Below are 52,396 nucleotides of genomic sequence, written 5' to 3' on the forward strand. Positions count from 1 at the left end.
TGGCCGAGGGGCGGAGCCTCGGGTCCCCAGGGCGGGCCTGGTTGAAGGGCGGAGCCTCGGGCGCCGAGGGTCCCCAAGGCAGGGTTGCCGAGGGGCGGAGCCTCGGACGCCGGGGGTCCCCAAGGCGGGGCTGGCCGAGGGGCGGAGCCTCGGGCGCCGGGGTTCCCAAGGCGGGCCTAACCGAGGAGCGGAGCCTCGGGTCCCCAAGGCGGGCCTGGCCGAGGGGCGGAGCCTCGGGCGCCGGGGATCCCCAAGGCAAGCCTGGCCGAGGGGCGGAGCCTCGGGCGCCGGGGATCTCCAAGGCGGGCGTGGTTGAAGGGCGGAGTGTCGGGCGCCGAGGGTCCCCAAGGCGGGGTTGCCGAGGGGCGACACCTCGGGCGCCGGGGGCCCCCAAGGGGGGTTCCCGAAGGCCGACATTTTGGGCACCGGGGGTTCCCAAGGGGGGTTCCCGAGGGCCGACATTTTTGGCGCCGGGGGTCCCCAAGGGGGGTTCCCGAGGGCCGACATTTTGGGCGCCGGGGGTCCCCAAGGGGGGTTCCCGAGGGCCGACATTTTGGGCGCCGGGGGTCCCCAAGGGGGGTTCCCGAGGGCCGACATTTTGGGCGCCGGGGGTCCCCAAGGGAGGTTCCCGAGGGTCGACATTTTGGGCACCGGGGTCCCCAAGGGAGGTTTCCGAGAGACGAACTTTTGGGCACCGGGGGTCCCCAAGTCGGGCTTCCGAGGGAGATTTTGAGCACCGGGGGTCCCTAAGGGAGGTTCCCAAGGGACGACGCTTTGGGCACCCGGCTTCCCAAAGGGGGGTTCCCGAGGGCCCACATTTTTGGCACCGGGGCTCCCCAATAGGTGTTTTCGGGAGGGCGACATTTCGGGCACACAGGTGGGGTCCCCGGGTGGGGCTCCCGAGGGGCGACATTTCGGGCACCGGGCGCCGGGAGGTCCCCGGCGGGGGCTCCCGGGGGGGCTGCATTTCAGGCAACGGGGGCGGGGGTTCCCTGCGGGCGCTCCCAGAGGGCGGCATCTTGGGCACCGTGAGGTGGGGTCCCCGGTGGGAACTCCGGGGGGCGACATGTCAGGCACCGGGGTGAGGGAGCCCCTGGGGTCCCCAAGGCGGAATTGCCGAGGGGCGACGCCACGGGCGCCGGAAGTCCCCAAGACGGGGCTGGCCGAGGGGCGGCGCCTCGGGTCCCCAAGGTGGGCCTGGCCGAGGGGCGGAGCCTCGGGCGCCAAGGGTCCCCAAGGCGGGGCTGGCCGAGGGGCGGCGCCTCGGGCGCCGGGGGTCGCCAGGGCGGGCCTGGTTGAAGGGCGGAGCCTCGGGCGCCGAGGGTCCCCAAGGCAGGGTTGCCGAGGGGCGGAGCCTCGGACGCCGGGGGTCCCCAAGGCGGGGCCGGCCGAGGGGCGGAGCCTCGGACGCCGGGGGTCCCCAAGGCGGGCCTGGCCGAGGGGCGGAGCCTCGGGTCCCCAAGGCGGGGATGGCCGAGGGGCGGAGCCTCGGGCCCCGGGGGTCCCCAAGGCGGGGCTGCCCGAGGGGCGGAGCCTCGAATGCCGGGGGTCCCCAAGGCGGGGCCGGCCGAGGGGCGGAGCCTCGGGCGCCGGGGGTCCCGAAGGCGGGGCTGGCCGAGGGGCGGAGCCTCGGGCGCCGGGGGTCCCCAAGGCGGGGCTGGCCGAGGGGCGGAGGCTCGAATGCCGGGGGTCCCCAAGGCGGGCCTGGCCGCGGGGCGGAGCCTCGGGTCTCCAAGGCGGGGCTGACCGAGGGGCGGAGCCTGGGGCGCCGGGGGTCCCGAAAGCGGGGCTTGCCGAGGGGCGGAGCCTCGGGCGCCGGGGGTTTCGAAAGCGAGGCTGGCCGAGGGGCGGAGCCTCGGGCGCCGGGGGTCCCGACAGCGGGGCTGGCCGAGGGGCGGAGCCTCGGGCGCCGGGCTCCCCAAGGCGGGGCTGGCCGAGGGGCGGCGCCTCGGGCGCCGGGGGTCCCCAGGGCGGGCCTGGTTGAACGGCGGAGCCTCGGTCGCCGAGGGTCCCCAAGGCAGGGTTGCCGAGGGGCGGAGCCTCGGGCGCCGAGGGTCCCCAAGGCGGGGCTAACCGAGGAGCGGAGCCTCGGGCGCCGGGGGTCCCCAAGGCGGGGCTGGCCGAGGGGCGGAGCCTCGAATGCCGGGGGTCCCCAAGGCGGGGCTGGCCGAGGGGCGGAGCCTCGGGCGCCGGTGGTCCTGAAAGCCAGGCTGGCCGAGGGGCGGAGCCTCGGGCGCCGGGGGTCCCCAAGGCGGAGCTGGCCGAGGGGCGGAGCCTCGGGCGCCGGGGGTCCCCAAGGCGGGGCTGGCCGAGGGGCAACGCCTCGAATGCCGGGGGTCCCCAAGGCGGGGCTGGCCGAGGGGCGGAGCCTCGGGCGCCGGGGGTCGCCAAGGCGGGCCTGGCCGAGGGGCGGAGCCTCGGGTCCCCAAGGCGGGGCTGGCCGAGGGGCAACGCCTCGGGCGCCGGGGATCCCGAAAGCGGGGCTGGCCGAGGGGCGGAGCCTCGGGCGCCGAAGGTCCCCACGACAGGCCTGGCCGAGGGGCGAAGCCTCAAGCCCCGGGGGTCCCCAAGGCGGGCCTGGCCGATGGGTGGCGCCCCGGGCGCCGGGGTTCCTCAAGGCGGGCCTGGCCGATGGGCGGCGCCTCGGGCGTCGGGAGTCCCCAAGACGGGGCTGCCGAGGGGCGGAGCCTCGGGCGCCGGGGGTCCCCAAGGCGGGGCTGGCCGAGGGGCGGAGCCTCGAATGCCGGGGGTCACCAAGGCGGGGCTGGCCGAGGGGCGGAGCCTCGGGCGCCGAAGGTCCCCACGGCAGGCCTGGCCGAGGGGCGAAGCCTCGGGGGCCGGGGGTCCCCAAGGCGGGGCTGGCCGAGGGGCGGAGCCTCGAATGACGGGGGGCCCCAAGGCGGGGCTGGCCGAGGGGTGGAGCCTCGGGCGCCGAAGGTCCCCACGGCAGGCCTGGCCGAGGGGCGAAGCCTCGGGCGCCGGGGGTCCCCAAGGCGGGGCTGGCCGATGGGTGGCGCCCCGGGCGCCGGGTTTCCTCAAGGCGGGGCTGGCCGATGGGCGGCGCCTCGGGCGTCGGGAGTCCCCAAGACGGGGCTGCCGAGGGGCGGCGCCTCGGGCGCCTCGGGTCCCCAAAGCGGGCCTGGCCGAGGGGCGGAGCCTCGGACGCCGGGGGTCCCCAAGGCGGGGCTGGCCGAGGGGCGGAGCCTCGGGCGCCGGGGCTCCCCAAGGCGGGGCTGGCCGAGGGGCGGCGCCTCGGGCGCCGGGGGTCCCCAGGGCGGGCCTGGTTGAAGGGCGGAGCCTTGGGCGCCGAGGGTCCCCAAGGCAGGGTTGCCGAGGGGCGGAGCCTCGGACGCCGGGGGTCCCCAAGGCGGGGCTGGCCGAGGGGCGGAGCCTCGGGCGCCGGGGTCCCCAAGGCGGGCCTAACCGAGGAGCGGAGCCTCGGGCGCCGAGGGTCCCCAGGGCGGGACTGGTTAAAGGGCGGAGCCTCGGGCGCCGAGGGTCCCCAAGGCAGGGTTGCCGAGGGGCGGAGCCTCGGGCGCCGGGGTCCCCAAGGCGGGCCTAACCGAGGAGCGGAGCCTCGGGTCCCCAAGGCGGGCCTGGCCGAGGGGCGGAGCCTCGAGCGCCGGGGATCCCCAAGGCGGGCCTGGTTGAAGGGCGGAGCCTCGGGCGCCGAGGGTCCCCAAGGCGGGGATGCCGAGGGGCGACAACTCGTGCGCCGGGGGCCCCCAAGGGGGGTTTCCGAAGGCCTGACATTTTGGGCACCGGGGGTCCCCAAGTAGGGTTCCCGAGGGACGACATTTTGGGCGCCGGGGGTCCCCAAGGGGGGTTTCCGAGGGCCGACCTTTGGGGCGCCGGGGGTCCCCAAGGGGGGTTCCCGAGGGCCGACATTTTGGGCGCCGGGGGTCCCCAAGGGGGGTTCCCGAGGGCCGACATTTTGGGCGCCGGGGGTCCCCAAGGGGGGTTCCCGAGGGCCGACATTTTGGGCGCCGGGGGTCCCCAAGGGGGGTTCCCGAGGGCCGACATTTTGGGCGCCGGGGGTCCCCAAGGGGGGTTCCCGAGGGCCGACATTTTGGGCGCCGGGGGTCCCCAAGGGGGGTTCCCGAGGGCCGACATTTTGGGCGCCGGGGGTCCCCAAGGGGGGTTCCCGAGGGACGACATTTTGGGCGCCGGGGGTCCCCAAGGGGGGTTCCCGAGGGCCGACATTTTGGGCGCCGGGGGTCCCCAAGGGGGGTTCCCGAGGGCCGACATTTTGGGCGCCGGGGGTCCCCAAGGGGGGTTCCCGAGGGCCGACATTTTGGGCACCGGGGGTCCCCAAGGGGGGTTCCCGAGGGACGACATTTTGGGCGCCGGGGGTCCCCAAGGGGGGTTCCCGAGGGCCGACATTTTGGGCGCCGGGGGTCCCCAAGGGGGGTTCCCGAGGGCCGACATTTTGGGCGCCGGGGGTCCCCAAGGGGGGTTCCCGAGGGCCGACATTTTGGGCGCCGGGGGTCCCCAAGGGAGGTTCCCGAGGGTCGACATTTTGGGCGCCGGGGGTCCCCAAGTCGGGCTTCCGAGGGAGATTTTGAGCACCGGGGGTCCCTAAGGGAGGTTCCCAAGGGACGATGCTTTGGGCACCCGGCTCCCCAAAGGGGGGTTTCCGAGGGCCCACATTTTTGGCACCGGGGCTCCCCAATAGGTGTTTTCGAAAGGGCGACATTTCGGGCACGCAGGTGGGGTCCCCGGGTGGGGCTCCCGAGGGGCGACATTTCGGGCACCGGGCGCCAGGAGGTCCCCAGCGGGGGCTCCCGGTGCGGCTGCATTTCAGACAACGGGGGCGGGGGTTCCCTGCGGGCGCTCCCAGAGGGCGGCATCTTGGGCACCGTGTGGTGGGGTCCCCGGTGGGAACTCCGGGGGGCGACATGTCAGGCACCGGGGTGAGGGAGCCCCTGGGGTCCCCACGGCGGAATTGCCGAGGGGCTGTGCCTCGGGTCCCCAAGGTGGGCCTGGCCGAGGGGCGGAGCCTCGGACGCCGGGGGTCCCCAAGGCGGGGCTGGCCGAGGGGCGGAGCCTCGGGCGCCGGGGGTCCCTAAGGCGGCCCTGGCCGAGGGGCGGCGCCTCAGGCGCCTGGGGTCCCCGAAGCGGGGCTGGCCGATGGGCGGCGCCTCGGGCGCCGTGGGTCCACAAGGCGGGCCTGGCCGAGGGGCGGAGCCTCGGGCGCCATGGGTCCCCAAGTCGAAGCTGGCCGAGAGGCGGCGACTCGGGGCCGGCGGTATCCAAGGCGGGGTTGCCGAGGGGCGAGCTCTTGGGCGCCTCCGGTCCCCGAAGGTTGGTTGCCGTGGGGCGACGACTCGGGCGTCAAAGGTCCCCAATGTGCGCCAGCCATGGGGCAAAGCCTCGGGCGCCGGGGGTCCCCAAGGGGGGGGTTCCGAGGGGTGGAGCCTCGGGCGCTGTAGGTCCCTAAGGGGGGGTTGCCGAGGGGAGGCGCCTCGGGCGCCAGGGGTCCCCGAAGGGGGGGTTGCCGAGGGACGACATTTCGGGCAGCAGGTTCCCCAAGAAGGATTCCCGAGGGCCGACATTTTGGGCACTGGTGCACCCCAAGGGGGAGTTGCCGAGGGTCGACGCCTCGGGCGCCGGGGGTCCCCAAAGCGGGGTTGCCGAGGGTCGAAGACTCGGGCGCCAAGGGACCCCAAGGCGGGGTTTGCCGAGGGGCGGAGCCTCGGGTCCCCAAGGCGGGACTGGCCGAGGGGCGGAGCCTCGGGCGTCGGGGGTCCCCAAGTTGGGGCTGGCCGAGAGGCGGAGCCTCGGGCGCCGAAATTCCCCAGGGAAGGCCTGGCCGAGGGGCGGAGCCTCGGGCACCGAGGGTCCCCAAGGCGGGGCTGGCCGAGGGGCGGCGCCCCAGGCGCCGAGGGTCCCCAAGGCGGGGCTGGCCGAGGGGCAACGCCTCGGGCGCCGGGGGTCCCCAAGGCGGGGCTGGCCGAGAGGCGGAGCCTCGGGCGCCGAGGGTACCCAGGGCGGGCCTGGTTGAAGGGCGGAGCCTCGGGCGCCGAGGGTCCCCAAGGCAGGGTTGCCGAGGGGCGGAGCCTCGGTCGCCGGGGGTCCCCAAGGCGGGGCTGGCCGAGGGGCGGAGCCTCGGGCGCCGGGGGTACCCAAGGCGGGCCTAACCGAGGAGCGGAGCCTCGGGTCCCCAAGGCGGGGCTGGCCGAGGGGCGGAGCCTCGAATGCCGAAAGTCCCCAAGGCGGGGCTGGCCGAGGGGCGGAGCCTCGGGCGTCGGGGGTTCCGAAAGCGGGGCTGGCCGAGGGGCGGAGCCTCGGGCGCTGGGGGTCCCCAAGGCGGGGCTGGCCGAGGGGCAACGCCTCGGGCGCCGGGGGTCCCCAAGGCGGGGCTGGCCGAGGGGCGGAGCCTCGAATGCCGGGGGTCCTCAAGGCGGGGCTGGCCGAGGGGCAACGTCTCGGGCGCCGGGGGTCCCAAGGCGGGCCTGGCCGAGGGGCGGAGCCTCGGGCGCCGAGGGTCCCCAAGGCGGGGTTGCCGAGGGGCGGAGCCTCGGACGCCGGGGGTCCCCAAGGCGGGGCTGGCCGAGGGGCGGAGCCTCGGGCGCCGGGGGTCCCGAAGGCGGGGCTGGCGGAGGGGCGGAGCCTCGGGCCCCGGGGGTCCCCAAGGCGGGCCTAACCGAGGAGCGGAGCCTCGGGTCCCCAAGGCGGGGCTGGCCGAGGGGCGGAGCCTCGAATGCCGGGAGTTCCCAAGGCGGGGCTGGCCGAGGGGCGGAGCCTCGGGCGCCGGGGGTTCCGAAAGCGGGGCTGGCCGAGGGGCGGAGCCTCGGGCGCTGGGGGTCCCCAAGGCGGGGCTGGCCGAGGGGCGGAGCCTCGAATGCCGGGGGTCCCCAAGGCGGGGCTGCCGACGGGCAACGTCTCGGGCGCCGGGGGTCCCAAGGCGGGCCTGCCGAGGGGCGGAGCCTCGGGCGCCGAGGGTCCCCAAGGCGGGCCTGGTTGAAGGGCGGAGCCTCGGGCGCCGAGGGTCCCCAAGGCGGGGTTGCCGAGGGGCGAAGCTTCGGACGCCGGGGGTCCCCAAGGCGGGGCTGGCCGAGGGGCGGAGCCTCGGGCGCCGGGGGTCCTCAAAGCGGGCCTAACCGAGGAGTGGAGCCTCGAGTCCCCAAGGCGGGGCTGGCCGAGGGGCGGAGCCTGGGGCGCCGGGGGTCCCGATAGCGGGGCTGGCCGAGGGGCGGAGCCTCGGGCGTCGGGAGTCCCCAAGACGGGGTTGGCCGAGGGGCGGCGCCTCGGGCGCCGGGAGTCGCCAGGGCGGGCCTGGTTGAAGGGCGGAGCCTCGGGCGCCGAGGGTCCCCAAGGCAGGGTTGCCGAGGGGCGGAGCCTCGGACGCCGGGGGTCCCCAAGGCGGGGCTGGCCGAGGGGCGGAGCCTCGGACGCCGGGGTTCCCCAAGGCGGGCCTGGCCGAGGGGCGGAGCCTCGGGTCCCCAAGGCGGGGCTGGCCGAGGGGCGGAGCCTCGGACGCCGGGGGTCCTCAAGGCGGGCCTGGCCGAGGGGCGGAGCCTCGGGTCCCCAAGGCGGGGCTGGCCGAGGGGCGGAGCCTCGGGCCCCGGGGGTCCCCAAGGCGGGGCTGCCCGAGGGGCGGAGCCTCGAATGCCGGGGGTCCCCAAGAAGGGGCCGGCCGAGGGGCGGAGCCTCGGGCGCCGGGGGTCCCGAAAGCGGGGCTGGCCGAGGGGCGGAGCCTCGGGCGCCGGGGGTCCCCAAGGCGGGGCTGGCCGAGGGGCGGAGGCTCGAATGCCGGGGGTCCCCAAGGCGGGCCTGGCCGAGGGGCGGAGCCTCGGGCACCGGGGGTCACCAAGGCGGGGCTGGCCGAGGGGCGGAGCCTCGAATGCCGGGGGTCCCCAAGGCGGGGCTGGCAGAGGGGCGGAGCCTCGGCCGCCGAAGGTCCCCACGGCAGGCCTGGCCGAGGGGCGGCGCCTCGGGCGCCGGGAGTCACCAAGGCGGGGCTGGCCGAGGGGCGGAGCCTCGAATGCCGGGGGCCCCAAGGCGGGGCTGGCCGAGGGGCGGAGCCTCGGGCGCCGAAGGTCCCCACGGCAGGCCTGGCCGAGGGGCGAAGCCTCGGGCCCCGGGGGTCCCCAAGGCGGGGCTGGCCGATGGGTGGCGCCCCGGGCGCCGGGGTTCCTCAAGGCGGGGCTGGCCGATGGGCGGCGCCTCGGGCGTCGGGAGTCCCCAAGACGGGGCTGCCGAGGGGCGGAGCCTCGGGCGCTGGGGGTCCCCAAGGCGGGCCTGGCCGAGGGGCGGAGCCTCGAATGCCGGGGGTCCCCAAGGCGGGGCTGCCGACGGGCAACGTCTCGGGCGCCGGGGGTCCCAAGGCGGGCCTGCCGAGGGGCGGAGTCTCGGGCGCCGGGGGTCCTCAAAGCGGGCCTAACCGAGGAGTGGAGCCTCGGGTCCCCAAGGCGGGGCTGGCCGAGGGGCGGAGCATCGGGCGCCGAAGGTCCCCACGGCAGGCCTGGCCGAGGGGCGAAGCCTCGGGCCCCGGGGGTCCCCAAGGCGGGGCTGGCCGATGGGTGGCGCCCCGGGCGCCGGGGTTCCTCAAGGCGGGGCTGGCCGATGGGCGGCGCCTCGGGCGTCGGGAGTCCCCAAGACGGGGCTGCCGAGGGGCGGAGCCTCGGGCGCTGGGGGTCCCCAAGGCGGGCCTGGCCGAGGGGCGGAGCCTCGAATGCCGGGGGTCCCCAAGGCGGGGCTGCCGACGGGCAACGTCTCGGGCGCCGGGGGTCCCAAGGCGGGCCTGCCGAGGGGCGGAGCCTCGGGCGCCGGGGGTCCTCAAAGCGGGCCTAACCGAGGAGTGGAGCCTCGGGTCCCCAAGGCGGGGCTGGCCGAGGGGCGGAGCCTGGGGCGCCGGGGGTCCCGATAGCGGGGCTGGCCGAGGGGCGGAGCCTCGGGCGCCGGGGGTCCCCAAGGCGGGGCTGGCCGAGGGGCAACGCCTCGGGCGCCGGGGTTCCCCAAGGCGGGGCTGGCCGAGGGGCGGAGCCTCGAATGCCGGGGGTCCCCAAGGCGGGGCTGGCCGAGGGGCGGAGCCTCGGGCGCCGGGGGTCCCGAAAGCGGGGCTGGCCGAGGGGCGGAGGCTCGGGCGCCGGGGCTCCCCAAGGCGGGGCTGGCCGAGGGGCGGCGCCTCGGGCGCCGGGGGTCCCGAAAGCGGGCCTGGTTGAATGGCGGAGCCTCGGGCGCCGAGGTTCCCCAAGGCAGGGTTGCCGAGGGGCGGAGCCTCGGACGCCGGGGGTCCCCAAGGCGGGCCTGGCCGAGGGGCAACGCCTCGAATGCCAGGGGTCCCCAAGGCGGGGCTGCCCGAGGGGCGGAGCCTCGGGCGCCGAAGGTCCCCACGGCAGGCCTGGCCGAGGGGCGAAGCCTCGGGCGCCGGGGGTCCCCAAGGCGGGGCTGGCCGAGGGGCGGAGCCTCGAATGCCGGGGAGCCCCAAGGCGGGGCTGGCCGAGGGGCGGAGCCTCGGGCGCCGATAGTCCCCACGGCAGGCCTGGCCGAGGGGCGAAGCCTCGGGCGCCGAGGGTCCCCAAGGCGGGCCTGGCCGAGGGGCAACGTCTCGGGCGCCGGGGGTCCCAAGGCGGGCCTGGCCGAGGGGCGGAGCCTCGGGCGCCGAGGGTCCCCAAGGCGGGCCTGGTTGAAGGGCGGAGCCTCGGGCGCCGAGGGTCCCCAAGGCAAAGTTGCCGAGGGGCGGAGCCTCAAACGCCGGGGGTCCCCAAGGCGGGGCTGGCCGAGGGGCGGAGCCTCGGGCGTCGGGAGTCCCCAAGACGGGGTTGGCCGAGGGGCGGCGCCTCGGGCGCCGGGGGTCGCCAGGGCGGGCCTGGTTGAAGGGCGGAGCCTCGGGCGCCGAGGGTCCCCAAGGCAGGGTTGCCGAAAGGCGGAGCCTCGGACGCCGGGGGTCCCCAAGGCGGGGCTGGCCGAGGGGCGGAGCCTCGGACGCCGGGGTTCCCCAAGGCGGGCCTGGCCGAGGGGCGGAGCCTCGGGTCCCCAAGGCGGGGCTGGCCGAGGGGCGGAGCCTCGGACGCCGGGGGTCCCCAAGGCGGGCCTGGCCGAGGGGCGGAGCCTCGGGTCCCCAAGGCGGGGCTGGCCGAGGGGCGGAGCCTCGGGCCCCGGGGGTCCCCAAGGCGGGGCTGCCCGAGGGGCGGAGCCTCGAATGCCGGGGGTCCCCAAGGGGGGGCCGGCCGAGGGGCGGAGCCTCGGGCGCCGGGGGTCCCGAAAGCGGGGCTGGCCGAGGGGCGGAGCCTCGGGCGCCGGGGGTCCCCAAGGCGGGGCTGGCCGAGGGGCAGAGGCTCGAATGCCGGGGGTCCCCAAGGCGGAGCTGGCCGAGGGGCGGAGCCTCGGGCACCGGGGGTCACCAAGGCGGGGCTGGCCGAGGGGCGGAGCCTCGAATGCCGGGGGTCCCCAAGGCGGGGCTGGCAGAGGGGCGGAGCCTCGGCCGCCGAAGGTTTCACGGCAGGCCTGGCCGAGGGGCGGCGCCTCGGGCGCCGGGAGTCACCAAGGCGGGGCTGGCCGAGGGGCGGAGCCTCGAATGCCGGGGGGCCCCAAGGCGGGGCTGGCCGAGGGGCGGAGCCTCGGGCGCCGAAGGTCCCCACGGCAGGCCTGGCCGAGGGGCGGCGCCTCGGGCGCCGGGAGTCACCAAGGCGGGGCTGGCCGAGGGGCGGAGCCTCGAATGCCGGGGTTCCTCAAGGCGGGGCTGGCCGATGGGCGGCGCCTCGGGCGTCGGGAGTCCCCAAGACGGGGCTGCCGAGGGGCGGCGCCTCGGGCGCCTCGGGTCCCCAAGGCGGGCCTGGCCGAGGGGCGGAGCCTTGGGCGCCGGGGATCCCCAAGGCGGGCCTGGTTGAAGGGCGGAGCCTCGGGCGCCGAGGGTCCCCAAGGCGGGGTTGCCGAGGGGCGGAGCCTCGGACGCCGGGGGTCCCCAAGGCGGGGCTGGCCGAGGGGCGGAGCCTCGGGCGCCGGGGGTCCCCAAGGCGGGGCTGGCCGAGGGGAGGAGCCTCGATTGCCGGTGGACCCCAAGGCGGGGCTGGCCGAGGGGCGGAGCCTCTGGCGCCGGGGGTCCCGAAAGCGGGGCTGGCCGAGGGGCGGAGCTTCGGGCGCTGGGGGTCCCCAAGGCGGGGCTGGCCGAGGGGCGGCGACTCGGGTCCCCAGGGCGGGCCTTGTTGAAGGGCGGAGCCTCGAGCACCGAGGGTCCCCAAGGCAGCTTTGCCGAGGGGCGGAGCCTTGGACGCCGGGGGTCCCCAAGGCGGGGCTGGCCGAGGGGCGGAGCCTCGGGTCCCCAGGGCGGGCCTGGTTGAAGGGCGGAGCCTCGGGCGCCGAGGGTCCCCAAGGCAGGGTTGCCGAGGGGCGGAGCCTCGGACGCCGGGGGTCCCCAAGGCGGGGCTGGCCGAGGGGCGGAGCCTCGGGCGCCGGGGTTCCCAAGGCGGGCCTAACCGAGGAGCGGAGCCTCGGGTCCCCAAGGCGGGCCTGGCCGAGGGGCGGAGCCTCGGGCGCCGGGGATCCCCAAGGCGGGCCTGGTTGAAGGGCGGAGTGTCGGGCGCCGAGGGTCCCCAAGGCGGGGTTGCCGAGGGGCGACACCTCGGGCGCCGGGGGCCCCCAAGGGGGGTTCCCGAAGGCCGACATTTTGGGCACCGGGGGTTCCCAAGGGGGGTTCCCGAGGGACGACATTTTGGGCGCCGGGGGTCCCCAAGGGGGGTTTCCGAGGGCCGACCTTTGGGGCGCCGGGGGTCCCCAAGGGGGTTTCCCGAGGGACGACATTTTGGGCACCGGGGGTCCCCAAGGGGGGTTTCCGAGGGCCGACCTTTGGGGCGCCGGGGGTCCCCAAGGGGGGTTCCCGAGGGCCGACATTTTGGGCGCCGGGGGTCCCCAAGGGGGGTTCCCGAGGGCCGACATTTTGGGCACCGGGGGTCCCCAAGGGGGGTTCCCGAGGGACGACATTTTGGGCACCGGGGGTCCCCAAGGGGGGTTCCCGAGGGCCGACATTTTTGGCGCCGGGGGTCCCCAAGGGGGGTTCCCGAGGGTCGACATTTTGGGCGCCGGGGGTCCCCAAGGGGGGTTCCCGAGGGCCGACATTTTGGGCGCCGGGGGTCCCCAAGGGAGGTTCCCGAGGGTCGACATTTTGGGCACCGGGGTCCCCAAGGGAGGTTTCCGAGAGACGAACTTTTGGGCACCGGGGGTCCCCAAGTCGGGCTTCCGAGGGAGATTTTGAGCACCGGGGGTCCCTAAGGGAGGTTCCCAAGGGACGACGCTTTGGGCACCCGGCTTCCCAAAGGGGGGTTCCCGAGGGCCCACATTTTTGGCACCGGGGCTCCCCAATAGGTGTTTTCGGGAGGGCGACATTTCGGGCACGCAGGTGGGGTCCCCGGGTGGGGCTCCCGAGGGGCGACATTTCGGGCACCGGGAGGTCCCCGGCGGGGGCTCCCGGGGGTGCTGCATTTCAGGCAACGGGGGCGGGGGTTCCCTGCGGGCACTCCCAGAGGGCGGCATCTTGGGCACCGTGTGGTGGGGTCCCCGGTGGGAACTCCGGGGGGCGACATGTCAGGCACCGGGGTGAGGGAGCCCCTGGGGTCCCCAAGGCGGAATTGCCGAGGGGCGACGCCACGGGCTCCGGAAGTCCCCAAGATGGGGCTGGCCGAGGGGCGGCGCCTCGAGTCCCCAAGGTGGGCCTGGCCGAGGGGCGGAGCCTCGGGCGCCAAGGGTCCCCAAGGCGGGGCTGGCCGAGGGGCGGAGCCTCGGGCGCCGGGGGTCCCTAAGGCGGCCCTGGCCGAGGGGCGGCGCCTCGGGCGCCTGGGGTCCCCGAAGCGGGGCTGGCCGATGGGCGGCGCCTCGGGCGCCGTGGGTTTACAAGGCGAGTCTGGCCGAGGGGCGGAGCCTCGGGCGCCATGGGTCCCCAAGTCGAAGCTGGCCGAGAGGCGGCGCCTCGGGCGCCGGCGGTATCTAAGGGGGGGTTGCCGAGGGGCGAGCTCTTGGGCGCCTCCGGTCCCCGAAGGTTGGTTGCCGTGGGGCGACGACTCGGGCGTCAAAGGTCCCCAATGTGCGCCAGCCATGGGGCAAAGCCTCGGGCGCCGGGGGTCCCCAAGGGGGGGGTTCCGAAGGGCGGAGCCTCGGGCGCCGTAGGTCCCTAAGGGGGGGTTACCGAGGGGAGGCGCCTCGGGCGCCAGGGGTCCCCGAAGGGGGGGTTGCCGAGGGACGACATTTCGGGCAGCGGGTTCCCCAAGAAGGATTCCCGAGGGACGACATTTTGGGCACTGGTGCACCCCAAGGGGGAGTTGCCGAGGGTCGACGCCTCGGGCGCCGGGGGTCCCCAAAAGGGGGTTACCGAGGGGCGAAGACTCGGGCGCCGGAGACCCCAAGGCGGGGCCTGCCGAGGGGCGGCGCCTTGGGTCCCGAAGGCGGGGCTGGCCGAGGGGCGGAGCATCGGGTCCCCAAGGCGGGCCTGGCCGAGGGGCGGAGCCTCGGGCGCCAAGGGTCCCCAAGGCGGGGCTGGCCGAGGGGCGGAGCCTCGGGCGCCGAAATTCCCTAGGGAAGGCCTGGCCGAGGGGCAACGCCTCGGGCACCGAGGGTCCCTAAGGCGGGGCTTGCCGAGGGGCGGCGCCCCAGGCGCCGAGGGTCTCCAAGGCGGGGCTGGCCGAGGGGCAACGTCTCGGGCGCCGGGGGTCCACAAGGCGGGGCTGGCCGAGGGGCGGAGCCTCGGGCGCCGAGGGTCCCCAGGGCGGGCCTGGTTGAAGGGCGGAGCCTCGGGTCCCCAAGGCAGGGTTGCCGAGGGGCGGAGCCTCGGACGCCGGGGGTCCCCAAGGCGGGGCTGGCCGAGGGGCGGAGCCTCGGGCCCCGGGGGTCCCCAAGGCGGGCCTAACCGAGGAGCGGAGCCTCGGGTCCCCAAGGCGGGGCTGGCCGAGGGGCGGAGCCTCGAATTCCGGGGGTCCCCAAGGCGGGGCTGGCCGAGGGGCGGATCCTCAGGCGCCGGGGGTTCCGAACGCGGGGCTGGCCGAGGGGCGGAGCCTCGGGCGCCGGGTGTCCCCAAGGCGGGGCTGGCCGAAGGGCAACGCCTCGGGCGCCGGGGGTTACCAAGGCGGGGCTTGCCGAGGGGCGGAGCCTCGAATGTCGGGGGTCCCCAAGGCGGGGCTAGCCGAGGGGCAACGCCTCGGGCGCTGGGGGTCCCCAAGGCGGGCCTGGCCGAGGGGCGGAGCCTCGGGTCTCCAAGGCGGGGCTGGCCGATGGGCGGCGCCTCGGGCGTCGGGAGTCCCCAAGACGGGGCTGCCGAGGGGCGGCGCCTCGGGCACTTTGGGTCCCCAAGGCGGGCCTGGCCGAAAGGCGGAGCCTCGGGCGTCGGGGATCCCCAAGGCGGGCCTGGTTGAAGGGCGGAGCCTCGGGCGCCGAGGGTCCCCAAGGCGGGGTTGCCGAGGGGCGGAGCCTCGGACGCCGGGGGTCCCCAAGGCGGGGCTGGCCGAGGGGCGGAGCCTCGGGCGCCGGGGGTCTCCAAGGCGGGCCTAACCGAGGGGCAGAGCCTCGGGTCCCCAAGGCGGGGCTGGCCGAGGGGCGGAGCCTGGGGCGCCGGGGGTCCCGAAAGCGGGGCTGGCCGAGGGGCGGAGCCTCGGGTGCCGGGGGTCCCCAAGGCGGGGCTGGCCGAGGGGCAACGCCTCGGGCGCCGGGGGTCCCCAAGGCGGGGCTGGTCGAGGGGCGGAGCCTCGAATGCCGGGGGTCCCCAAGGCGGGGCTGGCCGAGGGTCGGAGCCTCGGGCGCTGGGGGTCCCCAAGGCGGGGCTGGCCGAGGGGCAACGCCTCGGGCGCCTCGGGTCCCCAAGGCGGGCCTGGCCGAGGGTCGGATCCTCGGGCGCCGGGGATCCCCAAGGCGGGGCTGGCTTAGGGGCGGCGCATCGGGCGCCGGTGGTCTCCAAAGGGGGGTTGCCGAGGGGCGAGATTTTGGGCACCGGGGGTCCCCAAGGGGGGTTCCCGAGGGCCGACATTTTGGGCACCGGGGGTCCCCAAGGGCCGACATTTTTGGCGCCGGGGGTCGCCAAGGGGGGTTCCCGAGGAACGACATTTTGGGCGCCGGGGGTCCCCAAGGGGGGTTCCTGAGGGCCGACATTTTGGGCGCCGGGGGTCCCCAAGGGAGGTTCCCGAGGGTCGACATTTTGGGCACCGGGGGTCCCCAAGGGGGATCCAGGAAGGACGAAATTTTGGGCACCGGGGTTCCCCAAGGGGGATTCCCGAGGGGCAACATTTTTGGCACCGGGGTCCCCAAGGGAGGTTTCCGAGAGACGAACTTTTGGGCACCGGGGGTCCCCAAGTCGGGCTTCCGAGGGAGATTTTGAGCACCGGGGGTCCCTAAGGGAGGTTCCCAAGGGACGACGCTTTGGGCACCCGGCTCCCCAAAGGGGGGTTCCCGAGGGCCCACATTTTTGGCACCGGGGCTCCCCAATAGGTGTTTTCGGGAGGGCGACATTTCGGGCACGCAGGTGGGGTCCCCGGGTGGGGCTCCCGAGGGGCGACATTTCAAGCACCGGGCGCCAGGAGGTCCCCGGCGGGGGCTCCCGGGGGGGCTGCATTTCAGGCAACGGGGGCGGGGTTTCCCGGCGGGCGCTCCCAGAGAGCGGCATCTTGGGCAGCATGAGGTGGGGTCCCCGGTGGGAACTACGGGGGGCGACATGTCAGGCACCGGGGTGAGGGAGCCCCAGGGATCCCCAAGGCGGAATTGCCGAGGGGCGACGCCACGGGCGCCGGGGCTCCCCAAGACGGGGCTGGCCGAGGGGCGGCGCCTCGGGTCCCCAAGGTGGGCCTGGCCGAGGGGCGGAGCCTCGGGCGCCAAGGGTCCCCAAGGCGGGGCTGGCCGAGGGGCGGAGCCTCGGGCGCCGGGGGTCCCTAAGGCGGCCCTGGCCGAGGGGCGGCGCCTCGGGCGCCTGGGGTCCCCGAAGCGGGGCTGGCCGATGGGCGGCGCTTCGGGCGCCGTGGGTCTACAAGGCGGGCCTGGCCGAGGGGCGGAGCCTCGGGTGCCATGGGTCCCCAAGTCGAAGCTGGCCGAGAGGCGGCGCCTCAGGCGCCGGTGGTACCTAAGGGGGGGTTGCCGAGGGGCGAGCTCTTGGGCGCCTCCGGTCCCCGAAGGTTGGTTGCCGTGGGGCGACGACTCGGGCGTCAAAGGTCCCCAATGTGCGCCAGCCATGGGGCAAAGCCTCGGGCGCCGGGGGTCCCCAAGGGGGGAGTTCTGAGGGGCGGAGCCTCGGGCGCCGTAGGTCCCTAAGGGGGGTTGCCGAGGGGAGGCGCCTCGGGCGCCAGGGGTCCCCGAAGGGGGGGTTGCCGAGGGACGACATTTCGGGCAGCGGGTTCCCCAAGAAGGATTCCCGAGGGCCGACATTTTGGGCACTGGTGCACCCCAAGGGGGAGTTGCCGAGGGTCGACGCCTCGGGTTCCCAAGGTGGGGTTGCCGAGGGGCGCCGCCTTGGGTGCCGAAGGTCCCCAAGGGGGGGTTTCCAAGGGGCGACGCCTCGGATCTCGATGGGGTGTTTGCCGAAGGGCGACATATCGGGCTCTGGAGGCCCCCAACGAAGGGTTGCCGAGAGGTGATATTAAGGTCGCCTAGGGTCCCCAAGGCGGGGCTAGCCAAGGGGCGGCGCCGAGGGTGCCGAGGGTCTCCAAGGAGTGGGTACTGAGGGGCGACCCTTCGTGCCCCGAGGGTCGCCAAAGAGGGAGGGTGCCGAGAGGCGTCACCTCGGGAGCGGGGGTTCCCCAAGGGGGAGTTTCCGAGGGGCGACGTCTAGGGCGCCGGGGGTTCAAAAGGGGGGGTTGCCAAGGGAAGACGCCTCGGGCGCCGGGCTTCCCCAAATGGTGGTTGCCGAGGGCCGAGCCCTCGGGCGCCGGGGCTTTCCAAGGAGCGGTTGCCGAGGGGTGTCATTTCGGTCGTCATTGGAACCCAAGAGGGCGTTGCCAAGGGCCGTCACCTCGGGCGCCGGAATTCACTGGGTTGAGGTTGCCGAGAGGCGACACCTCGGGCGCCAGGGCTCCCAAATGGGGGGTGGCCGAGGGGCGACGCCTTGGGCGCCAGGGTTTCCCAAGTGGGGGCTGTCGAGGGGCGACACCTTTGGCGCCGGGGGTTTCTAAGGGGGGGCTTGCCGAGGGGCGACACTTTGGGTGCTGTAGGTCCCCAAAGGGGGGGTTCCTGAGGATCAACACCTGAGTCTCCGAGGGTCCCCAACGGGGGATTTTCGAGGGGCAACACCTCGAGCGCCAAGGCTCCCCAAGGAGGGATGCCGAGGGGCGACATTTCGGGTACCGGTGGTTCCCAAGGGGGGGGTGGCCAAAGGGCGACGTCTCGGGCGCCGGGGGTCCCGATATGGGGGTTGCCGAGGCGCGACACCTCAGGCTCCTCGGGTCTCCAAGGGCAGTTATCGAGGGAGTGACATTTTGGAACTGAGGCGGGTCCAAGGGACAACATTTTCTGCATCGAGGGTCCCCAAGGGGGGATGCCGAGGAAGGACATTTCAGTCGCCGGATCTCTCCAAGTCGGGGCTGCCGAAAGGCGACACCTCGGGCGCCGGGGCTCTCCAAGGGGGTATTGCCGAGATGCGACACCTCGGACTCCGGGGCTCCCCAAGGCAGGGTTGCCGAGAGGCAACACCTCGGGTGCTGGGGGTCCATAAACGAGGGGGTTGCCAAGGGGTGAGCCCTCGGGCGCCGGGGGTCCCCTAGGGGGGGTTTTTGAGGGGCAACACATCGGTCGCCGGGACTCCCCAAGGCGGGGTTGCCAAGGGGCGACGCCTCGGACACCGGGGGTTTCCAAGGGGGGTTTGCTATGAGCAACGCCTAGGGGGCCGGGGGTCCCCGAGGGAGGGTTGCCGAGCAGACACGCCTCGGGCGCCGAGAGTCCCCAAGGTGGGGTTGCCGAGGGGCGACGCCTCGGACGCCGGGGGTTCCCAAGGGGGAGCGGCCGAGTGGCGATGCCTCGGGCGCCGGGGGTCTCCAAAGGGTGGTTACCGAGGGGCGACACCTCGGGCACTGGGGGTCCCCAAATGGGGGGTTGCCAAGGGGCGACATTTCGGGCGCCGGAAGTCCTCGAAGGGGGGGGTTGCCGAGGGGCGAAACCTCGGGCGCCGGGGCTCCCCAAGGGGGTTCCCCAAGGGCCGACATTTCGGGCACCGGGGATCTCTGTGGGGGTCTCTGGGGTGTCTTTGGAGCATCTCTGGTGGTCTCTGGGGTTCTCTGGAGGTCTCTGTGGGATCTATGGGGGTCTCTGGTGGATCTATGAGGGGTTCCAGTGGGTCCCTGGAGTCCTCTGGGGGTCCCAAGGTGGGTTCCTGGGGGTCCCTGGGGGTCTCGGAGGGGTTTCTCGTGATCTCTGGAGGGGTCTCTGGAGGTCCCTGGGGGGCATCTTGTGATCTCTGGGCGGTCTATGGGGGTCCCTGGGGGGTCCCTGAGGGTCTCTGGGAGTCTGGGGGTGTCTGGGGGTCCCTGGAGGGGTCTGGGGGTCTTTTGGAGTCTCTGGGGGTCTCTGGGGGCATCTGAGGGTCCCTAGCGGGTGTCTGGGAGTCTCTGGGGATCCCTCAGGGGTCTCTGCGGGTCCCTGAGGGGTCTCTGGGAGTTTCTGGGGGGCCAGGGAGTCTCTAGGGATGTCTGGGGGTCTGTGAGGGTCCTTGGGCGGTCCCTGGTGATCTATGGAGGGTCTCTGGGGGTCCCTGGGGGGTCTCGGCGGGTGTCTGGGAGTCCCTGGAGGTCTCTGAGAATCTCTGGGGGGTCTCTCGTGGTCCTTGGGGGGTCTCTGGGGCTTTCTGGTGGTCTCTGGGGGGTCCGTGGGGGTCTCTGGGGGTCTCTTGGAGTCTCTGGGGTCTCTGGAGGTCCCTGAGGGAGTCTCTGGGGTGGCTGGGAGTCTCTGGGAGTCCCTGAGGCATCTCTGGGAGTTTCTGGGGGCCCCTGGGAGTCTCCGGGGGTGTCTGGGGGTCTGCGGGGGTCCTTGGGCGGTCCCTGGTGCTCTATGGGGAGTCTCTGGGGGTCCCTGGGGAGTCCCAGTGGGCTCTCTGGAGGTCCCTGGAGGGTCTCTGAGAGTCTCTGGGGGGGCCCTGGGGGTCCGTGGAGGCGTCTGGGAGTCCCTGGGGGGTGTCTGGAGGTCTAGGGGGGTCCCCGGGGTGTCTGGGGGTGTCTGGGGGTCTCTGACAGTCTCTGGGGGGTCTCTGGGGGAAACTGGGGGTTCTCTGGGAGATCTCTGTAGCGTCCTGGGGGTCCCTGGGTGTCCCTGGGAGTGTCTGGGAATCTCTGGGGTCTCTGGGGGTCCCTGTGGAGTCCCTGGGGGGGTCCTCTGGGGGTCTCTGGGGTCTCCAAGGAGGTTGGCCGAGGGAGGGCATTTCAGGCACCGGGGGTCCCTAAGGCGGGTGTCCGAGGGACGACATTTCGAGCACCGTGGGTCCCCAAGGGGGTTCCCCGAGGGACGACATTTCAGGCACCGGGGCTCCCCACGGGGTGGCTGCCGAGGGGCAAAACCTCAAGCACCGGGGGTCCCCAAATGGGGGGGTTGCCAAGGGGCGACATTTCGGGCGCCGGAAGTCCCCGAAGGGGGGGGTTGCCGAGGGGCGACACCTCGGGCGACGAGGCTCCCCAAGGGGGTTCCCCGAGGGAAGACATTTCGGGCACCGGGGGTCCCCAAGGGGGTTCCCCGAGGGACGACATTTCGGGCACCGGGGATCTCTGTGGGGGTCTCTGGGGTGTCTCCGGAGCATCTCTGGTGGTCTCTGGGGTTCTCTGCAGGTCTCTGTGGGATCTATGGGGGTCTCTGGTGGATCTATGAGGGGTTCCTGTGGGTTCCTGGGGTCCTCTGGGGGTCCCAAGGTGGGTCCCTGGGGGTCTCTGGAGGTCCCTGGGGGTCTCGGAGGGGTTTCTCGTGATCTCTGGAGGGGTCTCTGGAGGTCCCTGGGGGGCATCTCGTGATCTCTGGGTGGTCTATGGGGGTCCCTGGAGGGTCTCTGGGGGTTACTGGGGGTGTCTGGTGGGTCTCTGGGAGTCTCTGGGGGTGTCTGGGGTTTCTGGGGGGTCCCAGGAGATCACCAGGGGAGTTCTTTCGGGGTTACAAGGGGGAGGTCTCTGGGGATCTGTGGGGGTCCCTAGGGGATCCTTGGGGGTCCCTGTGGGGTCTCTCGGGGTGTCTGGGGGTCCCTGGAGGGGTCTGGGGGTCTCTGGGGATCTCTGGGGGTCTCTGGGGGCATCTGAGGGTTCCTGGCAGGTGTCTGGGAGTCTCTGGGGGTCTTTCAGGGGTCTCTGCGGGTCCCTGAGGGATCTCTGGGAGTTTCAGGGGGCCCCTGGGAGTCTCTGGGGGTGTCTGGGGGTCTGGGGGGGGTCTTTGGGCGGTCCCTGGTGATCTATGGGGAGTCTCTGGGCTACACAGGGACCCAGGAAGGTCCCTATACCAGTTTTGCCCTCCTCATTTGTGGCACTAGTGCCACCAGGAGCCCGTCAGTGATTACAGCTCTATACCCACAAGCTTTATTTCACTGCCACATCTTCTCTCAGCTCCAGCTCTTCTTCTTCTCGCAGTCAGGCAAAGCAGCTCCAGGTTCCCAGGGCAACATCTTCCTTTTTGCTCCGGCTCTAGCACCTTTTCCAACCCCCCCCCTCCCCCCCCCCAATCCCAGACCTGGATTTACTGCTCCAGTCCCACAAGTCCTAATACCCACCACCCAGTGCCTAAAATCCCTACCCCACACCAACCCTGGACCACATGCAGATGTTTTCTCACATCCACAGACACAATCCCAGCACCCCAGTGAATTGTACCTCAGCCCTCCCCTCCCAAAGTCATCTCCATAGTCCCTGTACCAGTTTTGCCCTACTCATCTGTGGCACTAGTACCACCAGGAGCCCGTCAGTGATTACAGCTCTATACCCACAAGCTTTATTTCACTGCCACATCTTCTCTCAGCTCCAGCTCTTCTCGCAGTCAGGCAAAGCAGCTCCAGGTTCCCAGGGCAACATCTTCCTTTTTGCTCCGGCTCTAGCACCTTTACTATCCCCCCCCCCCCAATCCCAGACCTGCATTTATTACTCCAGTCCCACAAGTCCTAATACCCACCACCCAGTGCCTAAAATCCCTACCCCACACCAACCCTGGACCAGAGGAGACGCTTTCTCACATCCACAGACACAATCCCAGCGCCCCAGTGAATTGTACCTCAGCCCTCCCCTCCCAAAGTCATCTCCATAGTCCCTATACCAGTTTTGCCCTCCTCATCTGTGGCACTAGTGCCACCAGGAGCCCCTCAGTGATTACAGCTCTATACCCACAAGCTTTATTTCACTGCCACATCTTCTCTCAGCTCCAGCTCTTCTTCTTCTCGCAGTCAGGCAAAGCAGCTCCAGGTTCCCAGGGCAACATCTTCCTTTTTGCTCCGGCTCTAGCACCTTTTCCAACCCCCCCCCTCCCCCCCCCAATCCCAGACCTGGATTTATTGCTCCAGTCCCACAAGTCCTAATACCCACCACCCAGTGCCTAAAATCCCTACCCCACACCAACCCTGGACCAGAGGAGACGCTTTCTCACATCCACAGACACAATCCCAGCACCCCAGTGAATTGTACCTCAGCCCTCCCCTCCCAAAGTCATCTCCATAGTCCCTGTACCAGTTTTGCCCTACTCATCTGTGGCACTAGTACCACCAGGAGCCCCTCAGTGATTACAGCTCTATACCCACAAGCTTTATTTCACTGCCACATCTTCTCTCAGCTCCAGCTCTTCTCAGTCAGGCAAAGCAGCTCCAGGTTCCCAGGGCAACATCTTCCTTTTTGCTCCGGCTCTAGCACCTTTACTATCCCCCCCCCCCCAATCCCAGACCTGCATTTATTACTCCAGTCCCACAAATCCTAATACCCACCACCCAGTGCCTAAAATCCCTACCCCACACCAACCCTGGACCAGAGGAGACGCTTTCTCACATCCACAGACACAATCCCAGCGCCCCAGTGAATTGTACCTCAGCCCTCCCCTCCCAAAGTCATCTCCATAGTCCCTATACCAGTTTTGCCCTCCTCATCTGTGGCACTAGTGCCACCAGGAGCCCCTCAGTGATTACAGCTCTATACCCACAAGCTTTATTTCACTGCCACATCTTCTCTCAGCTCCAGCTCTTCTTCTCAGTCAGGCAAAGCGGCTCCAGGTTCCCATGGCAAGATCTTCCTTTTTGCTCCAGCTGTGGCACCTTTTCTATTCCACCCCCCTCCTCCCAATCCCAGACCAGCACTTATTACTCTAGTCCCACAAGCCCTAATACCCACCACCCAGTGCCTAAAATCCCTACCCCACACCAACCCTGGACCAGATGCAGATGCTTTGCCACAGACACACTCCCAGCGCCCCAGTGAATTGTACCTCAGCCCTCCTGTCCCAAACTCATCTCCATAGTCCCTATACCAGTTTTGCTCTCCTCATCTGTGGCACTAGCGCCACGAGGAGCCCCTTAGTGATTACAGCTCTATACCCACAAGCTTTATTTCACTGCCACGTCTTCTCTCTCAGCTCCAGCTCTTCTTCTTCTCGCAGTCAGGCAAAGCGGCTCCAGGTTCCCATGGCAAGATCTTCCTTTTTGCTCCGGCTCTGGTTTCTCCTACCATCTTTACAGCTCCATCAGCTCTGCTGCCTCAGCTCCACTTCCTCAAGTTCTCACTGCCTCCGGATAAAAGCTGATTCTGACTCCCTCTGCAGCCCGGGACTGTTGACAAAAGCACAAGTCAGAGTTTATCATCACTTAACTATCTCTAGGCGCTGTCACACAGCTCCACACAACACCAGATAAATAACTAAAAAAGAAAAAAATCAAATAACATTTAAAGGTAAATTATAACAAAATGAAATGCCTTTATTGACATCATTTGTAATATTACTCTAAACACGAAATCCCCAGAATGACAGCATCCCATCTACCCTTCTCCTTTGGGGGAGCATCCCCGGGCATTGGCAGCTTCGACAAAGCAAGCCGCGCTGCTTCCCTGGGACACCACCTGCACTAGGCTCCTCTTCAGCACTCCCTGCATTGGCAGCCACACGGCCTCAGCCCGGCGTACCTTGCATTGGCAGGAGCTAGCAGCCCACCCCATCGCACTCTGAATTAGCAGCCACAGTGAACTCCGACCCAGCGCTCCCTGGAGGGCAGCCCGGCACCCGCGGGAGACTGGCCCCGCCTCCGGCCCGCCACCCTCGCGGCCCGCGCCGAGCCGCGCCGCGGCCCCGCCCCGCCGCCCTCGCGGCCCGCGCCGAGCCGCGCCGCGGCCCCGCCGCGCCGCCCTCGCGGCCCGCGCCGAGCCGCGCCGCGGCCCCGCCGCGCCGCCCTCGCGGCCCGCGCCGAGCCGCGCCGCGGCCCCGCCCCGCCGCCCTCGCGGCCCGCGCCGAGCCGCGCCGCGGCCCCGCCGCGCCGCCCTCGCGGCCCGAGCCGAGCCGCGCCGCGGCCCCGCCCCGCCGCCCTCGCGGCCCGCGCCGAGCCGCGCCGCGGCCCCGCCCCGCCGCCCTCGCGGCCCGCGCCGAGCCGCGCCGCGGCCCCGCCGCGCCGCCCTCGCGGCCCGCGCCGAGCCGCGCCGCGGCCCCGCCCCGCCGCCCTCGCGGCCCGCGCCGAGCCGCGCCGCGGCCCCGCCGCGCCGCCCTCGCGGCCCGCGCCGCGGCCCGCGCCGAGCCGCCCTCGCGGCCCGCGCCGAGCCGCGCCGCGGCCCCGCCCCGCCGCCCTCGCGGCCCGCGCCGAGCCGCGCCGCGGCCCCGCCGCGCCGCCATCGCGGCCCGCGCCGAGCCGCGCCGCGGCCCCGCCCCGCCGCCCTCGCGGCCCGCGCCGAGCCGCGCCGCGGCTCCGCCCGCCCACCCCACGCCCGGCACCCGCAGGAGATGCGCTCCGCTCCACTGCCGCCGCCTTCCCGCACCCCGCACCCCCCCCCCCCCCCCAAGCTCTTGCGGCGGACCCACTCCGGCTCCCCTCCCCCGGACCGCGGCGCTCCCTCACCAACGCTCAGCGTAGATCCACCGCCGTTTGCCGCCTCTGCGCCGAACTGCGGCAAATACGTGCCCTCGCACGCTTTTATACCCGCGGAGGCCACGCCCACGCCTGCGTGCCCCAGCCCAACCAATCCCGGCCCGCCCGTCCCTGCCCTGACTCTCTTTCCCCAAGCGCGCTGGTTCTTCCAACCCCGCGGCTGCCGCCGCCGCCTTTCCGGGGGCGATCTCCTCTGCTCCCCGCCCTTCCCGCGTTCTCCCGGGACAATTCCCACCGGGAGATAACCTGGTGAGCTTCCACTCGCCCTTCGCTGGCCCCAACAGCCTCTGCCGAGCCTGCGGCAGCGAAGCCGCGGCTGCAGGAGCTGCGCCTGAGGAGAGTAGCAGGGCGGGGCCAGGCTGAGGGGCCGGGCCGCGATGCACTGGGCAGAGCTTGCCGAGATCGTACCGGATTGAAAAGGCGGGCTATCATTGGACGGAGCGGAGAAAGGCGGTCCGTGATTGGTGGGCCCGGCGCGGCCACGAGCAGCGATTGGCGGACCTTGGAGCTTCAGGCTTCCTTCCTTGGTTTCTCTTGGACTCCTGTTGTGTGTCACTGGGTCCCTGGGGATGTGGGGGTTTCTGTAGGACGCTGGAAGATCCTGGCGGTCCCCGGGATGCGCTGGGGGTCCCCAGGTCTCCGAGGCTGGCATTCCTGATGTGTAATTTATGTACATATGTAAAGTTTCTTGAACTTTAAAGCCTTGATCTTTGTTTAAATGGAAATTGTGTACTTATAGGCAGCATCTTAAAAATAAAAATCATTCACTTCTGTTATGGGTTCAAGATTTGGGTTGGAGGATTTTGCTGCTGGGTTCTTTTCTGAGGTTTTTTGGTTGGTTTTCTGGTGGCGTGCCTTAGGTTACTGTGGCTAAAAATGTGAAGAAGAATGAAGGTGAAAAACTCTTGAAGCATTTATATTGTAGTAAATAGTCAAAGGTTGCACTCTCCACTAAATACCATGTAAGAATATTGTTTTCAAAAAGCATAGAAATTAAAGGTAAATAAAAAAGAAAACACTGGAGAAAATCTGTTGATTTATTCATCTATACAATAGTCACTTGATCTTGGGTCCGAGGCATGGGGCAGCTATAGCAGCCTTGGGTTAAGAGCTATTTTCACATGTGCCCTACTTTTTTTAGGTTAGTTGTGGGCATTTGCATAATGAATGCCATTTATGTTTCTGGAGTGGTCTAAGTAGGATTGTGGAGTCCGCCAATAGGATCTTTGTTTGTGGAGCCAGCCAATAGGAGCTTTGTGGAGCCCACAAATAGGATGTTTGTGGAGCCCGCCAATAGGATGCCGTTCTTCGGGCGGGGAGGCGGGGCTAGCCCCGGGCGGGAGCTGCGTAACAATGACAGGCGCGCCCGCCAATGGGATGCCGTTCTGCCGGCGGGGAGGCGGAGATAGCTGAGGGCTGGACCCGACGAGACTGACAGGCGGGGCCCCCAATAGAATACCGTTCCTCCAGCGGAGAGGTGGGGCTAGCTGCGGGCGGGAGTCGGCGAAGACTGACAGGCGTTCTCGCCAATGAGATGTCATGTCGCCGGCGGGGAGGCGGGGCTACCCGCGGGGGGGAGCCGCCTGAAGACTGACAGGCACGCCCTCCAATGGGTTGCCGCGACCCTGGTGGGGAGGGGAGCTAGCCACGGGCGAGACGACGCTAATGGGGGGCCGTACTCCCGACTTGCAGGCCGTTCCAGCGTCGTTGCTATTAATCGGCAAGCGCTGTGGCTTCCGCGGCAGCCAATGTGGACCCGCCGGGCGCTGCCGGCACCTCCGCGCCCTCCCTCCCGTCTCCGCGCTCGCCGGTCCCGCTCGACCCGCGACGGGGCCTGCACCGCCTCCCGCCTCCCCTCCTTGCCCGCTCCCGGCACGACCCCCGCCCCTCCGCCCCTCCGCCCCTCCGCCCCCCCGCCACAGGCGGGCTGAGCGGCCCCGCAGCCTCCGTGGCGCGGCCCTGGCCCGATGCCCCGGGTAGCGAGGGGGGCTGGAGGCGGCGGGCCCTGCAAAGGACACCCCCAGGGCAGCTTCACATTCCAAGTTGCTCTGGTCTCCCCCAGCTCTCCATTTCTTCTCTGCAGAGCACAGCTGGACTCTGCCGGCCCCGGAGACCTGGGGACACCCGGCACCTCCCGGGGACCGCCACGGTTCTCCCAGGGACTTAAAACGACACCCCAAGACTTCCAGGTACCTCCAGGGTCCAACAGGAACCCACAAGAACCCCCAACACCCCTAGGAGGCCCCCAGAGTCTCCCACCATGCCCCGGAACCCCGGAACGCCGCAAAACAGCTCCAGGGATCTACAGGGAATTCTTTTTTTCATGGATTTGGATTGCACAGCCTCCTGTATTTTTTGTTTTACAAAGCCTGCAAAATAAAACGAGGCGCCTCAAAACCTTCTGGGTTCCACCGAGGCTTCCCACACTCATCTATTTTTCGTGTCGTTTTCCTCATTTTTTTAATTTATTTGATTCTTTTGACTCCATTATCATTACCATTACAGGCCGTGCAGGGCGGCGCCGTCTGCCGCGCCCGCTGGCCACGCCCCCGCCCCGCTGGCCGAGCGGTCAAGGCGCCCGCCTGGAGCGCAGATGCCTCTGTCCAAACTCCGGTTCGAATCCCGGCCTCGGCCGCTCCCTCGGCCTCGCCGGCGCCGCCTGGCGGACACGGCCGAGAATTGCATTGCAGTCCGGCACTCTCCCAGTCGGGGATCGTCTCTTTCTCTAGAGCAGCGCTTTCCCCTCCGCACCACCCAGCAGCGACCTCTGCGCCTGGCAGAGGCCTGAGGCATCCCACTCTAGGCTCTGGGCTTCCTTTCCTTTCTTCCACTGCAACCGTCGTGCCAAGCAAGGGTTAAAATCACACGCTGTAAGGGGAAACGCAATTACTGAAACAGAAATAAATGCCAACTACACACCACCTCACTGCCTAAAGGTCCCTCCCATCCCAACCCAGCCCACTCTGGGATTCCAGCACGATTCCACACTCTCTCCCTGCATTTATTTTGCACCATTTCCTCTCAAATTCAAATTCTCAAATTTAGGTGCTTTTTAAAGCAGTAATTTAAAAGTCATTGCAGGAATAAAAAGGGACTATAAAACATCCAAAAATCATTCCTACAGCCGTCAAATCATTATTAATTGGAAGACACTTCCCTCCTCTCTGTCCTTATTTGCTGGAAAACCTTACAATGCCAATTGCCTCTTTTTAGGGTGGTTTTCTTCCACAGCTCCTTTCTCCCAGGTCAAACCTCCTGAGATATTCAGGCCTTATTTGGAGGTAAATTTTTTCCAGGGGGATTTTCCCACTTTTGAGCAGACCAGAGAAGATTTTCCAAGGTCCCCAAGACATTTCTGCACGTCACCTGTTACTGATTACAGAGCACAGGATAAGGCAAGAACAAATTTGGCAGCACTTACCACCTGGAATTTTCTTTCTCAACAAATTGCTGCTGTTCCTCCTGGCTCTGGAGGTTCCTGCACGAGCCCTTGTCCCAGCCCTGCCACACACACACAAGAAGCAACAGGCACACAGGCGCTGCTTTCACAATTCCTGACCCAAACCCTTGCCTTTCCTGCCCAAAGCTGAGGGAAATCTGACAGAGTATTAACAAATCAGCTTTGCTGACAGCAGTCAGCGCTCCACTCCTTCGGACGTTGCAAAACTTTGTAGGGAACAGACCCAAATTCTAAAGCGCAGTCTCACTCTCTAACAGATTTTGTTAGAGAGAGAGTGAGCCGTGACTCATAGAACAGGAAAAAAAGACTGCACAAGGAATAACAGAAGGTTTCTCAGAAGAACTCAAGTTCCTCTTTCCCTCATGCTGGGACTGCACCATCCAACTCTGGCATTTAAAAGACAATAGGAGTTGTTATTAATACTTTAACTTCTGCAACGTGGTTATTTCCCAGAGAACTGGGCCAGCACTGAGCTGCTTCCATGTGCCTGCAGCACTTTGGGGAGTAGCAAGATGATGTCCCACTTGTGCTTGGAAAAATTCAAGAGAAGGAAAAGTCAGTTCCCTTTTCCCTCGCTGACCCATAACCAAACCAGTCATGTAGGACAACACAGACTATTCACAGAAGGCATAATTCAACAGGGATAAAAATGGGAACCAAGGCCCCCAGAATGGGAAAGTAAAATCATGCTGCTTTTCTAACAGGAGCACAAAAAACTCATTCAAGCCTGAGAGGAAATTACAAACCACAAGAAAAAGAACCAAAAGAAACGCTCTGCCTTGATACAACTCTCTGATCGTTCCAAAGGAAATTCTCCACAGATCATAAGCAATTACCAATCATTTCGCCTCTGTAAATAAACAAGGACTTGGGTTTCTGTTCAGGTGCTGGACGTGTGCATTGAAGGTTCAGGAGTCTCGTGGGGTTGTTTAGGACTGATCCTGGCAGGCCCGGACCAAATCCAACCGTCCTTATCACTGCTCCGTGCTGAATCTGGGGGGAATATTGATACAGTTTAGAAATACTCCCCTTCCCTGCTACTCAGTCCTTCTTTACACATTCATGGAGCAAATTTACTCCATCCTTTCTTCCCAACAACAGCTCTCCAGCCCCAGTCCCAGCTCTCACAGGCACAAACTAAACCCACCTGAGGCAACGGTTCTATCAGCACCTGGAATTCCGAGCTCCCCGGGCCCTGCGCTGCTCATCCAAACACTCACAGCTCCGCCCACAGGCTCTATGTTCCCAGAGGGAAAAACGACTGGACGGGACACACCTCGGACATCACAGTTCCTCTCATTCCTGGTGCCCTGCAAAGTCACAGGAAGTACAGTCCCTCTCAGACCCTTCACCCCTGAACACGAGGACACCTGCACTTTACACTGGATCCCAGGGACCTGCACAAGTGTGTTCAAGTGAGCACAAGTCGATGGCTCCCTCTGACACATCCAGCCCTCCCTTCCCTCTGAGAAGTCCCAAAGACTCCCACTCCACCCCTGCGTCTCTGCCCTGTGCAGAACCCGCACCGAGCTCAGCTCTCCCCTGGCCCTAGGACATTTCTGCACGTCACCTGTTACTGATTACAGAGCACAGGATAAGGCAAGAACAAATTTGGCAGCACTTAACACCTGGAGTTTTCTTTCTCCACAAATTGCTGCTGTTCCTCCTGGCTCTGGAGGTTCCTGCACGAGCCCTTGTCCCAGCCCTGCCACACACACACAAGAAGCAACAGGCACACAGGCGCTGCTTTCACAATTCCTGACCCAAACCCTTGCCTTTCCTGCCCAAAGCTGAGGGAAATCTGACAGAGTATTAACAAATCAGCTTTGCTGACAGCAGTCAGCGCTCCACTCCTTTGGACGTTGCAAAACTTTGTAGGGAACAGACCCAAATTCTAAAGCGCAGTCTCACTCTCTAACAGATTTTGTTAGAGAGAGAGTGAGCCGTGACTCATAGAACAGGAAAAAAAGACTGCACAAGGAATAACAGAAGGTTTCTCACAAAGAACTCAAGTTCTTCTTTCCCTCATCATGCCGGGACTGCAGGACCCAGCATTTAAAAGACCCTAGCATTTAAAAGACAATACAATTGTTACTGATTCTTAAACCTCTGCAACGTGGTTATTTCCCAGAGAACTGAACCAGCACTAAGCTACTCCCACATCCCTGCAGTGCTTTGGGGAGTAGCAAGATGATGTCCCACTTGTGCTTGGAAAAATTCAAGAGAAGGAAAAGTCAGTTCCCTTCTCTCTCTCTGATCCATAAACAAAGCAGTCCTGTAGGACAATGCAGGCTATTCACAGGAGGCCTGATTTAACAGGGATAACAATGGAAACAAACAAAGCCCCCCAAAACAGGAAGGTAAAATCATGCTGCTTTTCTAACAGGAGCACAAAAAACTCATTCAAGCCTGAAAGGAAATTACAAACCACAAGAAAAAGAACCAAAAGAAACGCTCTGCCTTGATACAACTCTCTGATCGTTCCAAAGGAAATTCTCCACAGATCATAAGCAATTACCAATCATTTCGCCTCTGTAAATAAATAAGGACTTGGGTTTCTGTTCAGGTGCTGGATGTGTCCATTGAGGGTTCAGGGGTACCGTGGGGTAGTTTAGGGCTGATCCTGCTGAGAGAATGCAGTCTGATAGCCTGGAGTATCCTCTCTGTCAGTGAAGTGCTCCTTGTCAGGGGTTGTGTCATGCCATCCTCAGGCAGCTCAAACAAGCCAAGGAGGGAGGGCCTGCAGCAAAGGAATCCTGGGGGGAGAGGGGAGAGGAACAGTGAACAGGTGAGGACAGCCTGTGCTTCACAAGAACGCTCAGATTACCTGGAACCCCTTTGCAGAGACTTGCTTAACTCCTGGCACTGTCCCTGTCCCAGGGAAGCTGCACTAGTGTCCTGGGTTGAGCTGGCAAAACGCCAACTGTCCAGGACAGAGTGAAGAGGGTTCCTCCTCCCCCCAGCCAGCCAAGGGAAAAAAAGAAGAGAGAGAGAAAAGAAAAAACCTCAAAAGCAGGTTTATGCTGGAACTAACTACATGTATTTACACAGAAAAGAGAAAATTAAGAGGAAACTACAATATAACACACACTTACACAAGTTATGTATAACAAGAAATAATTTCCCACTTCCCAGTAAACACAAATTCTACCATTTCAACTACAAATCATTCTAGAGAAGTCAATTCTTCAGAGACAGACTTAAGCAGAGAGAAAAGCTAAGAACAAACATTTTACTTCCCTAAGATAACATGATGGTAAGCTGGTACTCCGGGCTTGGGCCTCCCCATCCCTCCTGGGACAGCAGAGTGTCTTGCTGGGACCACAGCTGTGAAGCAACTGCCTAAGCCACTCCCACACACCAGCTCTTACCCCTTTTGAGATGATGCAATATGGTATGGAATACAATATTATTGGCCAGAAGAAGTCAGCTGTTAGCTAGCTCAGTCCAGCTCAAGTCAGCTGACAATTCCCAGGCCTAGCTGAACTTTTAAAAACTAAATTTAGGCCCATCTGGCCAAACCCATAACAACTAGGACTGTGGGTCTGGGTCCTCTCCAGGCACAATGCAGCTACTGATAATAACAGCATCAGCAATGCACTCATTTTTTTATCAGCTCAAATTGCCATGATAGAAACCCAAGAAAAGCAATCCTTTTCCAGATTGTAACTCCAGAGGGCTCAGGGACACTCAGCATGCACAGACAGAGCAGCACAGACACAGCAGAGGGCTCAGGGACACTCAGGAGGCACAGAACCTGCAGCACAGACACAGCTGAGGGCTCAGGGACACTCAGCATCCACAGAACCTGCAGCACAGACACAGCAGAGGGCTCAAGGACACTCAGCATGCACAGAACCTGCAGCACAGACACAGCAGAGGGCTCAAGGACACTCAGCATGCACAGAACCTGCAGCACAGACACAGCAGAGGGCTCAGGGACACTCAGCAGGCACAGACAGAGCAGCACAGACACAGCTGAGGGCTCAGGGACACTCAGCAGGCACAGAACCTCCAGCACAGACACAGCAGAGGGCTCAGGGACACTCAGCATCCACAGAACCTGCAGCACAGACACAGCAGAGGGCTCAGGGACACTCAGCATCCACAGAACCTGCAGCACAGACACAGCAGAGGGCTCAGGGACACTCAGCATGCACAGAACCTGCAGCACAGACACAGCAGAGGGCTCAGGGACACTCAGCATGCACAGAACCTGCAGCACAGACACAGCAGAGGGCTCAGGGACACTCAGCAGGCACAGACAGAGCAGCACAGACACAGCAGAGGGCTCAGGGACACTCAGCCACTGCCATGGCTCTTCATGCACAGGGCACAAGCTCAGACACTCTGAGAGCAGCAGTTATGGAGGGTGAAACAGCTCATCTCTCAGACAATCTTTACTTACCCAAATCTTGAACAAAACAAACACTATCTGGGGTAAGAGTTAGCTGTGCACTCAAAATGTCTAATTTTATATGAGCTGCCTGAATCTCCCACGTCCATGCAACTGAACAGGAGACAACCATTAGTTATAGGCCATCAAGGGGATAAATCTTCATCTTTTAAATAGCATATATTTGAGCTGATTGCTAAACTAAGTGCTGTGAAAAATAAGGCCTTTCTGAGGTTACCAGGAAAACCTTACAAAAGCCAAGTTCCAATGAACAAGAAGACACAGCAAGATCTTGCCTTCTGCCTACAACACACTTCATTTTGCTGATTAACAAACCTTAGCAAGAGACCATTCTCACAGAGGCATTTCTTCTCTGCTGAATGCAGCCCAGGGATGCAGAGCCCAAGCCACCTACCCTGCCTGGGCACGCTGTGAACCAGCTGGATCCTGGGATTGTTCACCATTTGCCCCACAGGATCATGTTCTTCCTTCCCAGCAAAGGCCAGCTGGGAGAATGCAGTCTGATAGCCTGGAGTATCCTCTGTGTCAATGAAGTGCTCCTTGTCAGGGGTCGTGTCATCCTCAGGCAGCTCAAACAAGCCAAGGAGGGAGGGCCTGCAGCAAAGGAATCCTGGGGGGAGAGGGGAGGGGAACAGTGAACAGGTGAGGACAGCCTGTGCTTCACAAGAACGCTCAGATTACCTGGAACCCCTTTGCAGGGACTTGCTTAACTCCTGGCACCGTCCCTGTCCCAGGGAAGCTGCACTAGGACTGTGGGTCTGGGTCCTTTCCAGGCACAATGCAGCTGCTCATATTAACAGCATCAGCAATGCCCTCATTTTTTAGCAGCTCAAATTGCTGTGATACAAACCCAAGAATAGCAATTCTTTTCCAGATTACAGCTTTTCTCTAAGTACATTCAAAAAGAGTTCTAGTCCTGGATCCGGTTACTGTCATTCAATTTGGGCTACCTGAGCCCCCAGACTGCTGGACTGCCTTTCAGTCTCCAGAGCTTTCCCCCAGATTCCACTTTCAGGCTAAGACACTACAGCCTGTCAGGTTGTGAGTATTCTCAGGCCTCCTGACTATGACAGTTACAAGTCAAAAGTGGGCCCAGCTTTCCAGAAGGAATGCAAGCTGACAGCAGCCTAATTCCCTTCAGTGGAGCTCTACTCAGCCAAATCCAGGCTCAAACACAGCTCAAACCAGCTCTGCCATTTGCTTTGAAAACACACTTCCCTTTGTGCAGTGAAGGATGAAAAGGTATGAAAAGCCTCAAGCTGAGTCTCACCACAACAAGTGGGCCTGAAGAAATGCCAAAGGAGTTTATTGGAGGGATCTATTCTGGTGAAAGCTCCTACTTTCCAGACCTCCAACAGCATCACCAGCAGACCCTGAAGAAGTGTGGCACCTACCACAGCTTGGGGTACTCAGTGTCCATCACGGGAGGACATTCTGTTAATGTCTTGGTGATGCCAACAGCACGGATCTGCTTTTCAACTTGTCCCAGACTCTTTCTGGATTTCAGGAATCATCATTTTCTCCAAGCCCGTTTCAAACATCCTAGTATGACAGTTAGAGAAAAAGTATCAGAACGATTTATCACCCTATGGTGACCAAAGAAAAGCAGAAACCACACAAAGCACGAGGAAACAGAGAACACAAGACAATTTGTTTCTTAACAATTGCTGCCCTCTTACATAGATGTTTGCACATACAAACTTTTTACAAAGGATAAAAACCAGAGACAGCAATCCTTCCCTTTTATGACCCGCTCAGGAGATCAGTAACTTGAACTATCAGTGAGGAACTGTGGGCAGAAAATCAGAAATGAACCACAAAAGGAGAGGCACCCGGGCAGTCAGATTAGCGCCAAACCTCCTTTGCCATTTCAGCCAGAGAGACAACTCTTTCCTGCTTCAAAGGCAAAAACTGCACAGCAGCCTGAAATACAACCCAAGCCAAAAGAACACACTCCCTTTGGCTGTATGCTGCCAAGTATTTCCTGCAGAGCTCATGCCCCATTTCCTGTGCCATACTAGTTAATGAAGAGGAGAAAGCAACGAGAAAAAGGATGAAGTAAAACTCCAGATGAAAACAAGAGAATTGCTTTAGAGTCAGCAGCAAAATGCATTCTAAGAAGGAGACAGAAAGGGCAGCCTTCATAAATGTTCCCTTTTACTGAAGGGCATTAACTTGCTGCTTCAAAGTTTGCCTAAAAACTGCTCATCTTCTCGGGCACCACAACACTGAAATGTGGAACGCTGGAAGCACCACTTCCATTTGGTTGGTGGAACACCATTGGAAGAACCCTGTAATTCTTGCTCCTCTACAGGAGGCATCAAGCAGATTTTAAAGGATTAATAACAGACCTTGTGTGATCTGTGTAGAGATAACATCACGAATTTCATCAGCATGGCCATCTGCCTGGGGATGATTTCAACAATGTGTCACAGCTTTGACAGAGGAACGTAAACCCTTCCTCAGAACTTTATTCCCATGAAGGCCAAAATGACACAAAAGCATGGAATGTTTCCCAGCATGAACACAAACTGCAGAGAGCAGTGGTCAGAATGGCTCTGCTGTGTGGCAGGGCAAGTGTGTTGCTATTAGCTGGAGATTAAATGGAGACACTTTCAGACAAGTAACGACATCACACACACCAGGAAAGGAGGAGAACTACACAAGTCCTTTAGTTCCATTCCCTCAGTTTTCATGGAGTGTCACCTGCTGTGGCCACTGCCCTTTATGTCCCCCTTGACTACAGAGCATTTGGAGCAAGTCCCTGGAGCCACCAGAGTCCCACCCATGTACAGGATGCCTGATCTGTGCAACTGCACACTCTGAACCACTCGTGTCACACTGGAGCTTTTCAGAGCAAGGAACTTACTTTTGATAAGTTTTGTTGGTTTGGAACTTGGAAGTCTTTGGAATAGCAGAATGAAGACCTGTTTCCTGTACCAGTCAACTGATTCACTGGAAATTTAAAAGAACAGTTATTCAGTTCACAGTGGGCTTTGACTGGTGCTGTCACTTTACAGAAAACACAGATAAAGTTGTTCCCATCTCTTTAACTGATAAATGTGACATTTTTGCTCCTGAAGTGTTAACCTTTGGCATGACTGCACACTGCAGAACCAAAGCCCACAGAAGTCAGTTTTGAATGCAATTTGAGCTCATACTCACGGGGGCATATGCTCCATGATGCTGTTTAGCAGGTCAAAGCCTTGGGGACCACTGGCTTTCAAGGCAATCAGCTTCAGGAATCCCCCCAACACTCCAGGCTGCAAGGAAAGCAAACATGAAGCTCTAGGCAACTGTTCTTCCTAAGTGGCCCAGCAGAAAGTTGGCTCTGACCATCGAAGACACGCACCAGTGCAAAAGCATCCCTAACCTAAACCAGGATTCTGATCCTGCAGTGCAGGACAAGGAAGACACGTTGTGGCTCCTTCTCACTCACTCACTCACTCACTCACTCCACTCACTCCACTCACTCCCTCACTCACTCACTCCCTCACTCCACTCACTCATTCACTCCCTCACTCCCTCACTCACTCACCCACTCCACTCACTCCCTCACTCCCTCACTCACTCCACTCACTCACTCCCTCACTCCCTCCCTCACTCCACTCACTCACTCTCCTCAAGCCTGTTCTGAACACAAGCCCTGAGAGTTCTGCTGGTCCGCATGTTCCACAGGAAGCAAACAAGGTAAGAAAATTCTGGGAAACTGCCACTTGCCAAAACCAAGTGCAGGAATTTTCCATCTCGGCTGACAAAAGCACAGGAGCCCAGGATTCACCTCACCCCCAGGACGGGAAAGCACCCACCGAGCTGCATGCAGAGTATTTGTCCGTGCATGGAGTGCCACTGAGGCCCAGCCCAGCCCAGCCCCTGCCCCGCGGCCCCGGCACTCACGATCTTGGCGGCGGCGCTGCGGGCGATGGTGCCGGCGCCGCGCTCCAGGAACGCCTCTGCAGCAGCCGCACCGGCGGCGGGATGTTCCCCGCGCGCTCCCGCGGCACCGGCTGCGGCAGGTGCGGGAAAACAGCGCCATGAACGAACACGGGATGTGGCATCGAGGAGGAGACGCAGCACTGGCGACAGCGCTTCGTACTCCGCGCCTGCGCAGTAGCGACGGCCCTGGGTACTCCGCGCGTGCGCAGTAGCGACGAAGCGCGCTGTACTCCGCGCGTGCGCAGTAGCGACAAAGTTCCGTACTCCGCGCATGCGCAGTAGCGACACCGCTCGGTACTCCGCGCGTGCGCAGTAGCGACGAAGCGCCGTACTCCGCGCGTGCGCAGTAGCGACACCGCTCGGTACTCCGCGCGTGCGCAGTAGCGACAGCGCGCTGTACTCCGCGCGTGCGCAGTAGTGACGGCGCTCTGTATTCCGCGCGTGCGCAGTAGCGACAAAGTGCCGTACTCCGCGCGTGCGCAGTAGGGACAAAGTTCCGTACTCCGCGCGTGCGCAGTAGCGACGGCGCTCTGTACTCCGCGCGTGCGCAGTATCGACTGCGGCCTGTACTCCGCGCGTGCGCAGTAGCGACTGCGACCTGTACTCCGCGCGTGCGCAGTAGCGACGAAGTTCCGTACTCCGCGCGTGCGCAGTAGCGACGGCGCTCTGTACTCCGCGCGTGCGCAGTAGCGACTGCGGCCTGTACTCCGCGCGTGCGCAGTAGCGACTGCGACCTGTACTCCGCGCGTGCGCAGTAGCGACGACGTTCCGTACTCCGCGCGTGCGCAGTAGCGACGGCGCTCTGTACTCCGCGCGTGCGCAGTAGCGACTGCGGCCTGTACTCCGCGCGTGCGCAGTAGCGACTGCGACCTGTACTCCGCGCGTGCGCAGTAGCGACGAAGTTCCGTATTTCGCGCGTGCGCAGTAGCGACGGCGCTCTGTACTCCGCGCGTGCGCAGTAGCGACCGCGCTCCCTCTGCCGAAGCGCCGGTTCGAATCCCGCCCTCGGCCGCCCCCTCTCCCTCGCCGACGCCGCCTGGCGGACACGGCCGGGAACTGCAGCGCACTCCAGCACCCTGCGTGGTGCCCCGCGTGTCGCCGCGGAGGGGGCAGCAGCCCTGGAGGGCTCTGCTGGTCCCGCCATGGTCTGAGGGGCGGCACCAGCCGGACTGGGTCAGCCAGGGTGGGTCTGTCACGGCCGCGCCGCTTCTCTCGCACGTACGTTCCGCCTCCTGGCACGGGATCCTGCCCCCCCCCCACCCCCGTCACGTATTTCCCGCCTCTCCAGCAGGGGCTTTTCCCGCCCCTCCCCTCAGCTGCGCTGCCCCGCCCACCGTGAGGGGCTCAAGGAAAGGAGAGGCGAGGCGCCATTTTACGCCGATGCGGCGGGCACGGGGCGCAGAGCGGTCGTGTCGGAGAGCAGTGAGGTGTCTGTGGCGTTACTGAGGGGAGAGGTCAGGTATGGCACAGCCTCAAAGCGATGTAAAGCCAAGGGAACCGTGGGGGCAGAGCTGGGACATGTTTTGAGGGGAAAAGGCGAGGTAAAGTGTTAAGAGTCGTCCCCGGTGAGTGCGTGAGGGAGCCGCGGATTCCCGCCCCCACCCCTCCCGCCGCTCGGGGCAGGGGCGGGGGGCAGAGGCGGGTCCCGCCCGCCGCTCCGGGAGGCACAGGCGGGTCCCCGCCGCTCCGGGAGGGAGAAGGGGTGTCCCCCATGCTCCTGGGGGGCTGTGAGGGCTACACGGACAGCGACAGGTGCCGTGAGGGCGGTGGGGGGGGCTCGGCCGTGCCGTAGCTGTGCCCTTTCCCCGCCGCTCCCCTCAGCCCTGAGGCAGGGCAGGCGAAAGGTGCTTTGAAAAGCTCCGATAAAAGCTTGTAGAGTCGCCCTGGGGCTAATTTTGGGTTGTTAGAGACTAGGGAGTGTTGGACGACAGCATCAGAGCGCAGCAGGGTGTTTCGTGACAATTCTGAGGGAAAAGCAAAAAAAGAGGGTGCCTATGGGGGACAAAATAAACATTTTTCAGAGCAATCTGGCATAACTATTAGGGACAGAATAAACATCTTGGAGGGATATAAGCGTGGGGCCATCCTATTTAAAGACAAAATCAGAAGTACTTCAGGGAAGACATTGGTAGCATTTTCATAGCAGGCATCTGCAAGTTGGCAAGACAATTTAGGTAGGAGAAAGAATGGACATTTAAGCAGGCTGTGCTAAACTAGCATTCTGGATGTGTGCAGTTCTTTTAGTTGTAGAAACTAAACTTGCTGATGGGGTGAAGGAGACAGATTTTTCTGAAAAAAAAATTCACCATCCTAGGGAATGACTCCATAAATTAGGAATACTGTTTTACGTTCTTTCCAATCATGGAGTCAAAGTTTAACAAAGGATCTTGGACGTAATTTTCCTGTAAGAAGAGAAAAAGAATGGTAATAAGTACTTCATGCCGAGTCCAGCCACAGATTTTTCAAGCAGCAAACGGGTTAGAAGGCTGAAAAGGGAGGAAAACAAAAGAAAAGAGGATGAATCACATTAAAATTTTGGTGTGGGTTCAGGAGACAATATATAATGAAAACAAGTACTGCTCCAAGACTTAAGTCCTTGTACAGGAGTAGAGGTTAATAGAGGGACCTCAGGGCTAACCCTCTTCTCTTTATCTTGCAGAAGCTGTCGAGAAACAGATGGAGATGGACATCGAGGAAAGAGTGCAGAGGAGGATCAGCAGCATCGAGGTCAAGAGGGAGCACAAGACAGGCCTTCTGGGCAAACAACTGTCCCTGCCGTCATCGGGACAGACACACATGTTGAAGTGCAGCAGGAACCTTCAGGGTGCCCCGCTGGCTTTCACTGGGCGAACCCCCCGTAAACAGGGCTGGGTCTTTCCTTTGGTGTTTTTAGCCTTTTGCCACGGTTCTCCTTTGGCTGCCCAGGGAGAGCGGGAAACACTGTAAGGAGAGTGAGAGAGCCCTTCTCCACATCCCAGGGGCAAATGGAGGTATCCTGACTGCAGGCCACCGTGTCAGCGAAGCAGGGCTTCTTTGTTTCCCTTGGTGCCTTAGTGTCTGGTGGCGGCTGCTGGCCACGGTGACCCCCCTGTAGCCTGGGCATGTCACAGCCTGTGTTCATTGTCCAGCCTTGAAGCCGCCCTGCGTAGTCAGGGGCTTGAAGTGTCTGGGCAGGCCAGGGCAAGTCTGAGGCCGTGTTCTCCCGCTGCTGGGCGTCAGGAATGGCTCGCCGCAGGTTGCTGCTCAGAGCTTGCTCCCTCTCCTGGGACGTTGCCCCTTTGTGTTTCTGTCTTGTCTTTGTCGGTGTGAGTGAGAGAGCGAGCGTGTCCCTTGGTCCCCCTAGAAAAGCAGGTAGCGTAGCTTAGGCTTCCCAGGAGGGAAAGAGGGGCTCTTTGTAGGAAGCTGTGGGGTGCCATCCGTACTGCACAGCAGCAGGTGGCCGCCTTAGACACGGCCTGGCTTGTGCAGAGGCCACGAGGGCCTGGCAATGTGGAGGGGCTTCACAGCTGCCAACGAGCAGAGGACATGACATGGCCCAGCTACAGGGCGTCACAGTGGACGACAGGCGCCAGCAGCCACAAAAGGTGGCAAGGCAATAAAGAAAGCCGTGCCCTGTTTTCAGGGTGGGCTGGGGTTGGGAGAGCTCCATTTCCCATCGGGGGTGAAGAATGGGAGTCTCACCCTCTTTCCAGGGTTGCCCTCTCTCTTCGGGCAGCCAACGGAGCACCGTTAGGGGGGAGGGTGTCTGGGTTCCCCCGAGGCGGAGAGAAGGAGCCTCTGCGGGCCTTTGGACCCAGGGCCGCCCGTAAGTCGGGGCCAGTGCCCTGGAGTCCCGGGCACTTTGCAGACTAGCAGCAGCTCGAGCCCTCTGTAGTCAGAGGTGCAGCCTCTTTGGCTACTGCTTTGCATGCCCAGCTTCCTTTGCCCAGAGGGCCTGGCTCCCAGCAGCAGACGGGGCGTCGCCGTGACCACTCAAGGTGAGGTTTGGAGAGGTTTGTGTCAGTGGGGGACTCTGTGGGTGGGTTTGGAGTGACTTGGAGGTCTCCCTCTGGGGATGTAGGGTCCCGGTTTACTTCCTACGGAGGAGCTGGTGTTTCTCACACCTGCCTGTGTCCTCCTTCCTTTGCAGAAACCATGGGAGAAGAGAGCGGCGGCATCGTGCGGACGGCAGTGCTGACGTGGGAAAACGCGGAGGTGGCACCAGTGGAAGTTGGAGGGTTGTGTGAAGCCGTGGGGGGGTGTGGTGGGAGTGGGCAGGTGATGGTGGCTTGGGGAGCTCGCTCTGGGTGCCCGTTTCACTGACTTGAAGGAGTTGGAGCTTCTCGGACTCAACTGTGTTATTCTCTTTGCTTGACGGAAGCCATCCGAGAAGAAAGCAGAGCCAGGAGCGCGGGACGGCGAGGCAAAAGAGTTCAGAAGAGGATCAGCAGCGTCGAGGTCAAGAGGGAGCACAAGAAAGGCCTTCTGGGCAAATGAACCTCTTTGCCATCACGGGGTCAGGCATACACGTAGGAGTGCGTCGGGCACCTTCACGGTGCCCCCGCTGGCTTTGCGCTGGGTGACCCCCCCCCCCGTAAACAGGGCTGGGTCTTTCCTTTGGTAGTGTTGGCCTTTTGCCACGGTTCTCCTTTGGCTGCCCAGAAAGAGGGGGACAACCCTGTAAGGAAGAGGGAGAGTCCCCTTGGCCACACCCGATAGGAGAATGCAGGTCTCCCGACCCCAGCCCACCCTGTAAACAGGGCAGGGCTTTTATTTTTGCCTTGGCTTCTTTGTGCCTGCTGACGGCTGCTGGCCACTGTGACCCCCTGTAGCTGGGCCGCGTCACAGCCGCTGTTCTTTGGCCAGCCGTGAAGCCCTTGAGCATAGTCAGGCCCTTGAGGCCTCTGTGCAGGCCAGGGCGAGTCTAGGCCGTTGTCTCCTGCTTGTGGGCGGTAGGGATGGCTCGCCGCAGGTTGCTGCTCAGAGCTTGCTCCCTCTCCTGGGACGCTGCCCCTTTGTGTCTCTGTCTTGTCTTTGTCGGTGTGAGTGAGAGAGCGAGCGTGTCCCTTGGTCCCCCTAGAAAAGCAGGTAGCGTAGCTTAGGCTTCCCAGGAGGGAAAGAGGGGCTGTGTGCAACAACCGGGGCGTGCCCTCAAAACCCACAAACGGAGACACGGCCCAGCCTCGGCCCTTCTTTCCGTTGAGGCAGCAAAGCCTCTCGGTGACCCGCCTGTAGCCAGGGCTTGGGTCTGTGCCAGTGCTGCTGGTGATGTGCCAGCATGTGCCCGCCCTGCCTTCAGGGCTGGGGCCCTGTCCTCGCGACCTTAGGCCGTGGAGGGCATTGTTGGGGGTGCCGAGCCTAGAAGGGGCAGCCTTGTAAGCGGGGCTTTGTACGACCCCAGTGCTCGGCGGGCGGTTGGAGGGAGCCCCTGTAATCAGGTGGGTATTCCTGGCCCTGGCCGTTCCGAGGTCCAGGGCCGGGAGGTGTGCAGCTCCCTGTCCGTGGAGGAAGGCCCCCAGGCCTTAGGCCGTTAGCTGTTTTTCCTGGTACTGGAATCTTATTGCTATTAGTGCAGGGGGAAGCCGAGTCCTGTGGCTCCCTGGGTGTGCACCCGCCCGTAATCGGGGTGCGGGTCTGGGAGCCTCGGTGCTCCCTCAGCTGGCAGGCTGTGCGGGGCGACCGCCCCGTTAGCGGGGAGCGGGTCTGGGTGCCCTCGAGGCGGAGAGAAGGAGCCTCCGCAGGCCTTTGGGCCCAGGGCCGCCCGTAAGTCTGGGCCAGTGCCCTGGAGTCCCGGGCACTTTGCAGACTAGCAGCGTCTCGAGCCCTCTGTAGTCAGAGGTGCAGCCTCGTTGGCCAGTGCTTTGTATGCCCAGCTTCCTTTGCCCAGAGGGCCTGGCTCCCAGCAGCAGACGGGGCGTCGCCGTGACCACTCAAGGTGAGGTTTGGAGAGGTTTGTGTCAGTGGGGGGCTCTGTGGGTGGGTTTGGAGTGACTTGGAGGTCTCCCTCTGGGGATGTAGGGTCCCGGTTTACTTCCTACGGAGGAGCTGGTGTTTCTCACACCTGCCTGTGTCCTCCTTCCTTTGCAGAAACCATGGGAGAAGAGAGCGGCGGCATTGTGCGGACGGCAGTGCTGACGTGGGAAAACGTGGAGGTGACACCAGTGGAAGTTGGAGGGTTGTGTGGAGCCGTGGGGGGGTGTGGTGGGAGCGGGCAGGTGGTGGTGGCTTGGGGAACTCGCTCTGGGTGCCCGTTTCACTGACTTGAAGGAGTTGGAGCTTCTCGGACTCAACTGTGTTATTCTCTTTGCTTGACGGAAGCCATCCGAGAAGAAAGCAGAGCCAGGAGCGCGGGACGGCGAGGCAAAAGAGTTCAGAAGAGGATCAGCAGCGTCGAGGTCAAGAGGGAGCACAAGAAAGGCCTTCTGGGCAAATGAACCTCTTTGCCATCACGGGGTCAGGCATACACGTAGGAGTGCGTCGAGCACCTTCACGGTGCCCCCGCTGGCTTTGCGCTGGGTGACCCCCCCCCCCCCGTAAACAGGGCTGGGTCTTTCCTTTGGTAGTGTTGGCCTTTTGCCACGGTTCTCCTTTGGCTGCCCAGAAAGAGGGGGACAACACTGTAAGGAAGAGGGAGAGTCCCCTTGGCCACACCCGATAGGAGAATGCAGGTCTCCCGACCCCAGCCCACCCTGTAAACAGGGCAGGGCTTTTTTTTTTGCCTTGGCTCCTTTGTGCCTGCTGACGGCTGCTGGCCACTGTGACCCCCTGTAGCTGGGCCGCGTCACAGCCGCTGTTCTTTGGCCAGCCGTGAAGCCCTTGAGCGTAGTCAGGCCCTTGAGGCCTCTGTGCAGGCCAGGGCGAGTCTGAGGCCATTGTCTCCTGCTTGTGGGCGGTAGGGACGGCTCGCCGCAGGTTGCTGCTCAGAGCTTGCTCCCTCTCCTGGGACGTTGCCCCTTTGTGTCTCTGTCTTGTCTTTGTCGGTGTGAGTGAGAGAGCGAGCGTGTCCCTTGGTCCCCCTAGAAAAGCAGGTAGCGTAGCTTAGGCTTCCCAGGAGGGAAAGAGGGGCTGTGTGCAACAACCGGGGCGTGCCCTCAAAACCCACAAACGGAGACACGGCCCAGCCTCGGCCCTTCTTTCCGTTGAGGCAGCAAAGCCTCTCGGTGACCCGCCTGTAGCCAGGGCCTGGGTCTGTGCCAGTGCTGCTGGTGATGTGCCAGCATGTGCCCGCCCTGCCTTCAGGGCTGGGGCCCTGTCCTCGCGACCTTAGGCCGTGGAGGGCATTGTTGGGGGTGCCGAGCCTAGAAGGGGCAGCCTTGTAAGCGGGGCTTTGTACGACCCCAGTGCTCGGCGGGCGGTTGGAGGGAGCCCCTGTAATCAGGTGGGTATTCCTGGCCCTGGCCGTTCCGAGGTCCAGGGCCGGGAGGTGTGCAGCTCCCTGTCCGTGGAGGAAGGCCCCCAGGCCTTAGGCCGTTAGCTGTTTTTCCTGGTACTGGAATCTTATTGCTATTAGTGCAGGGGGAAGCCGAGTCCTGTGGCTCCCTGGGTGTGCACCCGCCCGTAATCGGGGTGCGGGTCTGGGAGCCTCGGTGCTCCCTCAGCTGGCAGGCTGTGCGGGGCGACCGCCCCGTTAGCGGGGAGCGGGTCTGGGTGCCCTCGAGGCGGAGAGAAGGAGCCTCCGCAGGCCTTTGGGCCCAGGGCCGCCCGTAAGTCTGGGCCAGTGCCCTGGAGTCCCGGGCACTTTGCAGACTAGCAGCGTCTCGAGCCCTCTGTAGTCAGAGGTGCAGCCTCGTTGGCCAGTGCTTTGTATGCCCAGCTTCCTTTGCCCAGAGGGCCTGGCTCCCAGCAGCAGACGGGGCGTCGCCGTGACCACTCAAGGTGAGGTTTGGAGAGGTTTGTGTCAGTGGGGGGCTCTGTGGGTGGGTTTGGAGTGACTTGGAGGTCTCCCTCTGGGGATGTAGGGTCCCGGTTTACTTCCTACGGAGGAGCTGGTGTTTCTCACACCTGCCTGTGTCCTCCTTCCTTTGCAGAAACCATGGGAGAAGAGAGCGGCGGCATTGTGCGGACGGCAGTGCTGACGTGGGAAAACGCGGAGGTGACACCAGTGGAAGTTGGAGGGTTGTGTGGAGCCGTAGGGGGGTGTGGTGGGAGCGGGCAGGTGGTGGTGGCTTGGGGAACTCGCTCTGGGTGCCCGTTTCACTGACTTGAAGAAGTTGGAGCTTCTCGGACTCAACTGTGTTATTCTCTTTGCTTGACGGAAGCCATCCGAGAAGAAAGCAGAGCCAGGAGCGCGGGACGGCGAGGCAAAAGAGTTCAGAAGAGGATCAGCAGCGTCGAGGTCAAGAGGGAGCACAAGAAAGGCCTTCTGGGCAAATGAACCTCTTTGCCATCACGGGGTCAGGCATACACGTAGGAGTGCGTCGGGCACCTTCACGGTGCCCCCGCTGGCTTTGCGCTGGGTGACCCCCCCCCCCGTAAACAGGGCTGGGTCTTTCCTTTGGTAGTGTTGGCCTTTTGCCACGGTTCTCCTTTGGCTGCCCAGAAAGAGGGGGACAACCCTGTAAGGAAGAGGGAGAGTCCCCTTGGCCACACCCGATAGGAGAATGCAGGTCTCCCGACCCCAGCCCACCCTGTAAACAGGGCAGGGCTTTTTTTTTTGCCTTGGCTCCTTTGTGCCTGCTGACGGCTGCTGGCCACTGTGACCCCCTGTAGCTGGGCCGCGTCACAGCCGCTGTTCTTTGGCCAGCCATGAAGCCCTTGAGCGTAGTCAGGCCCTTGAGGCCTCTGTGCAGGCCAGGGCGAGTCTGAGGCCGTTGTCTCCTGCTTGTGGGCGGTAGGGACGGCTCGCCGCAGGTTGCTGCTCAGAGCTTGCTCCCTCTCCTGGGACGTTGCCCCTTTGTGTCTCTGTCTTGTCTTTGTCGGTGTGAGTGAGAGAGCGAGTGTGTCCCTTGGTCCCCCTAGAAAAGCAGGTAGCGTAGCTTAGGCTTCCCAGGAGGGAAAGAGGGGCTGTGTGCAACAACCGGGGCGTGCCCTCAAAACCCACAAACGGAGACACGGCCCAGCCTCGGCCCTTCTTTCCGAGGAGGCAGCAAAGCCTCTCGGTGACCCGCCTGTAGCCAGGGCCTGGGTCTGTGCCAGTGCTGCTGGTGATGTGCCAGCATGTGCCCGCCCTGTCTTCAGGGCTGGGGCCCTGTCCTCGCGACCTTAGGCCGTGGAGGGCTTTGTTGGGGGTGCTGAGCCTAGAAGGGGCGGCCTTGTAAGCGGGGCTTTGTACGACCCCAGTGCTCGGCGGGCGGTTGGAGGGAGCCCCTGTAATCAGGTGGGTATTCCTGGCCCTGGCCGTTTCGAGGTCCAGGGCCGGGAGGTGTGCAGCTCCCTGTCCGTGGAGGAAGGCCCCCAGGCCTTAGGCCGTTAGCTGTTTTTCCTGGTACTGGAATCTTATTGCTATTAGTGCAGGGGGAAGCCGAGTCCTGTGGCTCCCTGGGTGTGCACCCGCCCGTAATCGGGGTGCGGGTCTGGGAGCCTCGGTGCTCCCTCAGCTGGCAGGCTGTGCGGGGCGACCGCCCCGTTAGCGGGGAGCGGGTCTGGGTGCCCTCGAGGCGGAGAGAAGGAGCCTCCGCAGGCCTTTGGGCCCAGGGCCGCCCGTAAGTCTGGGCCAGTGCCCTGGAGTCCCGGGCACTTTGCAGACTAGCAGCGTCTCGAGCCCTCTGTAGTCAGAGGTGCAGCCTCGTTGGCCAGTGCTTTGTATGCCCAGCTTCCTTTGCCCAGAGGGCCTGGCTCCCAGCAGCAGACGGGGCGTCGCTGTGACCACTCAAGGTGAGGTTTGGAGAGGTTTGTGTCAGTGGGGGGCTCTGTGGGTGGGTTTGGAGTGACTTGGAGGTCTCCCTCTGGGGATGTAGGGTCCCGGTTTACTTCCTACGGAGGAGCTGGTGTTTCTCACACCTGCCTGTGTCCTCCTTCCTTTGCAGAAACCATGGGAGAAGAGAGCGGCGGCATTGTGCGGACGGCAGTGCTGACGTGGGAAAACGTGGAGGTGACACCAGTGGAAGTTGGAGGGTTGTGTGGAGCCGTGGGGGGGTGTGGTGGGAGCGGGCAGGTGGTGGTGGCTTGGGGAGCTCGCTCTGGGTGCCCGTTTCACTGACTTGAAGGAGTTGGAGCTTCTCGGACTCAACTGTGTTATTCTCTTTGCTTGACGGAAGCCATCTGAGAAGAAAGCAGAGCCAGGAGCGCGGGACGGCGAGGCAAAAGAGTTCAGAAGAGGATCAGCAGCGTCGAGGTCAAGAGGGAGCACAAGAAAGGCCTTCTGGGCAAATGAACCTCTTTGCCATCACGGGGTCAGGCATACACGTAGGAGTGCGTCGGGCACCTTCACGGTGCCCCCGCTGGCTTTGCGCTGGGTGACCCCCCCCCCGTAAACAGGGCTGGGTCTTTCCTTTGGTAGTGTTGGCCTTTTGCCACGGTTCTCCTTTGGCTGCCCAGAAAGAGGGGGACAACCCTGTAAGGAAGAGGGAGAGTCCCTTTGGCCACACCCGATAGGAGAATGCAGGTCTCCCGACCCCAGCCCACCCTGTAAACAGGGCAGGGCTTTTTTTTTTGCCTTGGCTCCTTTGTGCCTGCTGACGGCTGCTGGCCCCTGTGACCCCCTGTAGCTGGACCGCGTCACAGCCGCTGTTCTTTGGCCAGCCGTGAAGCCCTTGAGCGTAGTCAGGCCCTTGAGGCCTCTGTGCAGGCCAGGGCGAGTCTGAGGCCGTTGTCTCCTGCTTGTGGGCGGTAGGGACGGCTCGCCGCAGGTTGCTGCTCAGAGCTTGCTCCCTCTCCTGGGACGTTGCCCCTTTGTGTCTCTGTCTTGTCTTTGTCGGTGTGAGTGAGAGAGCGAGCGTGTCCCTTGGTCCCCCTAGAAAAGCAGGTAGCGTAGCTTAGGCTTCCCAGGAGGGAAAGAGGGGCTGTGTGCAACAACCGGGGCGTGCCCTCAAAACCCACAAACGGAGACACGGCCCAGCCTCGGCCCTTCTTTCCGAGGAGGCAGCAAAGCCTCTCGGTGACCCGCCTGTAGCCAGGGCCTGGGTCTGTGCCAGTGCTGCTGGTGATGTGCCAGCATGTGCCTGCCCTGTCTTCAGGGCTGGGGCCCTGTCCTCGCGACCTTAGGCCGTGGAGGGCTTTGTTGGGGGTGCCGAGCCTAGAAGGGGCGGCCTTGTAAGCGGGGCTTTGTACGACCCCAGTGCTCGGCGGGCGGTTGAAGGGAGTCCCTGTAATCAGGTGGGTATTCCTGGCCCTGGCCGTTTCGAGGTCCAGGGCCGGGAGGTGTGCAGCTCCCTGTCCGTGGAGGAAGGCCCCCAGGCCTTAGGCCGTTAGCTGTTTTTCCTGGTACTGGAATCTTATTGCTATTAGTGCAGGGGGAAGCCGAGTCCTGTGGCTCCCTGGGTGTGCACCCGCCCGTAATCGGGGTGCGGGTCTGGGAGCCTCGGTGCTCCCTCAGCTGGCAGGCTGTGCGGGGCGACCGCCCCGTTAGCGGGGAGCAGGTCTGGGTGCCCTCGAGGCGGAGAGAAGGAGCCTCCGCAGGCCTTTGGGCCCAGGGCCGCCCGTAAGTCTGGGCCAGTGCCCTGGAGTCCCGGGCACTTTGCAGACTAGCAGCGTCTCGAGCCCTCTGTAGTCAGAGGTGCAGCCTCGTTGGCCAGTGCTTTGTATGCCCAGCTTCCTTTGCCCAGAGGGCCTGGCTCCCAGCAGCAGACGGGGCGTCGCCGTGACCACTCAAGGTGAGGTTTGGAGAGGTTTGTGTCAGTGGGGGGCTCTGTGGGTGGGTTTGGAGTGACTTGGAGGTCTCCCTCTGGGGATGTAGGGTCCCGGTTTACTTCCTACGGAGGAGCTGGTGTTTCTCACACCTGCCTGTGTCCTCCTTCCTTTGCAGAAACCATGGGAGAAGAGAGCGGCGGCATCATGCGGACGGCAGTGCTGACGTGGGAAAACGCGGAGGTGGCACCAGTGGAAGTTGGAGCGTTGTGTGGAGCCGTGGTGGGGTGTGGTGGGAGTGGGCAGGTGATGGTGGCTTGGGGAGCTCGCTCTGGGTGCCCGTTTCACTGACTTGAAGGAGTTGGAGCTTCTCGGACTCAACTGTATTATTCTCTTTGCTTGACGGAAGCCATCCGAGAAGAAAGCAGAGCCAGGAGCGTGGGACGGCGAGGCAAAAGAGTTCAGAAGAGGATCAGCAGCGTCGAGGTCAAGAGGGAGCAGAAGAAATGCTCTTCTGGCAAACTCTCCCGGCCATCACCGAGACCGGCATACACGTAGGAGTGCGGTGGGCACCTTCTGGTTGGCTTTTTGCTGGGCAACTCTCCATGTAAACGGGGTACGGTGTTATTGGCCTTTTGCCACGGTTCTCCTTTGGCTGCCCGTAGAGAGGGGGCGACCTTGGAAGGAGGGTGAGAGTCCGCTTGGCCTCACCTGATAGGCGAATGCAGTTCTCCGGACCGCAGCCCACCGTGTAAGCAGCAGGGCTTTTTTTTCTTTGCCTTGGCACCTTGAGCCTGGTGGCGGCTGCTGGCCACGGTGACCCCCCTGTAGCCTGGGCATGTCACAGCCTGTGTTCATTGTCCAGCTTTGAAGCCGCCCTGCGTAGTCAGGCGCTTGAGGTGTCTGGGCAGGCCAGCGCGAGTCTGAGGCCGTGTTCTCCCGCTGCTGGGCGTCAGGAATGGCTCGCCACAGGTTGCTGCTCAGAGCTTGCTCCCTCTCCTGGGACGTTGCCCCTTTGTGTCTCTGTCTTGTCTTTGTCGGTGTGAGTGAGAGAGCGAGCGTGTCCCTTGGTCCCCCTAGAAAAGCAGGTAGCGTAGCTTAGGCTTCCCAGGAGGGAAAGAGGGGCTCTGTGTAGCAAGCTGTGGGGTGCCATCCGTACTGCACAGCAGCAGAAGGCAATGCTCTCAGACTTGGCCTGGCTTGTGGAGGGGCTTCGAGGCTGGCCAGAGAGCAGAGGCTAGCCTCAGCCCTTCTTTCTGAGGAGGCAGCAAAGCCTCTCGGTGGCCCACCTGTAGCCTTGGTCCCTTGGTTTCTCTTGGACTCCTGTTCTGTGTCACTGGGTCCCTGAGGATGTTGGGGCTTCTTGGGGGTTTCTCTAGGACACTGTAAGTTCCTGGCGGTCCCCGGGTCTCTGGGGCTGGCAGAGTGCAGCTGTGCTCTGCAGAGAAGAAGTGGAGCACTGAGAGACTCAAGCAAATAAGAAAACCATTCCTGATGTGTAAATTATGTACATATGTAGAGTGTCTTAAGTTTAGAGCCTTTGTTTGTTTAAATAGAAATTGTGTTCTTATAAGGAGCATCTGAAAAATAAAAATCATTGACTTCATTTAAAACAAAAATGTTATGCAAAGATTGTCATCTTTCCAGAGGCTACTTTTTCCTTTAAGTTTCCACAAATCTTGTTCTGAAAAATACTTTGTGCCCATGCTCAGTAGTCCTCTACTGCTGTCAATTGCTCCATGGTTACCTGGAATGTGTATAACTTCTTCTGTGTAATACATTGTATGCAATTATTTATAACATCACCTTGCTTTCACACTGGGTATAAAGATGTACTGTTGCAATTGGCTTTCATCAAGGTTACTTATTTTGACAATAAAATGATCATCTCGCTCCAAAGGACTGGTAAAACATTCAACTGTGTGAAAATTTTGTGAGCTCAAGAGTACGCACATTGGAATGGAACCTGACCTTTAAGAAGCAGCTGGGCTGCACTCCAAGTGGAGCAGGTAAAAAGTGGTTTGCGTTCAGAATATCAACTCAGGAGACTGTTTTTCAAAAGGGAACTCCAAACTCAATGCTGAATTCTTTACAATGACAACGTGTGCTGATGGTGCACGTGTTCATGGCAGCACTTCCTAATTTCCAAATACCTGCGATTTTCTAGTAATGGTTTCCCCCTGAACTCTGGATCTTCTTTTCTTTTGTTAGTTGATTAAATCCACTCTGTGTAGGGATTTGGTTTAGAGGGTTTTCTGCTGGGTTCTTTTTTGAGGTTTTTTTGGTTGGTTTTCTGCTGTCATGCCTTACATTAGCGTGGCTACAGATGTCAAGAACAATGAGGGCGAAAAGAATCTTGAAGCATTTATATTGTAGTAAATAGTCAAAGGCTGCACTCTCCACTAAATACCGTGTAAGAATATTGTTTTCAAAAAAGCATAGAATTTCAAGGTCAATAAAGAAGAAAACTGTAGAAAATCTGTTGATTCGTTCATCTTTACACTAGTGACTCGATCTTGGGGTCCAAGGCATGGGGCAGCTGTAGCAGCCTCGGGTAAAGAGCTGTTTCCACGTGTGCCCTACTTTTTTTAGGGTAGTTATAGCAATTTGCATAATGAATGCCATTTATGTTTGTGGGGTGGTATAAATGAGGATGTAAAAACATCCCCTTTGTAACATGCACAGTTCCTTTGGACAGCGGACAGTGTTTTTTCTGAACTCTTGGGATTGATGGAGTACGCTCAGAAATGCCTGCTCTGAAAAGTTGTTTCAATAAACTCATCTGGTGAAGGAGTTGTTGGGGCTGCAACTCGGGAAGCTTTGTTCCTTTAGGAAGGGAGCAAAGGCAATTCCGTGGGTGCCGGCCGACTTTCCACATGTCAGCCCAAAAAGCTGCTGGTGCTGGCAGCAAACAGTCTGTGTGGGGGAGGTAAAGGCCGGGCGGCTCCTGACTGGCACTGCTTGTGGGAGCTTTGGCACGGGAACCTGGAGACCAGGTGAGAAGAGCCGAAATCAACCTAAAAATGATAACGAAGAAACCAATACAAATAACATAAAATAATAAATCAAATAGGAGGTTTTGTTGGTGGCCGACGGCGGGAGTGGAAGCCGCGGCTGTAGAAAAAGCGCCGTTCCCCCCGCGCCCGTCGATCCACCGACTTCCCGCTCGGGCCCCGGGCGGCATGCGGGGGGGGGGGGGAACGAAGGCGCTCGGCTGAGCTGCAGTTCTCGGTCGTGTCCGCCAGGCGGCGCCGGCGAGGCAGACGGGGGGCGGCCGAAGGCGGGATTCGAACCGGCGTTTGGGGAGAGAGAGCCGCGTCCCAGGCGGGCGCCTTGACCGCTCGGCCAGCGGGGCGGGGGCGTGGCCAGCAAGGCGGGGGCGTGCCCGCCCTGCACGGCCCGTAATGGTAAAAACGGAATAAAAGAAATAAAATTAAAAATAAAATTAAAAATTTGAGGAAACCGACATGAAAAAGGAATGAGTCCCGGAAGCGTCGGTGGAACTCAGAAGGCTTTGCGGCGCCTCGTTTTATTTTGCAGGCTTTGTAATATAAAAAATACAGGAAAGTATGCAAACCAAATCCATAAAAAAAAGGAAGTCCCGGTAGATCCCGGGGGCTGTTTGGCGTCTCTGGTGTTCCTTCTGTGTCCACGAGTGTCCCAGAAGGCTTCCGGGAGATGGTGGGAGTCCCTGGGGGGTCTCCTGGGGGCGTTGGGGGTCCTTGGGGGTTCCTGTAGGACCATGGAGGTACCTGGAAGTCTCAGAGTGGGACGGGGGCGGTGGGGCGGGGAGCGTTTTAAGTCCCTGGGAGAATCGTGGCGGTCCCCGGGAGGTACTCGGGGTCTCCAGTTCTCCCGGGGCAGCCAGAGTCCAGCTATGTTCTGCAGAGAAGAAATGGAGAGCTGGGGGAGGCCCGAGCAACTTGCAATGTTAAGCTGCCCCGAGGGGCTCCTTGGCTGGGCCCGCCGCCCGCAGCCCCCTCGTTCCCCGGAGCGCCGGGCCAGGGCCGCGCCGCGGAGGCTTCGGGCCCGCTCGGGCCGCGTGTGGCGGGGGGGCGGAGGGGCGGGGGTCGTGCCGGGAGCGAGCAGAGAGGGCAGAGCGGCGAAGCCGGAGGCGGCACAGCCCCCAGCTAGCTCCGCCTTCCCGCCGGCAGAACGGCACCCACCGGCGGGCGCGCCTGTCAGTCTCGTCGGATCCAGCCCTCTGCTCGCTCCCCCTCCCCGCCGGCGGCGCGGCACCCCACCGGGGGGACTCTTAGATTTTTCATGTAGTTTTCGTCATATTTTTTGAATGTTAAAGGGCGCGAAGCGCGGTTCCGACCCCCCGTGGCCGCGCCCATCCCGCACCGGCTGGACACGCCCCACCGTGACCACGCCCCCGCCCCGCTGGCCGAGCGGTCAAGGCGTCCGCCTGGGACGCGGCTCTCTCTCCCCAAACGCCGGTTCGAATCCCGCCCTCGGCCGCCCCCCGTCTGCCTCGCCGGCGCCGCCTGGCGGACACGACCGAGAACTGCAGCTCAGCCGAGCGCCTTCGTTCCCCCCCCCCCCGCATGCCGCCCGGGGCCCGAGCGGGAAGTCGGTGGATCGACGGGCGCGGGGGGAACGGCGCTTTTTCTACAGCCGCGGCTTCCACTCCCGCCGTCGGCCACCAACAAAACCTCCTATTTGATTTATTATTTTATGTTATTTGTATTGGTTTCTTCGTTACCATTTTTAGGTTGATTTCGGCTCTTCTCACCTGGTCTCCAGGTTCCCCTGCCAAAGCTCCCACAAGCAGTGCCAGTCAGGAGCCACCCGGCCTTTACCTCCCCCACACAGACTGTTTGCTGCCAGCACCAGCAGCTTTTTGGGCTGACATGTGGAAAGTCGGCCGGCACCCACGGAATTGCCTTTGCTCCCTTCCTAAAGGAACAAA

The 52,396-nt window shown here is 63.8% G+C and overlaps 3 long non-coding RNA genes across 3 annotated transcripts; 1 reads left to right on the forward strand and 2 right to left on the reverse strand.

Moving 5' to 3' along the window:
* Nucleotides 1–22,427: 22,427 nt before the first annotated feature.
* Nucleotides 22,428–24,021, reverse strand: LOC139669218 (uncharacterized). The gene is made up of 2 exons (XR_011697201.1): nt 23,936–24,021; nt 22,428–22,663 (listed from the first exon to the last, which is right to left on the reverse strand). It is a non-coding gene; the product is annotated as an uncharacterized lncRNA (long non-coding RNA).
* Nucleotides 24,022–28,360: 4,339 nt separating this feature from the next.
* Nucleotides 28,361–31,104, reverse strand: LOC139669219 (uncharacterized). Its single transcript, XR_011697202.1, has 3 exons — nt 29,944–31,104; nt 28,573–28,735; nt 28,361–28,418 (listed from the first exon to the last, which is right to left on the reverse strand). It is a non-coding gene; the product is annotated as an uncharacterized lncRNA (long non-coding RNA).
* Nucleotides 31,105–46,389: 15,285 nt separating this feature from the next.
* On the forward strand, nt 46,390–47,980 carry LOC139669220 (uncharacterized). Its single transcript, XR_011697203.1, has 3 exons — nt 46,390–47,507; nt 47,660–47,724; nt 47,891–47,980. It is a non-coding gene; the product is annotated as an uncharacterized lncRNA (long non-coding RNA).
* The last annotated feature ends 4,416 nt before the right edge of the window (nt 47,981–52,396 follow it).

Source organism: Pithys albifrons, chromosome 3 (assembly GCF_047495875.1).
Source record: "Pithys albifrons albifrons isolate INPA30051 chromosome 3, PitAlb_v1, whole genome shotgun sequence".
NCBI lineage: Eukaryota > Metazoa > Chordata > Aves > Passeriformes > Thamnophilidae > Pithys > Pithys albifrons.